At 56.9% G+C, this 55,958-nt stretch overlaps 1 protein-coding gene across 1 annotated transcript; it reads left to right on the forward strand.

The window, feature by feature from the left end:
* The first annotated feature begins 32,014 nt into the window (after nucleotides 1–32,014).
* LOC141976492 (T-cell-interacting, activating receptor on myeloid cells protein 1-like) lies at nucleotides 32,015–41,622 on the forward strand. Its single transcript, XM_074937490.1, has 9 exons — nucleotides 32,015–32,058; nucleotides 32,320–32,355; nucleotides 34,382–34,666; nucleotides 37,899–38,189; nucleotides 39,516–39,638; nucleotides 40,178–40,205; nucleotides 40,465–40,514; nucleotides 41,040–41,077; nucleotides 41,343–41,622. Exons 1-9 carry the CDS (start codon nucleotides 32,028–32,030, stop codon nucleotides 41,490–41,492), a joined length of 1,032 nt encoding a protein of 343 aa, XP_074793591.1. The 5' UTR covers nucleotides 32,015–32,027; the 3' UTR covers nucleotides 41,493–41,622.
* The last annotated feature ends 14,336 nt before the right edge of the window (nucleotides 41,623–55,958 follow it).

Below are 55,958 nucleotides of genomic sequence, written 5' to 3' on the forward strand. Positions count from 1 at the left end.
TATTTTGCTTGGTAACTTACTTTGTTCTGTCTGTTATTACTTGAAACCACTTAAATCCGACTTTTTATACTTGATAAAATCACTTTTGTGTATTAATTGACCCAGAGTAAGTGATTACTACCTGGGGGAGGAAAGAGCTGTGCGTATCTCTCTATCAGTGTTATAGATGGTGGGCAATTTATGAGTTTACCCTGTATAAGAGTAAAACAGGTTCATTTGGGGTTTGGATCCCATTGGGAGCTAGATGTCTGGGTGCTGGAGACAGGAATACTTGCTGAGTGGTTTTCAATTAAAGCCTGCAGCTTTGGGGGTGTGGTTCAGACCCTGGGTCTATGTTTGTAGCAGCCTGGCGGGTCTGGCTCAAACCAGACAGGGCACTGAAGTCCTAGGCTAGCAGGGAAAAGAGACTCATAGTTAGTTAAAGCACATCAGCAGACAGGCTCCCCCAAGAAGGTCAGAGCTGGGGGAGCAGGGAGTAGGATTGCGGGGTATGTGAGGAGCGAGGGGGGAGCAGCACCCCCCCAGTACTCCCTGAGCTGCCACTTCTTCCCCCAGAAGCCTCCCCTCTCACTGCCCCCCCTCCACATCCCTCCGCAGCTCCAGCCCCCTCAACCTCAGTGTCCCCCATTTTCATTTTAGTCCCCTCAGTCTCCCGTCACAGCCCCTGTGTCATGGAGTGTGGGGGAGTCCAGGCCCTGCACCCCTCTTCCTGGGATTCACTGAGACTCTCAGCCAGCCAGTAAAACAGAAGGTTTATTGAACAATAGGAACAAAACAGAGCTTGTGGGTACAACCAGGACCCCTCAGTCAAGTCCTTCTGGGGGAGCAGGGAGTGTGCTTGTGTGTGTGTGTATGTGAGTGTGAGTGTAATATATATCATATGCATATGATACAGTGTTAATTGATATATGTATTACCAATAAACGTGGCGTTTTGCCTTATTCCCCCTGAACAGATCCTGTGCAGTTCTTTAAGTACAACACTCCCCGGGGCGGGGGAGAGGTCGGCGGGGAGCAGTCCCAGGCTGGGGGAGTCAGGGGAGCAGGGCGCACCCCTCCTGGCTGGTGGGTTGCTCTGGGTAGCCCAGTTCCAGGGGGCCTGGATACAGGAGCTCGGTGAAGCCTGTGGGATCCCAGCGGGGGGAAGCTGTGAGACCCCAGGGAGTGGGCCGGGTTCGGTGTCTCACCCTCTGTCTCCTTCGGAGTGCAGAGATGTACCCCAAACCCGCCGTCTCCCTGAGCCCCAGCAGGGTGACCATTGGGGTAGGATGTCACCATTCGGGGTCGGGCTGGTCGCCGGGACGCCAGCTTCTCTCTGTTTAAGGTCGGGGATCGGACCCCGCTGGGACATGCGGAGCCTGCTGGGGCTGGGGGGGAATTTCTCGTCCTCAGCGTGAGATGGGGAGACTGCGGGAGCTACACCTGCTATTATCACTATGCAACAGATCCCTTCCCCTGGTCAGAGCCCAGCGACCCCGAGGAACTGGTGGTAGCAGGTGAGGGGTCCAGCTTGGTGTCCAGAGCCCCACACTTAGCCGGACCCTCAGGGGGACTCTGCACTCATGGGATGCTCAGAGCCAGGCTCTGCCCTGGGCCCAGCAGAGGAGACACCTGGCCAGGGAGTTGGGACAGAGTCACTGCGGGGGTTCCCCAGCCAGGGAGGAGCAGCAGCCGCTGGAGGTTCGGGGATAAGGGAAGGGGATCCCTGACCCCAGGGGAGCTGAAGAGCAGGGGCCCTTCCCAGGGGGATGCTTCCCGAGGCTGCCCCCATTAAGGGGACGCACAGAGGAGTCAGGGCCCAGGGGCTGCCCAGCTGGCACCGTCCCAGCCACATAAATCCCCACACACACACCCAGGAAGTACCCTGATGGTTGATGCTGAGTCACCAGAGGGGAGGGGGAGGGGATCGCTGACGGACGCTGGTTCTATTCCCACAGGGGGACCCGACCCAGCCTGGAATGGCACCGGCTCCCACCAACCAGGGCAGCCCAGGCCAGGTACCGGGGCCTGGGGGAATCTACTAAGTCACAGCTTATGGGGCAGTTCCCCAGGCAGTGGTTGCCCAGGGAGAGGGATGGAGGCTGTTCGCAGGGGCAGTGACTCCCCCTGAAACTCACCAATGGATTTGGGAGGGGAGAGAAGCCTCCTGCTTCAGACACGAACCTGCCGCTAACGAGGTGGCCCCATTTTTGGTTTTTGTCCCTTCAGTTTCCCCCCTCACAGACCCTCTGCCCCACATTCCCTGCCCTATAATGGCCCCAACCCCACAGTCACCTCTCTCCCTGCCCCTGCCAAGGGGGACAGCAAGCTGGGATACGGGGGTGGGGGTCAGGCAGGGGGGGTCAGGTGGCGGGGGGAATGACCCTGCTTCACAATGAAACTGCTGCTCGTCTCCCTCCTGCTCCAGGGACCGGGGGCAAAGGGTCCCAGGGGGCTGGTGAGCAGGGGGCCGGGGCCCTGGGACGAGGGAGCTGATTGAAGGAGACTCATTGGGACCCTTCGGCCGGGCAGCTGATGCACCTTTAATGCAGCCCCGGCCCAGCCCAGCGCTGTGTGCAAGCCCCGGAGTGGCGACATCGCGATGGTAACACCAGGAGTCCTGTCCCCAGCTCCACCCCCCGGCTCTAACCACTAGTCCCCACTCCCCTGACAGAGCCCAGAACTGAGTCAAACCTTCCTGACCCCCAGCTTTCTGCTGCCACTAGCCAATGGCGCATAAACAAAGCCTGTCACATCCCTCTCTAGGGGCCTGGCCACATAACCACTGACAGTGTCTCCTCCAGCTCAGGGGACAGGGTCTCTGCAGGGGCATTAGAAGGTCCCTGGGTCTCTCCCGGTTGGTGACCCGTTGGGGGCCTGGGATAGAATTTCTCTTTCTCTGATTTTCTTTCGAACCTGGTTGATTTAATTCACAAGCTGAGAAAAGCCCCTTAGAACCAGGCATTACAGTGTAAACCCGTCATCACCGCTCAGCTAAGGCCCAAGGGGCAGAAAACCCAGTCCTTCCCTATCGTGCCCGCTCTTAAAACGGTGCCACGGCTTGTGTTGCAGGTGGGCAGGTTGGCAGACTGAGCGGGAAGGCTGCAGTCAAACCCTCCAGTATTAGGGAAAGCCACAAAGTTTCCCAAACACTCTTAACTCTGCCCCCTTGTGCACATGCATTACGGCACCATCCTTTAATTTTGTGATCAAGTATTAATTTTATCTTCACGGGCCATGTTAAGGTTCCTTCCCCACTCTGAACTCTTGGGTACAGATGTGGGGACCTGCATGAAAGACCCCCTAAGCTCATTTCTACCAGCTTAGGTTAAAAACTTCCCCAAGGCACAAAATCTCTATTTGTTCTTGGACTAGGAATGCTGCCACCACCAAGCGCTTTAACCAAGAACCAGGGAAAAGGACCACTTGGAGTTCCTCTTCCCCCAGCATTCCCCCCGAGCCCTCACACCCCCTTTCCTGGGGAGGCTTGAGAATAAACAAGTTGAGCACAGACCAGCTTGGATTTCTTAGGACCCTAAAAACCCAGTCAGATTCTTAAAAAACAGAACTTTATTAGAAGAACAAAACAAAGATAAAAGAAACACTCCGTAAGATTAGAATGGAAAAGAATCTCACAGGCAGTCAGATTCAAAACACAGAGAATCCCTCTAGGCAAAACCTTAAATTACAAAAAGACACATAAACAGGAATACACATTCCCTCCAGCACAGCGAATTTACAAGCCAAAACAAAGAAAACCGAATGTATTTTCTAGCTAGATTACTTACTAACTTTACAGGAGTGGAGGGCTTGCATCCTTGATCTGTTCCTGGCAAAGGTATCACACAGACAGACAAAAGCCTTTTCCGCCCCCTCGAGGTGTGAAAGTATCTTGTCCCCTCATTGGCGTTTTTGGGTCAGGTGCCAGCGAGGTTACCTGAGGTTCTTAACCCTTTACAGGTGAAAGGGTTTTGCCTCTGGCCAGGAGAGATTTTATAGCACTGTGTACAGAAAGGTGGGTACCCTTCCCTTGATATTTAGGACAGGCCACCACCCATGTTTGAACCCAGAATGCAAGAAAGGACGGGTGTGGGGGAATCTGCATGGAAATAGTGGTCAGTGGCAGTTTGAAGACCAGACCCCGTGCTCTCCTGGCTCCCAGCCTGGTGCACCTTCCGCAAGGCTGCAGGGTACATGGAGGGAGAACTGTCCCCGTCCCCCCCCACAGAGACGCAGACAAGCTGGGAGCTGCATGACACTTGGCCAGGCTGATGGGCCCAGGCTTGGGTTTTGCAGGCGCCTCTGCTTACTTTGACCGCACTAGATTTCCCCTGCAGATTAGAGACAACGTGTGATGCACACAGGAAGAGACGAGACATCGTCGGCTTCCTGTAGCTGGAGACACCGGCTGAGTTTGTTATTTGGGGCTGGGTGGAGCTGGGCTCTGGGGCGTTGGTGGCAGTGCTGAGGGGCCTCTCGCTGCCTCCGTCATGCCATCAGCTCTCACCATCCTCTTCCTCGGTGAGTGTCAGAGAAAGCCAGTGCACGTGCCCACTGAACCGATTTCTCCTTCCGCAGCTGATGGAGATAAAACGCAATTGGCCTCTAGGTCGCCTCGGCCTCTCCTTGCCCTGCCCCAGCCACCCCTCCATGGGCTCCTTGCAGATGGAGCCGCACTGTTGCCCTGCTGAGGGGTGGGGAGCCCCCGTGTCTCTTGTGTCGCTAGCCCAGCTCTCTCGCTCTTGGATTTGGGGAAAAAGCATCCAGGAGACTCTCTCCCTGCAGCCCCCTGCATTGGCCTCATCACTGGGGCTGGGCTGTGGGGACGGGGAACAGTGACCGTGCCGGGATCTGTGTCTCACGGCCTGTCTCCTCCTGCCTGCAGAGCCCAGCTACCCCAAACCCAACATCTCCCTGCACCCAAGTGGGGAAGTCGCCCCGGGGGGAGCCATGGCCATCCGGTGTGAGTGTCGGTGTCGGGGAGCGAGGGTCCTTCTGTATAAAGCTGGAGACCCAGAAGCACGGCAGGGCAGAGACCCCCCAGAGGATGTGGCTCAATTTTTCATCCACAACGTGAGCCAGAGAGATGCAGGGAGCTGCAGCTGCCGATATAGCATCAAATCCGACCTGTCCGTCTGGTCAGAGCCCAGCGACGCCATGGAGCTGGTAGTAGCAGGTGAGGGGCCCGGCTCAGCATCCCCGCTCCCAGCCCCACACCCAGCTGGATACTCAGAGGGGCTCAGCCCCAATGGGGCGTTCAGAGCCAGGCTCTGCCCTGAGCTGTGGATCCAGCAGAGGGGACACCCGGCTGTGGAGCGGGGATGGAGTCACCTGGGCATTCCCCAGCCAGGGGGAGCAGAAGCTGCTGGAGATTCAGGGCAGAGGAAGAGGGAATCCCTGCCCCCAGGGGGGCTACAGAATAGGGGGCCTTTCCCAGGGGGATGTTCCCCCAGCTGACCCCGCTCTAGGGACACACAGAGGAGTCAGGGCCCAGAGGATGCCCAGCTGGCTCCGGCCCCAGCGCTGAATTCACTCCCCACCAGCCTGGACAATTAAACCCAAAACAAAGGCCTGGTCGTGGGGCGAGGGGCCCAGTCTCTGAGTCACCGTTTCAACCTCTTCCCACCTGGGCCTGGGTGCTGGTTCCATCCCTCCGCAGCGCGAAATCACGCTCGATTTCATCCCACAGAGGGAACCAACCCAGCTGGAACCCAGCAGCTGGATTCCTCCCAACAGAGCCTGAGGGAGAAGAGGAGTCGGAGAAATGGAACAATTCATCCTCCAGGGATCAGGGCTCCCCGCTCCGATGCCCACGGGGCCAGTTGGGCTGTTTGGAGGGGGATGGTCCCTGCAGACAGAGCTGATGGGTTCATTTCTTCTATATAGAGGGTGATGGACAGATCCATGGGGACGGACGGCTACGGGTCGGGGGGAATATGGGTCCGTGGGAAAGTAGGGAGGTGGACAGACGGGAGCGTGTTTGGTGAGGGATAGAAAGATGGATTAAAACCTTGTCTACATGAAAACTGGACCTGAACTGACGAATCCCATGTGGTTCCCAACCGCCCCCCCACGGTGATCTCAGAGCAAGTTTGGGCTGTCGGATTAGCCGCCCCCCCCCGGTTTGATACAGCCCCGTTTGGCAGACGAGCTCCCCTTTAGCTCTATAGACACAGGGACGTTCCTCCTCCCAAATAGGAACAGCCGCACCGAGACCGGCTCCGCAGTGACTCCAGGTGTGAATGGCACCTCCTGGCTGCCTCTGCTAGAGAGAAACAGGAGGAAGTGAGTGTCACGGAGTGTGGGGGAGTCCAGGCCCTGCACCCCTCTTCCTGGGATTCACTGAGACTCTCAGCCAGCCAGTAAAACAGAAGGTTTATTGGACAACAGGAACACAGTCCAAAACAGAGCTTGTGGGTACACCCAGGACCCCTCAGTGAAGTCCTTCTGGGGGAGCAGGGAGCTTAGACCCCAGCCCTGGGGTTCCCTGTGTTCCTCCACCCAGCCCCAAACTGAAACTAAACCCACCCAGCAGGTTCCCTGCTGCAGCCTCCATCCACATTCCTGGGCAGAGGTGTCACCTCCCCCTCCCCCTCCTGGCTCAGGTGACAGGCTCTCAGGTCTCCCGTCCCCAGGGCACATTCCCAGGTCAACACTCCCCCCTCCCTGCTGCGTCACATCGTCACATCTCTCCCCCCTTCGAGACTGAACTGAGCGGGGTCACTGTGACCAGTGACCTGGGGAAGTTCGGGGCCCCCTCTCCGGGACAGCGCATCCGCGATCAGGTTGGCACTTCCCTTCACATGGACCACGTCCATGTCGTAATCCTGCAGGAGCAGGCTCCACCTCAGGAGCTTGGCGTTGGCTCCTTTCATCTGGTGCAGCCAGGTCAGGGGAGAGTGGTCGGTGTACACGGTGAAGTGTCGCCCGAAGAGATAGGGCTCTAGTTTCTTGAGGGCCCACACCATGGCCAGGCACTCCTTCTCAATGGCCGCGTAGTGTTGCTCCCGGGGTAGCAACTTCTTGCTCAGGTACACGATGGGGTGTCTCTCCCCCTTTTCATCCTCCTGCATTAACACCGCCCCCAGTCCCGTGTCGGAGGCGTCGGTGAACACCACAAAGGGCTTGTCAAAGTCTGGGTTTGCTAGAACTGGGCCACTGTCCAGAGCCTCCTTCAGCGCCCGGAAAGCCTCCTGGCACTGCTCGGTCCAGACCACCTTGTCTGGCTTCCCCTTCTTGCATAGCTCAGTGATGGGGGTGGCTATGGCGCTAAAGTGGGGCACAAATCTTCGGTAGTATCCTGCCATCCCAATAAAGGCTTGGACCTGCTTTTTGGTGTGGGGAGCGGGCCAGTCTCTGATCACCTCCACCTTGGCCGGTTCCGGCTTTAGGCGGCCGCTCCCCACCCGATGGCCCAGGTAAGATACTTCAGCCATCCCCACCTTGCACTTCTCCGCTTTGACAGTCAGCCCAGCCCCCTGGAGTCGGTCCAGCACTTGTCTAACCTGGGACACGTGGTCCTCCCAGGTCTGGCTAAAGACACAGATGTCGTCAATATACGCCACGGCAAAACTCTCCATCCCCCTCAGGAGCTGGTCCACCAGGCGCTGGAAGGTGGCCGGCGCTCCCTTGAGGCCGAAAGGCAGGGTCAGAAACTCATAGAGCCCCAGAGGGGTGATAAAGGCCGATTTCAGCCGGGCATCTGCATCCAGCGGCACTTGCCAGTAGCCCTTTGTAAGGTCCATGGTGGTAAGGTACCGAGCTCCTCCCAGCTTGTCTAGGAGCTCGTCCGGCCTGGGCATGGGGTAGGCATCCGATACAGTGATGGCATTGAGCTTCCGATAGTCCACACAGAACCGGACTGACCCATCCTTTTTGGGGACCAGCACCACCGGCGAGGCCCAAGGGCTGGCCGATGGCTGGATCACCCCCAAAGCCAGCATGTCCCGGACCTCTCTTTCCAGGTCCTGAGCAGTTTTCCCTGTGACTCGGAAGGGGGAGCATCTTATCGGCGGGTGCGACCCTGTCTGCACCCGGTGGACAGTCAGATTAGTGCGTCCAGGCTGGTTGGAAAACAGCTGTCGGTACGGATGCAGCACCCCCCTGACCTCAGCTTGCTGGGCAGGGGTGAGCTGATCCGAGAGGGGGATTGTTTCCAGGGGGGAACCAGCTCTGGTCCCAGGGAATAGATCTACTAAAGGGTCATCTCCCTGCTCCTCCCACTGACCACACACAGCTAACACCACATTCCCCCTGGCATAATATGGCTTCATCATATTCACATGGTACACCCGGCGGTGGTGGGCCCGGTTCGACAGCTCCACCACATAGTTTACCTCATTGAGCTGCTTGACGACCTTGAACGGGCCCTCCCAGGCGGCCTGTAGTTTGTTCTTTCTCACGGGTATGAGAACCATCACCTGATCCCCGGTGGCGTAGGCCCGGGCCCGCGCCGTGCGGTCATACCAGACCTTCTGCTTCCTCTGGGCTCTGGCCAGATTCTCCCTGGCCAGGCCCAGGAGTTCAGCCAGTCTCTCTCGGAAGGTCAGGACATACTCCACCACTGACTCTCCATCGGGAGTGGCCTTCCCCTCCCACTCGTCTCTCATCAGGTCCAGGGGGCCCCTCACCCTCCTTCCATATAACAGTTCGAAAGGCGAAAATCCGGTAGACTCCTGGGGCACCTCCCTGTACGCGAACAGCAGTGAGGTAAGTACTTGTCCCAATCCTGCGGGTGCTGGTTCATAAAGGTTTTCAGCATCATCTTTAGCGTCCCGTTAAACCTCTCCACCAGCCCATTGGACTGGGGGTGATACGCTGAGGCCCAGTCATGCTGGACCCCACATTTCTCCCACAAGCACCGGAGCAGGGCCGACATGAAGTTGGAGCCTTGGTCTGTCAAGACTTCCCTGGGGAACCCCACTCGGCTGAAAATGGTCAGGAGCGCATCTGCCACGGTGTCTGCTTCAATGGAAGCTAAGGGCACTGCCTCGGGGTAGCGGGTGGCGAAATCTACCACCACCAGAATGTATTTCTTCCCCGACCGGGTCGTCTTGCTGAGAGGCCCCACGATGTCCATGGCCACCTTCTGGAAAGGCTCCTCTATGATGGGCAAAGGTCTCAACGCCGCTTTCCCCTTGTCCTGGGCCTTCCCCACCCTCTGACAGGGGTCACAGGATCGGCAATACTGCCGGACGGTGGTAAAGACCCCGGGCCAGTAAAAGTTCTGTAGCAACCTCTGCCGGGTGCGCCGGATTCCCTGGTGCCCTGCGAGGGGGATGTCATGGGCCAGGGACAGGAACTTGCGGCGGTACTTCTGGGGGACCACCAGCTGCCTCCTGATCCCACAGGACTCCCCTTCCCCTGGGGGAGCCCATTCTCGGTACAGGAACCCCTTCTCCCACAGGAACCTCTCCTGGCAGCCTCTCCTCATGGTCCGTCCCTCACTGAGGTCGGCCAGGTCCCTGAGCTTCTGCAAGGAGGGATCTTTCCTCAACTCGGCCTGGAACTCAGCGGCTGGGGAAGGGATGGGGCCCGGTTCCCCCTCCGTGGCCAGGTCTGAGGCCGCAGCCTCTCTGAGCCGTGCCCCTCGGCGCTCCCTCCCCACCCGAGTAGGGTCTCGCGCCTCCAGTGTGGTACCCTCCCCAGGGTCAGGTCGCAGTGCCCCTCGCCGGCTCTGGCTACGGGTCACAACCAGGGCGGTCTGGGGGCCGCTTGGCCAGTCCTCTAGGTCTCCCCCCATCAAAACTTCAGGGGGCAAATGGTGGTGTACCCCCACATCCTTGGGGCCCTCCTTGGTCCCCCATTTCAGGTGTACCCTTGCCACGGGCACCTTAAATGGGGTCCCGCCCACCCCCGTCAGGGTCAGGTAGGTGTTGGGCACCACCCGATCTGGGGCCACCACCTCGGGCCGGGCCAGCGTCACCTCCGCGCCCGTATCCCAGTATCCATTGACCTTCCTCCCATCCACCTCCAGGGGAACAAGGCACTCTCTCCGGAGGGACAGCCCCGCACCCACCCTGTAAACCGAGCACCCTGAGTCCAGAGCCTCCAGCCCTCTGGCGGGGCTGGCTGGGGGTACTCTTCCCTCCTGAGCAGGTGGCAAACTGGTAGCCCCCCTTTCCTGGGTCGCCTGCCCCTCGTCCAGCTGAGTCCCAACCCAGTTAACCCTGGGTAGGTTGGGTCTGCTCAGTTTGTCCCTGAGCCCGGGGCACTGGGCCCGTACGTGGCCTCTCTGGCCACAGTGATAGCAGCTCAGGTCACGTTGGTCCCCTCGAACGGGTCGGAGGGGCCCGACACCAGGCGTTCCCCTTTGGAGGGGGTTCTCCCTATTTCCCCGCTGGGAGGCCCCATGGTGACTCTCTCTCTGCATCGGGGGGGGCCTGTTCTTTTGGGACTCCTCCCGGCTACCCCCTGACCGACTGTTCACAAACTCGTCGGCCAGCTGCCCTGCATGCTGGGGGTTCTTGAGCTTTTTGTCCACCAGCCACAGCCTCAGGTCGGAAGGGCACTGTTCATACAGGTGCTCCAGTACAAACAGGTCAAGCAGGTCCTCTTTAGTTTGGGCCCCCGCTGTCCACTTGCGGGCATATCCCTGCATCCTGTTGACCAGTTGTAGGTAGGTGACCTCAGGCGTTTTACGCTGACTCCGGAACCTTCTCCGGTACATCTCGGGGGTCAGCCCAAACTCACGGAGCAGGGCCTGTTTGAACAGTTCATAGTCCCCTGCCTCTGCCCCTGTCATCCGGCTGTAGACCTCCACGGCTTTGGGGTCCAGTAAGGGGGTGAGGAACTGGAGCCTGTCTGCAGGGTCAACCCTGTGCAGCTCGCAGGCATTCTCAAAGGCCGTCAGGAAGCTATCTATGTCCTCCCCCTCCTTCCGCTGGGCCAGGAAGCACTTATCAAAGCTCCTTGCAGTCTTGGGTCCCCCCTCACTCACCGCAGCTGGGGCCCCACTGCTCCTCAGCCTGGCCAGCTCCAGTTCATGCTGTCTTTGTTTCTCCTTCTCCTGCTGCTCATGTTGACGTTCCCTCTCCTTCTCGTGACGCTCCCTCTCCTTCTCCTGACGCTCCCTCTCCTTCTCCTCCTGCTCATGTTGACGTTGTTTCTCCTTCTCCTCCTGCTCATGTTGACGTTGTTTCTCCTCATGTTGACGTTGTTTTTCATGATCCTCCAGCTCCCTCATTTTCCTCTCCCTCTCCCATTCCAGCCGCATCCGCTCCAGGGATGGGGAGCTCCGCTGGGAGGATCCCCTGCTGGCTGCTGGGGTCAGGGGGCCCTCGGTATTCGCTGGGCTTCCCACAACCCCTCCCCCAGGCATAGGTAGGAAGGGTCTCGGGGTGTCCTGGGCAGCAGTCTGACCCCTCCCAGCCTGGTCAGGCCCCAGGGCCCACGCTGCGTCCGCCGGGCGGCTTCCCTCAGGGACAGGGATCGGGTCATCCAAGCGATCCCTCTCCTCCAGCTGGGCAATCAGCTGTTCCTTGGTGGACCTCCCGACGCACAGCCCCCGCTGCCTGCACAGCTCCACCAGGTCGCTCTTAAGGCGTTTAGCGTACATCTCCCGGCTGGCCACTCGCAGGCCGGGCAGCTGTCCACGGTTTCCAGGAAAAGCCCCTAGTGTGCCAGTCCTTCTTGAGGCCACCACCTCTTTGCCAGGGTCGAGCTGCAGACTCCTCCGCCCCTGGGACCGCTCGCTGCAATCCCCCGGGGGACCCTGTTACTGCAAAAGTCCTTCTCTCTGGTCACACACTCCCAGGGGTTAACCGCCCCCTGAAACCGTCTCTCTCTGAATCTTCAGCACGCCTGGTCCCCGTCAATCCCCCTTCGTTTTACTGTTCCCCAGTCACTTACTGCAGGAAGCGCCGTTCACGGGGTGCAGTAGATCCCACCGCTGCCACCAGTTGTCACGGAGTGTGGGGGAGTCCAGGCCCTGCACCCCTCTTCCTGGGATTCACTGAGACTCTCAGCCAGCCAGTAAAACAGAAGGTTTATTGGACAACAGGAACACAGTCCAAAACAGAGCTTGTGGGTACACCCAGGACCCCTCAGTGAAGTCCTTCTGGGGGAGCAGGGAGCTTAGACCCCAGCCCTGGGGTTCCCTGTGTTCCTCCACCCAGCCCCAAACTGAAACTAAACCCACCCAGCAGGTTCCCTGCTGCAGCCTCCATCCACATTCCTGGGCAGAGGTGTCACCTCCCCCTCCCCCTCCTGGCTCAGGTGACAGGCTCTCAGGTCTCCCGTCCCCAGGGCACATTCCCAGGTCAACACTCCCCCCTCCCTGCTGCGTCACATCGTCACAGTGAGCGTCCCCCCAGGGAGGGAACGGGGCGGGGGGTCCCCATTCTCCACCAACTAAAATCCATCCCTCCTCTCCCTGGGAATGACAGCGAAGATCGATGCTGAGTCAGCAGGTCGGGGGGAGATCGCTGAGTCGCTGTTTCTTCCCCTCCCCAGGCCCTGGTGTACGCTGGTTCTGTGCCCGCAGAGGGAACCGCCCTGATCCAGCCTGGAACGGCGCCGGCTCCCACCCGCCCGAGCAGCGCAGGGCCAGGTACCAGGGCCGGGGTGGGAATCACCATCCAGCCAGCCCTGGAAACAGCCTTGTGGTGCCCAGGGGCAGGGGCTGGTTGCAGGGAATGACGGGGGAGTGAATCTGGGTGGGTGAGGCCCAGACACCACAGGGAGGTGCTCATTGACATGGGGGGAAGGAGAAACAGACCCACTGCCCCTCGCCCACTGCCAGGCCCTCAGCTCCCCGGAGGCCTGCTGCCCTGCAGGTCACTGCCTGGGAGCTGTGGGGGGATCCCAGGGGAGGGACGGGGCTGTGGGGGCTGGGCCCTGCTGGGTGCACAGGGGCTGGGGCAATGAGCCCCCTCCCTGGGCCCCATGATCTCCTCCTGGCAATAGGGGTGACCATTATCCAGAATTCCCTCTGCTCTTGCTCGCCCTCCCCCACAGGGGTCCCAGGGGACCCCCGACCCATCCCCCACAGATGTTTTGCGGCCTCTGGCTGCTCCCTGGGCACCACGGGGTGGGGGGAGCAGCGGGTGACGTCCCAGCCTCCCCCCGTGCGCCCTGCCTGGCTGTGTTTGGCAGCAGCCGAGATACCCCAGGGATGGGCTCACCGCGCAGCAGACAGGCTGGGGCAGAGGCACCTGTGGGGGTGGACTGAGGGGTCCTACGGGGACAGGGAGCTGGGGTGGTTCCCTGTCGTGGGGAGCCTGGGACCCTGCGTCTCTGACTGTCACAGTCCCCTGGCCAGGCCCTTGGGTGCCGGGTGGCTCAGGGGGGCAGTTCACCCACTCTCTTTGGCCCCCAGCTGCTGATCTCCCCGTCTGAACCACCGAGTGACTCTCCCCTTCCCCCAGCAGGAGCCCCGCTGGGATGCCTGGATTTCACTCACGCCGACATCGCCCACCTGGCGCTGAGCACCGTGGTCCTGCTCATCGTGGGGCTGATCCTGGCTGAGGCCCACTACAGCTGCCCGAGGGAGGTGTCCTAGGTGAGGTGACCCCCACATCTGTGCCCCTTGCTGCCCCCAGGGGCTGGGCCTAATGCGACACGGGCCCCTCTAACCTGCCATCTCTCTGCACCCCCAGGAGCCTGGATCCAGCCGTGCAGAGAAGAAAATCTCCCCAGAGGACAAGCTGCTCCCCCTTGGGGGGCTGAAACGCCGGCACAAAACCTCCTGCTCCCAAACACCCCTGCCTCGGTGAATCCCCCCGCAACAGCTCCTGACCTGACAGCAACACCCCAGGATTGAACCCCGAACCCCGCGAGCACCAGCCCCTGCAGCACCAGTTAGAGGAACTGCCCCTGTGCTGGGCTCACTGGGCTCCCCGCGGAGCAGCCCCTGGACAGCGCCTACCGGGCCAGTCTCTGCCCAGGGCTGTCAGTGGACAGCGGGGAGCCTGCGTCTTGCGTGGCACTGGAATAATGGCACTTATTGCCCCCCCCCATGCTGTCCATCCCCCTCCTGTCTCTGTAGCGGGGTCCCCCAGCCTCTTTTCTCTCCCCCCTTTCTCCCTAGACCTCCCCTGCCCTGTATTTCTATTGTACAAACCCTCAGAGTTTCCTTCTCCCCTGCCCCCGAAATCTCCCCACCCCAGAGGGGGCTGTGATACCGGAGCCTCGCAATGTCCCCCCGTGGTGGGTTCAGCCGACGAAGGTGAGTGAGAAGTTCAGGCAACCTCACGAGAACCTGGACAATTGAACGTTGGGGGGAAAGTCGGCGAGACACAAAGACAGGATTTGTCCAACCCAAGCAGCCACCAGACAGACCCCTGGGCTGGGGCCCGCCTGGGACATGGGAGAAGTTGCGGAGCAGAAATCTGTGACCCAAAATTGGGGTGTTGGAAACCAGGCCTCATTGCCATATAAAATATTGTGGGGACGGGCTGTGCCGCCCACCTCCCTTTGGGGCCTTAAAGAAAGAGACTCGCTTCACCCTCCTGGCTGCCACCCCCCATCTCCTGGGCCCCCCAGGCCGTCCCGATGTCCTGAGCAGAGCGGCCGGAGAGAGGACCCCGAAGCCATCGCCCCTCCCCCGGCTGAACCCCCAACCCAGGAGGAAATGAGGTTGGACTTTTCACAGCTCCGCCGGCTCCTCTGCCCCCCCAGGACAGTCGCTAGCGTCTCCGGGGCCAGTGGGGAGATGCCCAAACCCGGGGGATTTTCCGGCTAGAGACTCGCTACAGCGAATGGGGCCGGGGCCGGAACAAACCCTTCGTTTCACATGGCGCCTGCCACGGCTCCCTTGTTCCTGCTCTGCTGGGTCTGTCACAGCCGGTCCCAGGGGTCAATGGGGGGTTTGCTGTGGGGCTGAGCAGGGTGCGGGTTCTGGACCCCGCCCCGGCCCGTGATTAACCCTGTTCAATGTGGGGCAGGAGCTGGGGCGTGTTCGCACATCCAGCCCTTTATTGCGTCTCCATGAACACAACAGGCCCAGAGTGATTTAGCTGCCAGGCGTTCTGGGCCCCCCCATGGTGGGCATTTGGGGGGAACCAGCTGGGGGGAGCCGGGAGTTTGAGGGAAGTAGGTTGGGGATGTCGGGAGGGGGGTTGAGGGGAGAGGGGTCAGGATGGGTGCAGGAGTTTGAGGGCATACAGGCTCCCCGTAAAGGTCAGAGCCGGGGGCCAGGATTGTTTGGGGGTGTGAGGGGGGAGGGGGCAGACAGTGCGCCCCAGGAGGGAGCTGCCATTTCCACCCCTCGGCAGCTTCCCCTCTCACTACTCCCCTCCTGCTCCTGCCCCCTCAGTCCTGGGTCCCTCACTTTCTTTCCCCTCAGTCTCCTGCCCCCACAACACCCTACACCCCTCTCTGCCCCAGGGAGGGAGGTCGGGGTGTGTGAGGGGATAAGGGATGGGGATAGGGCAGAACGGGGGAGGGGACAGGGGCGTGAGAGGACAGAAGGGTGGTGAAGGGACATGGGACAGGGGGCAGAATTGGGGGTATGGGGACCTAATGGGGGGGACGGGGGATGGGACTGTCACGGAGTCCCCGGGTGATGCTCTGGAACTGCTCCCCACGAAGCCAGGCAGGACTCTGGGGAAGTCTCCTCTCTGTGAGCAGCCTGTCTCCACTGCAAGAAGCTCACACGGATTCCACCTTCCTGGGCCTGACCTCGGAGCATTCAGCATCCTCTGCCCCTCCGTGCACTTCCCACAGCGGGTCTGCCCAGGCGGGTTCCTGCCCCCCAACTTTGCAGTCAGACGTGACTCTCAGCCCTGGTCTACACTAGGAGCTGAGGTTGAATTTAGCAGCATTAAATCGATTTAACCCTGCACCTTTTTTGCGACTTAAAGGATTCTTAAAACCGATTTCTTTACTCCACCCTGACAAGGGGATTAGCGCTGAAATTGGCCTTGCTGGGTCGAAATTGGGGTAGTGTGGATGCAATTGGACAGTATTGGCCTCCAGGAGGTATCCCAGAGTGCTCCATTGTGACCGCTCTGGATAGCACTCTCAACTCAGATGCACTGGCCAGGTAGACAGGAAAAGGCCCGCAAACTTTTGAGTCTCATTTCCTGTTTGGCCAGCGTGGCAAGGTGCAGGTGAGTGCAGAACTCATCAGCAGAGGTGACCATGATGGAGTCCCAGAATCGGAAAAGAGCTCCCGCATGGACCGAACGGGAGGTACGGGATCTGATGGCTGTATGGGGAGAGGAATCCGTGCTATCAGAACTCCGTTCCAGTTTTCGAAATGCCGCATGAAACTTAAGGAGCTGAGGCAAGCCTACCAGAAAACCAGAGAGGTAAATGGCCGCTCCGGGTCAGAGCCCCAAACGTGCCATTTCTATGATGAGGTTCATGCCATTTTAGGGGGTTCAGCCACCACTACCCCAACCGTGTGCTTTGACTCCATCAATGGAGAGGGAGGCAACACGGAAGCAGGTTTTCGGGACGAGGACGATGATGATGATGATGAGGCTGTAGATAGCTCACAGCAAGAAAGCAGAGAAACCGGTTTTCCCGACAGCCAGGAACTGTTTCTCACCCTGGACCTGGAGCCAGTGCCCCCCGAACCCACTCAAGGCTGCCTCCCGGACTCGCCAGGCAGAGAAGGGACCTCTGGTGAGTTTACCTTTTTAAATAGTGTACATGGTTTAAAAGCAAGTGTGTTTAATGATTAATTTGCCCTGGCATTTGTGGCCAGTACAGCTACTGGAAAAGTCTATTAACATGTCCGGGGATGGAGCAGAAATCCTCCTGGGACATCTCCATAAAGCGCTCCTGGATGTACTCCCAAAGCCTTTGCAAAAGGTTTCTGGGGAGGGCAGCCTTATTTCCTCCACCATGGTAGGACACTTTACCATGCCAGACCAGTAGCACATAGTCGGGAATCATTGTAGAACAAAGCATTGCAGTGTATGTTTGCAGTGTATGTCCAGCTGCATGTGTTTCAAGGATCACAGGATCTTCTCCTTCCCAGAGGCTAGTGAAGATTAGAAGGCAAAAAAAATGCACTCGCAATGAAATGTTCTCTGACCTCATACTGTCCTCCCACACTGACATTGTAGAACAAAGCATTGCAGTGTATGTTTGCAGTGTATGTCCAGCTGCATGTGTTTCAAGGATCACAGGATCTTCTCCTTCCCAGAGGCTAGTGAAGATTAGAAGGCAAAAAAAATGCACTCGCGATGAAATATTCTCTGACCTCATACTGTCCTCCCACACTGACAGAGCACAGACGAATGCGTGGAGGCAGACAATGTCAGAGTGCAGGAAAGCACAAAATGACAGGGAGGAGAGGTGGAGGGCTGAAGAGAGGGCTGAAGCTGAAAGGTGGCAGCAGCGTGATGAGAGGAGGCAGGATTCAATGATGAAGCTGCTGCAGGATCAAACTAATATGGAGCACAGACCGCCGCTACAGCCCCTGTGTAACCAACCGCCCTCCTCCCCAAGTTCCATAGCCTCCTCACCCAGATGCCCAAGAACGCGGTGGGGGGGGCCTCCGGCCACCCAGCTACTCCACCCCAGAGGATTGCCCAAGCAACAGAAGGCTGGTATTCAATAAGTTTTAAAGTGCTGTGTGGCCTTGTCCTTCCCTCCTCCACCACCCGTCCTGGGTTATCTTGGCAGTTATCCCCCTCTTTGTGTGATGAATTAATAAAGAATGCATGAATGTGAAGGAACAATGACTTTATTGCCTCTGCAAGCGGTGATCGAAGGGGGAAGGGAAGGGTGGTTAGCTTACAGGGAAGTAGAGTGAACCAAAATGGGGGGCGGGTTTCATCAAGGAGAAACAAACAGAACTTTCACACCGTAGCCTGGCCAGTCATGAAACTGGTTTTCAAAGCTTCTCTGATGTGCACGGCGCCCTCCTGTGCTCTTCTAACAGCCCTGGTGTCTGGCTGTGCATAAGCAGCGGCCAGGCGATTTGCCTCAACCTCCCACCCCACCATAAATGTCTCCCCCTTACTCTCAGAGATCTTGTGGAGCGCACAGCAAGCAGCAATAAACAGTGGGAATATTGGTTTCACTGAGGTCTAACTGAGTCAGTAAACTGCACCAGCGTGCTTTTAAACATCCAAATGCACATTCTACCACCATTCTGCACTTGCTCAGCCTGTAGTTGAACAGCTCCTGACTGCTGTCCAGGCTGCGTGTGTGTGGCTTCATGAGCCACGGCATTAAGCAGTAGGCTGGGTCCCCAAGGATAACTATAGGCATTTCAACATTCCCAGGGGTTATTTTATGCTCTGGGAAGAAAGTCTTTTCCTGCAGCTTTTGAAACAGACCAGAGTTCCTGAAGTTGCGAGAGTCATGTACCTTTCCTGGCCATCCCACGTTGATCTTGGTGAAACATCCCTTGTGATCCACCAGTGCTTGCAGCACTATTGAAAAGTACCCCTTGCGGTTTATGTACTCGCTGGTTTGGTGCTTCGGTGCCAAGATAGGGATATGGGTTCTGTCTATGGCCCCACCACAGTTAGGGAATCCCATTCCAGCAAAGCCATCCACTATGAGCTGCACATTTCCCAGGGTCACTATCCTTGATATCAGCAGATCTTTGATTGTGTTGCCTACTTGCATCACAGCAGCCCCCACAGTAGATTTGCCCACTCCAAATTGATTCCCAACTGACCGGTAGCTGTCTGCGGTTGCAAGCTTCCACAGGGCTATTGCCACTCGCTTCTCAGCTGTGAGGGCTGCTCTCATCTTGGTATTCTGGCGCTTCAGGGCAGGGGAAAGCAAGGCACAAAGTTCCATGAAAGTGCCCTTATGCATGTGAAAGTTTCACAGCCACTGGGAATCATCCCAGACGTGCAACACTATGTGACCCCACCCATCTGAGCTTGTTTCCCGGGCCCAGAATTGGCGTTCCACGGCATGAACCTGCCCCATTAGCACCATGATGCCCACATTGCCAGGGCCCGTGCTTTGAGAGAAGTCTGTGTCCATGTCCTCATCACTCTCGCCCCTGCGCTGACGTCGCCTCCTCGCCCGCTTTCGCTTTGGCAGATTCTGGTGCTGCATATACTGCTGGATAATGCGTGTGGTGTTTAATGTGCTCCTAATTGCCAAAGTGATCTGAGCGGGCTCCATGCTTGCCGTGGTGTGGCGTCTGCACGGAAAAAAGACGTTGTTGCCGGCACCCAGTGCCGAGAGGCAAAACAACAGCAGGGGTTCGTTACGCGGTGTGCGTCACCCAATAATCACAACGGGGTAGAGAAGAAGAAAAGTTTATTTGCAGCTGCAAACAAGCTACAGGGAGAATAAAATCTCAAATCCTGCACCCAGAACAGGAAGTTACACAGGCTTTTATACATCCTTTCTTCAGCATACTTATCCAATAGCAAGCTGCTCTAAGTATCCATATAGCCAGCCAATCCAGTTACCAGCTAGTTCCCTTGTTCTTTGTATCATTTGTTAAACTATACATAAAGCTGCTTTATTCAGCATTGTTCTTCCATATCTGCCCTCTTTGGCCTTACTTAGTTTCAGGGAGTCTGACTCTGCAGCATATTTTTGCAGATCCTCAGCATAACTGCTGCGAGTGCCTCCAGGCAGGGGGGCCAAGGACACTTGGGCCTAGTACGAGGGGGCTTCATCGATACTCGTGGTCTTCCATCCCCTCGAGTTACCTAGTGGCCATGCCCCAGTGTCCCCAACAACTCCCTCCTTTGAGAACACTCATCAGCTTTGGCTCTGAGTTTTCTCACTTGGGCTACTTATTTCTTTACAATTGGACTTTGCATAAGCACTTTGTGATAGCCCTGAAGAGAATGACTTATTAACTTTTGCAAAAGGGCCCTGACACATGAGACTGCACAGCATAATACCATTAATATAAGCAATACAGGAAAGAGAAATTTCAATAACAGGCTAAATAAACCACCAAGCCAAGACGACAAACCCCAGCCTGAAAACAAGGTTTGCAACCAATCGCTCTCCGGGGCAGTATAGGCAACCTGTGCTCCGGCTCGGGCATGGGCCTCAGCCTGTACCACCTTTTCATAGATCTCATAACTGCTATCATTTACATATACACAACATCGGGGCCTGACAAGGGCACAAACCCCGCCTTGGGATGCCAAGAGATAGTCCAAAGCCAGCCTGTTTTGGAGGGAAAACGTCCTGAGCTGCTGTACCTCTTTATTTAATGTTTTTACTGCTGACCCTAAATCACTAAGCAAGTCCTCTAACTCTAAGGCAACTTTCTCAAGTACCATTTGCAGCCTTACAGTATAGCGGCCTATGCATGCCATGGCTGGCCCGGAAAACAGTGGCGCTATTCCCAGTACAGAGCACCCTACAAGCTTCTCGGTTGTGAGGGAATTCTTCATATTGCCCTCCAATGCCGTAGTCAGTCACCGCAGGGTCTTTTCTCGTGACTCAACAGAGGTGTCTCGGGCATTTCTAATCTTTCCTTTGGGCCGTGTGGCAGTTATGGACAGATGAGGAACTCCATGAGCTATATAACAGCTACCGGTCCAGTTGGCTGGCAGCACCTTGTAAGCCTTTCGGCCACATACAAAATAGTGACCCTGTAGGGCCCAGTAAGGACTGTTTCTTAAGGGGATTCCTGGGATCTTTAAGGCTGCTTTGGCTGCTTTTCCAAACAGTTCATATGCCCCTAGGGGGGCATCCCATCCTCCTGATTGGGTACAAGTGGGGACGTTTCTAATTGTGCCGTTCAAATTACACTCGCCATAGGGACCACTACAAACCCACCATTGGCTTGCTACATTGGAGATATTAACTGGATGACAAGTTATATTTCCAAACCTTTCTTTTGTGGTAAGATTATTTGTAAGAGTTTCCCTAAAAGGGGAGGAACCATTACACCCACACTGCTGGCCTCCCCTCCTGGTCTTTATCCAATACCCATCAGCCCACTGTGTAATAACACAGGAGCTTTTTCCCACAGGACAGCCATAGTGATCAGATTGGTTTCGGGTGAAACATAACACTCCCTCAGTGAGTACTGCAACCGAATACTCCTGGTCCTGATAGGTGGCCTGCTGTAAAGAGGTCTTCTTCCAGAACGGCGAGTCCGTTCTTTCCTGCTCTTTGGTGGCGGCTAATTCTGCTAGGGTCAGGGGCAGCATGTCAAGGGGCATTCCCGTTTGGGGGACAGGGGAGTCGGAGCACATACCCAGCAATCAGTCTGGTGTGTTAAAGTAGCAACATGGTGCGCAAGCGAAACAAAGGAGTTATGCTCCCGATATGCACGGTTTGGAAATACCAATACAGAGAATAACAATGTTACCCAATTAATTATCACCAGAGTCTTCCCAACCCAGGGTCTCCAGTACCTGGGTGGGCCCATTTTAGCATTAAGGTGCTTACTATTTGTGTCTTTTAAACAGTAGCTTTAGCCCGAGATCGTCACTAGATGAGGAGTCAGCAGGTTGGACGGTCCACTGTTCTGCTGATGAGGGGGTGGGTACTGCCTTCAGACGAGAGTGATGGATCCAGTCCTTGTGTCCCTCGATCTTTGCTGCTGTATGGGAGGTCAGCAGGACGGTATAGGGTCCTTTCCACTTTTCCTGGAGAGGCTCGTCTTTCCAGGTACGAACAAGCACGGAGTCGCTGGGCTGTAAGGAGTGGACGGGAGAGTCCAAGGGGAGAGTCTGGGAATCGTTAGTATACCTGTGAAGAGACAAGAGAAGAGCAGACAGGGAACACATATACTGTGACAAAAAACCATTACCCAACTCCCATTCCCCTGACAGAACCGGGGTGCCATTCATAGGCCATGCCCTTCCAAACATAATTTCAAAGGACTAAGCCCTAATCTACCCTTAGGGAGAACGCGGATACGAAGTAGGACGAGGGGCAAAGCATCAGGCCATCGCAGTGAGGCTTCTTGGCACACTTTTGAGAGATGCCATTTGAGGGTCTGATTGGTACTCTCCACTACCCCACTGGCTTGCGGTCTCCAGGGCGTATGGAGTTTCCAGGGGATCTGTAAGGCATGTGAGATGCTTTGAATGATTTGTGACGTGAAATGTGTCCCGTTGTCAGATTCCATCCACAGGGGGAGTCCAAAGCGAGGAATGATCTCCTTAACAAACTTGAGGGCCACTGTTCTGGCAGTGGAGTTACGGCATGGGAAGGCTTCTGGCCCTCCACTGAACCGATCCACTATGACAAGGAGATATTTGAACCCTTGGGTCCGGGGAAACTCAGTAAAGTCTATTTGCCACACTTGTCCGGGCCCCGGAGTGGGTTCCAGGGCAGCTGGTGGCACAGGATGTCCTGGTCGGGGGTTATTCTTTTGGCAGACTGAGCAGTCCGCTTGTACCTGGGCAGCCAGGGGTCGGAGTCCGGAAGTGATAAAGTATTTTCCCATTAGCTGGATAAGTGCTTCCCTGCCAGCATGAGTGGTTTGATGTAGTTTCTGCAGCACCGGCCGGATCAGGCCCTTTGGTAAGAGGACCTTCCCTTCTGGGGAATGGAGCCATCCCTCCTTTTCCCGGAGACCGAGTTTGTCAGTTAGCTGTCTCTCCTCCCCAGAGTACTGAGGGGTTGGAAGCTCCCCTACTGATGGGATAAGGGCATGCATATGGGCGTTCTCAGTCTGAGGGGATGGCAGGGTGGCAGCATGCTTAGCCTCTCTATCTGCCCGGGCGTTACCTCTGGCCACATCTTGATCTTCCCTTTGATGGGCTTTACAGTGTACCCCCGCCACTTCCGAGGGGAGTTGTACGGCTTCTAGGAGCCGGAGGATTTGGGGCCCGTACTTGACTGGGGAGCCTTGGGCTGTCAGCATTCCCCTTTGCTTCCACAGGCCAGCATGAGCATGGAGCACCCCAAAAGCATACTTTGAATTAGTAAAAATGTTGACCCGCTTTCCTTTTGACAGTTCAAGTGCACGGGTCAGGGCTATTAGTTCGGCAAGCTGGGCAGAGGTCCCAGCAGGCAAACCTTCAGCTTCCACAGTGTCATGGAGGGTCACAACAGCATAACCCGCCCTCCTTTGCCCATCTATTACAGTACTTCTGCCATCAGTGTACCACTCATAATCTGCATTTGGGAGGGGTACATCCTTTAACTCCGGACGGCTGGAGTACTGGGCATCTATGATCTCTAAACAGTCATGTTTCTGTTCCTCTGTTTCTGGCAAGAGGGTGGCTGGGTTAAGGGAGGGGCACGGCTGTAAGGTGATTTCAGAGTTCTCTAACAGCTTAGCCTGATAGGAGCAATCCGAGCCTGGGTGAGCGAAAGCCCTCCCTTTGCATCCAATAAGGCTTGGACCATCTGGGGAGTATAGATTTGCATAACCCCTCCCAATCTTAGCTTCTCGGCTTCCTCAAGCACTAGGGCAGTAGCTGCGACCGCCCGTAAACATGCCGGCCAACCCTTTGCAACCTGATCCAGTTGCTTAGACAAATAAGCCACGGGACTTCTCTATGCTCCTAACAGTTGTGTGAGCACTCCTAGGGCCACCACCTTTCGTTCATATACATACAACTGAAACGGCTTAGAGAGATCCGGCAGGCCCAGAGCCGGGGCTTCCATCAATTTTCTTTTCAGGATTTTAAATGCCCTGTCAGCCTCTGGGGTCCAATAGAAGGGGTCACGATCTGCTCCTTTTACACAGTCGTACAGGGGTTTAGCCCACAGTCCAAACTCTGGGATCCATATCCTGTAAAAGCCTGCCATACCCAGAAATGCCCTGAGCCGCTTAGGATTACTTGGGGTAGGAACTTGACAGATAGCTTCCTTTCTTTTTTTTTTTTTCGCTTGAAAGCTGACGCTCCCCTTGCCTTAGTTGTAACCTGATTCCGCTCTACATTCTGCCCTAACCCCTGAGCTCTGTCCCTGTCCCATACCTACAGGGTAACTCTGGGCGTCCCCAGGTTCCAACAGAGCATACAATCGGGATTTCAAAAGGTTCCTACCTTGTCCAGGGGACCGGATCCTCACTGTCGCCCGCAGCTCCTTCTCTGCTATATGAGTGCGTTGCACCGTTGTGCCCTCCGGGGCCGATCAAATCGCGTCTCCTCCGAGGCCCCTGATGAACTCACCGGTGCGCACTGGGCGTCGGTTCTCGCCGCAACCCTCGACCTCCAGGAGGGGTCCGGGTGTCACGGAGTGCCCGGGCGATGCTCTGGAACTGCTCCCCATGAAGCCAGTCAGGACTCTGGGGCAGTCGCCTTCCGGTGAGCAGCCTGTCCGCAGGGCAAACAGCTCACACGGCTTCCACCTTCCTGGGTCTGACCTCGGAGCATTCAGCATCCTCTGCCCCTCCGTGTGCTTCCCACAGCGAGACCGCTCAGGCGGGGCTCCTGGGGAAGCCAGAGGGTCCTGCACCCCAACTTCGCAGTCAGACGGGACTCTCAGCCAGCCAGTAAAACAGAGGTTTATTAGACGACAGGAACATGGTCTAAAACAGAGCTTGCAGGTGCAGATAACAGGACCCCTCAGCTGGGTCCATTTTGGAGGGCAGTGAGCCAGACAACCACGTCTGCCCTTCACTCCATGTCCTAGCCAGCCCCAAACTGAAACTCCCTCCAGCCCCTCCTCCTCTGGGCTTTGTTCCTTTCCCAGGCCAGGAGGTCACCTGATTCCTTTGTTCTCCAACCCTTTAGCTCTCACCTTGCAGGGGGGAAGGGTCCAGGCCATCAGTTGCCAGGAAACAGGGTGTCGGCCATTCTCTGTGTCCAGACCCCTGCACACACCTGCCCTCTAGGGCTCTGCAGTGATCATACACCCTTACCCCACCACCTAGATACTTAAGAACTGCATAAGGGAAATTGAGGCACCCCCACAATATTCGGAGGAACCATTAAGAACAGTCCCACTTCGTCACATCTCTCCCCCCTTCGAGATCGAACTGAGCGGGGTCACTTTAGGCGGTGACCTGGGGAAGTTCGAAGCCACCAACGTTCCCATGGATGCCCCAGCGTCTCTGCCATTCCTTGGTAGGAGTTACACCAGGCCCTTCCAGTTTCACGCCCTCCCTTAGGTCGGGGGTGGTCGATAGCACTCGCAGGCCGCATGTGGGAAGGTTTCTGCGGCCCGCCCTTTGGCCACCCCAAAACCCCAGGGGGTCAAACTTGGATTGGGTCTTCTCCCCAACAAGCTGGCCAAACACAGCCACTTGGTTATAGGACTCTTTAACTTTCTTAACAGCTTTCACTCCATCTGAGACCTTCTCAAAGCTATCCACACTGGGTCTTTCAACAGGACAGTCAGTGGATCCATTCACAACAGAAAATTTCTGGCTGTTAGGAACTGAAACTTTCTTGATTAAATCACTTTCACACCCTTCAGTTGCAGTAAACTGCTTGCAAAGACTCCATGAGGATTCCTTTCCCTAGGGCTTTTCTATGCAACAATTCACCCCTCCCAGAAATTCTGCTCTTACCCTCTTTACCTAGGGCTTGCTCTAGAGGAACACTTTCCTGAGCAACAACAGACTCTTTCTGGGTCTCCCTTACATCCAGAATTACCTATGGCCCGTCCGGTGGATTCCTACACAATCCCCTTTCAGGCAAACTGACAGACTTCCTAGATAAATGGTCAGAAGCCTTCTCCTTCCCTTTGCCACACACAAGTTCAGGAATCTTTTCCTTCTTGCTACAGGTTTCCACACCCTCCATAGGTAACACAATCACATCACCTTCACGCTCTCCTTGTGCCCTGGCTAGGATCTCACCCTGATTAGACAGAGTTGCGACACCCTTTCCCAACCACACACGAGCAACAGGCAAAATACAAGCACCAGAATTGTCTGGTCTCTGGGATTTTACATAGACACTAACTGGATGCGACCTAGTTACAGGGCCATTCTCCTGAGCAGACACAAACTTAGGACCATTCCCTTCCTGGGCTTTAGCTGAATCCAGAACCAGCTCTGAGACAACTGCACAACGCTCAACCATCACAGGCTGCAAGGCCCCTTCTGTCTGCTCCACAGACCAAGAAGAGCCGGACACACTTTCTCCTTTACCAGACACACAGCTTGGGATCTCATTCCCCTTGTCCCAGCACACAAGGCTGGTCACAGACACCTGCTTGGAGATCAGGGTAGTTCCCTCCACAGGCAAGTCAATACCTCTGACAGGCACAGGCACGTTTCCTTCACTGTCCCAATTCTCCACCCAGCTAACAGGTAAGGTCCAGGGACACTCATCTTCCACTCTCCTCGCCTTCCCACCCTGCTGACTGGACAAAGCCATCAGATCACAAGGCTGCCTAGGCTCATCCAAACTTTCCTTACCAAGCACCTTGCCACTCCCCACAGATCCCCTCCCCTGCCTGTGTCTCCCCCCACTCAGCTGGGGTCTCAGCTCCCCCTGTGCTCAGCGCTGCCCTTGCTGTGCCAGTGGGGGTAGGCAGCGAGCTCGCTGCTTTCCTCACTGCATCAGAGCCAGCGTGAGCCCCCTCTCCGGAGTGCAAGGGCGTAGGGAGCATCTCTCTGTCCCACCCAGCCCCAGGGGTCTGCTTACAGGCAGGCAGGTAGGTAGCCTGAGCCTAGCGGCTCCTCCCTGCTGCGAGCCAGGTCATCTGCATTTTCACTGACCGTTTCCCTCTCCACCGATTGGTTCCCTGGATTCAAATTCAAACCCTTGGCCGTTACAGGAGCAGGGCCTGGATCCTGTCCCAAAGAGACACAGTCACCCCACAACAGGGTCTCGCAGCTGGTGTCCTGGAGCACCCCAAAGACCAGCCAGCCCCACCCCTCCTGGGTCTGCACAGGGATCTGGGCCATAGGCAGGGCGAGGGGCTTCGTCCCTGGGACCCTCACCCAGCTCACACAGCCCCTCAACCTCTGAGGCTGCACCACCCAGGGCCTGACAACAGTTCTCTCTGTCCCAGGATCTCGCCACCCCAGGAATGTCTCCCCATTGACCATCACCTTCCGCTCCCACTGGGGGTCCGAGGGGCCTGGCCCCAGGAAACTCCACACAGACATATAGGTTGGGGTCAGGAGTGGGAGCCTGTCCACCTCCCCACCCATCTGGCCGACAGAGTCTATGGCCTTGGGACCCAGCAAGGGAGCTAGACACCGGGGCTTTTCCGCAGGGTCCCCCTAGTTCAAATCTCCAGCCTGCTCAAAGGCAGTGAGGTGGGCATCCACATCCCCCCCCCCTTAACCCGGGGCAGCAATTTAGTCTCGAGGTTCCCTGCGGAACTGGCCCCCCGGGGTCTATCCCCACTCACCCCGGGGAGGTTCCCTAGGCCTCTCCGCTCCCCCACCGCCAGTTCATGCTGCTGCTGCTTCTGCAGCTCTTTCTCGGGCTCTCGCTGTCTCTCACAGTCCTCTTGCTCTCTCGGACTCAGCTCCAATCCCGTCCATCTCCGATCCCCGGATGGGGAACCCGATCGTGAAGACCCTCGTCTGGTCAGGGACAGGAGTCTTGGGGATGCCTGGCTACTACTCCAGCTGCTCGATTAACTGTGCTTTGGTGAACTTTCCAATGCTCAACCCTCTCTTTTTGCACAGGGTTACAATGTCCTTCTTAAGGAGATGGTGACAGACCATCACTCCGCTCTTCCCAAGTTGTTGTGGACTCACAGGCCTGTGTGCTCTCAGCTCCCCACGGTTTCCAGGGAGAACCCCTAGTGTGCCAGCCCTTCTCGAGGTCACCACCTCTTTGCCAGGGTCGAGCTGCAGACTCCTCCGCCCCTGGGACCGCTCGCTGCAGTCCCCCGGGGGACCCTGTTACTGCAAAAGTCCTTTTCTCTGGTCACACAATCCTAGGGGTTAACCGCCCCCTGAAACCGTCTCTCTCTGAATCTTCAGCACGCCTAGTCCCCATCAATCCCCCTTTGTTTTACTGCTCCCCAGTCACTTACTGCAGGAAGCGCCATCCACGGGGTGCAGTAGATCCCACCGCTGCCACCAGTTGTCACGGAGTGCCCGGGCGATGCTCTGGAACTGCTCCCCATGAAGCCAGTCAGGACTCTGGGGCAGTCGCCTTCCGGTGAGCAGCCTGTCCGCAGGGCAAACAGCTCACACGGCTTCCACCTTCCTGGGTCTGACCTCGGAGCATTCAGCATCCTCTGCCCCTCCGTGTGCTTCCCACAGCGAGACCGCTCAGGCGGGGCTCCTGGGGAAGCCAGAGGGTCCTGCACCCCAACTTCGCAGTCAGACGGGACTCTCAGCCAGCCAGTAAAACAGAGGTTTATTAGACGACAGGAACATGGTCTAAAACAGAGCTTGCAGGTGCAGAGAACAGGACCCCTCAGCTGGGTCCATTTTGGAGGGCAGTGAGCCAGACAACCACGTCTGCCCTTCACTCCATGTCCTAGCCAGCCCCAAACTGAAACTCCCTCCAGCCCCTCCTCCTCTGGGCTTTGTTCCTTTCCCAGGCCAGGAGGTCACCTGATTCCTTTGTTCTCCAACCCTTTAGCTCTCACCTTGCAGGGGGGAAGGGTCCAGGCCATCAGTTGCCAGGAAACAGGGTGTCGGCCATTCTCTGTGTCCAGACCCCTGCACACACCTGCCCTCTAGGGCTCTGCAGTGATCATACACCCTTACCCCACCACCTAGATACTTAAGAACTGCATAAGGGAAATTGAGGCACCCCCACAATATTCGGAGGAACCATTAAGAACAGTCCCACTTCGTCACACCGGGCAAGGCTAAATAGCAGCCTCGTCGCCCACCCAGGGATGCCAAAAGCTGTTGCCAGCACCCAGTGCCGAGAGGCAAAACAACAACAGGGGTTCGTTACCCGGTATGCGTCACCCAATAATCACAAAGGGGTGGAGAAGCAGAAAAGTTTATCTGCAGCTGCAAACAAGGTACAGGGAGATTAGAATCTCAAATCTTGCACCCAGAACAGGAAGTTACACAGGCTTTTATACATCCTTTCTTCAGCATACTTATCCAATCGCAAGCTGCCCTAAGTATCCATATAGCCAGCCAATCCAGTTACCAGCTAGTTCCCTTGTTCTCTGTATCATTTGTTAAACCATACATAAAGCTGCTTTATTCAGCATTGTTCTTCCATATCTGCCCTGTTTGGCCTTGTTTAGTTTCAGGCAGTCTGACTCTGCAACATATTGTTGCAGATCCTCAGCATAACTGCTGCGAGTGCCTCCAGACTGGGGGGGGGGGGGGGGGGCAAGGACACCTGGGCCTAGTGCGAGGGGGCTTCATCAACACTTGTGGTCTTCATCCCCTCAAGTTACCTAGTGGCCATGCCCCAGTGTCCCCAACAACGTGGAACCATTGTCTGCCGTTGCCCTGACGGAGGGAGGGGCGAGTGATGACACGGCTTACAGGGTTGGCTTACAGGGAATTAAAATCAACAAAGGGGGTGGCTTTACATCAAGGAGAAACAAAAACTACTGTTATACAGAATGGCCCCCTTAAGGATTGAACTAAAAACCCCAGGTTTAGCAGGCCAATGCTCAACCCACTGAGCTATCCCTCCCCCTGCTATTCTGGGCAGGACTGAATCTCCATTAAACTTTTCAAGGTGCCCCTGACAGAGCTCACTGAAACGATTGTTGGCCGTTGATTTCATGGAGGGAGAGGGGAGCAAAAGAATACAAAACAAATCTGGTCTATTTCTTGTTTTGATCCACTCCATCTATCTTCTACATCTTTGGCTGGCAGAAGACGGTGCAGTAGGACTGCTAGCCATCCTCAGCTCCTGGCTGGTCGGCAGAAGACGGTGCAATAGGGCTGCTGGCAGGACTGAAGAGAAAGACCTGCTCGAGTCACTCCTATTTCAGTCCCTGCGGCCATGTCTGCCCAGAAGCTCCTGACCAACCTTACCGAGGTGGCCAAGAGCTCCTAGGACATGAGGACGATGGTTATCAGGCCTATGCACCCTTTGCTGCCACAAGGCAATGAGCTCAGCTGTGTAGCAATGCAGTCCCGCATCTGCCAGCGCCCAGGAGACATAGGGTGACAGTGAGCTGAGTGGGCTCCATGCTTGCCGTGGTATGGCGTCTGCACAGGTAACTCAGGAAAAAAGGCGCAAAATGATTGTCTGCCGTTGCTTCCACGGAGGGAGGGAGGGAAGGGGGGGGCCTGACGACATGTGCCCAGAACCACCCGCGACAATGTTTTTTGCCCCATCAGGCACTGGGACCTCAACCCAGAATTCCAATGGGCGGCGGAGACTGCGGGAACTGTGGGATGGCCACAGTGCAACGCTCCGGAACTCGACGCGAGCCTCGGTACTGTGGAAGCGCTCTGCCCAGTTAATGCACTTAATGCACTTAGAGCATTTTGTGTGGGGACACACACACTCGACTATATAAAAACGATTTCCAAAAACCAACTTCTATAAATTCGACCTAATTTCATAGTGTAGACATACCCTTAGCCAGCCAGTAAAACAGAGGTTTATTAGACGACAGGAACTTGGTCTAAAACAGAGCTTGTAGGTGCAGAGAACCGGACCCCTCAGCCAGGTCCAATTTGGGGGGCAGTGAGCCAGACAACCACGTCTGCCCTTCACTCCATGTCTCCAGCCAGCCCCAAACTGAAACTCCTTCCAGCCCCTCCTCCTCTGGGCTTTGTCCCTTTCCGGGGCCAGGAGGGCACCTGATTCCTTTGTTCTCCAACCCTTTAGCTCTCACCTTGCAGGGGGGAAGGGCCCAGGCCATCACTTGCCAGGAGACAGACTGTCGGCCATTTATGTACACTGGCCCTTTGCTCTGCAACAATTACACCCCCTTATCCCACCACCTAGAGACTGAAGAAATGCATAGGGGAAACTGAGGCACCCCTACAGTATTCAGAGGAAACATTAAGAACAGTCCCACTTCGTCACAGGGACACAGGCCAGGGGGCAGAAAGATGGGGACAGGGACATGAGGGCACACGGGATGGTGGGACATGTACGGGGGCGGGGATACAGGCTGGGGGGCTGAGGATCTCAATGCGTGAATGTCGGGGGTGGGGGGTGAAGGGTAAACAAGCTGGGGAGCCAGAGCTTGGGCATCCGCTGGGGGTGGGGGAGGGGAGTTTCTCTTGAGCTCTGTCCCTGTTAACTTGCCCCCTCCCCTTTCTGGGGGGCTGGTTGGCTCCCCCCTACCCCCCGTGTCCCTTTTGCAGCATCTTGAGGTGAGCTCTGCCCTGGGCCCTGAGATGCGCAGACCCACTGCCCCGGGTATGGGATCGGGAAGGGACACGGGGTCTTTCACCTCTAGGGGGCTGGCTCAAATCTGCGTCCTTTTCTCTTAGCACTAGACCCCACCCCCCCAACAAGAGCCAGGAGAGAACCCAGGAGTCCTGACTCCCAGCCACCCCTACCCCCCAATCACTAGACCCCACTCCCCTTCCAGAGCCGGGGTGTAGAACAGGGTAGATGCCGGGCATCAGGTTTTCACAGAATTTCACTGGCAGTAGCAGAAACAGGAAGCAAGCGCCGGCTCTGGCCAGACTTCCCCTTTCCCAGATTTATCCACTCCTTCTTTATCAACTCAGGATCTACATTTACCCCTCCCTCCCCTGCTCACAGGGACCAGAAACCACAACTCCCACCCCCCTCAAACTCCCCTGTTGTGTCTCTGTGTCACATCACTCAGCTAAGAACGGCGTGTGCAGCGATGGTACCTGAGAAGGAGGTTGGCCAGGTCCCTCCACCCTCATGCTCCAGGGCTGGGGCTGGGCCCAGCTGGGTCAGGAAGGAATCTCTGTCCCATTCCTTGGGAGAAGGTTTCTTTGTGGGGGGCACTGTGTGTGTGGGGGCGTAGAAGCCCTCCTCTGCTCTGAGCTGCTGCTCCAGGGAGGCTAGACGGGCCTGTTGGAAAAGCTCAGGGCAGCCTGGACACCTCTTGACACCTCCTGAGATTCCCCTGTTCCCAGCTGGTCCCCGGAGTGGGCAACTCCCATGTGGGGCTGGGGGGTGCTGGGGGGTGGCGTGGGACCAGGCAGCTGCAGGAGGGGATGTGGTTTGCTGGGCGTTGCAGGGAGCTGGCTTTGCTCTGACCGCGGTAGATTTGGGCTGGAGATTGCAGAGAAACCAGCTGATGGGGAAGAAAGGGGCCGAGCGCATCACGGGCTTCCTGGGGCTGCAGCCCCCAGCGCAGTTCCTCATTCTGCTCACACTCGGGCCTCAGGCTCAGTGGAGCTCAGCACTGGGGTGTTGGTGGCAGCACTGAGGGGCCCCCCACTGCCCCATCATGGCGTCTGCTCTCACCGTCCTCTTCCTCGGTAAGTATCAGAGACAGCCAGGGCGTGTGTCCATGTGGGGGGTGGATCTGAGACCAGGGAGTGTGCCCAAGGAGGGGGAAACTTAGACCAGGGCGTGTGCTCATGGAGGGGGGATCTGAGAGCAGGGCGTGTGCCCAAGGAGGGGTGGATCTGAGACCAGGGTGTGTGCCCATGGCGGGGTGGGGTGGGGTGGAAATGAGACCAGGATGTGGGATCCAGTTGCTCTGGGATCTGGTCACTAACGAGCCGTCTCCTCTCCAGGCTGCTGGCTGGCCGGGCACAGATGGGTGTGGGGAGGTGAGTATCAGTCTGGAGGGAGGACAGTAACATCAAGGATGGGGGAGGGGATCTGAGTCCTGAACCTTACCCAAAACTCAACACAAACTCCCCCTGGGCGCTCAGACCCATCCCAGTTCTTCTCTGCCCCGCCCCACCAGGGAGTAACTAGGAGCCGACTCTGGCTCCCAGGGTCTGACAAAGCGGATGGGAACCATCCACTGGTTCAGTGTCCTGCCCCCCAAGGCTGGGAAGATTGCGGGGCGGGGGGGAATGTGGATTTATTTCAGCTCATACAAACGCTAACAGGGCCCACCCGTGGGCTCTAGATCCCCTCGGGATAACCGAAAAGTTCATGGTCAGCGCAGCCGTGGGGGAGAACCCCCCCAGATCAGCCCCCACCCCAACACCTCTCTCCCCTGCACTCACAGCCGCCCACCCCGCGATCCCAAGGCCTGGGGAAAGGTGGGTCTCTGCACTGATGGGACGCTCAGAGCCAGGCTCTGCCCTGAGCCCAGCAGAGGGGACAGAGTCACTGGGGGGTTCCCCAGCCGGGGGAAGAAGCAGCCACTGGACATTCAGGGCTGAGGGAGGGGGGATCCCTGCCCCAAGTGGGAGCTGCAGAGCAGGGGGGTCTTTCCCAGGTAACACATCAGTTAGGGGGTGACGGGCGGAGCTGAAGGTTATAAACCTCACTGGATAGTAGAGACTTGCACAGTCCCCTACAAGTCAGGGGTGGTGCTGTGTGTAAGCGGGGGAATGGTCCCGCTATTGCGGGGAACTTTCCTGGCTTATACCCGCCCCGGTGGGATTGGCTAGCGAAAGGATCTGAGTCCTCGCTCCCATTCCCTTTACCCAGCGGCCTGCCTGACCTGGAGGGCTCCCCTTCCTCCCTCCCGTGTGGCAGAGTCCTCGTAACCTCGGCAAGGCTGAGCCCCAGATTCCCGGGGGGCTCGACCCCCAACCTTGTTGTGGTCACTTCAGGAAGGGGCGAGGGTGTCCCCTCTCCCGGGTGCTCTCTCTGCGCTGGACGCTTCCTTGACCCCCTGATCATTACAGACAATTTATTACACAAGAATCAATTTTTAAAAATAAGGAAAAAAATGGGGAAGGTGAAAGGAAAACCCGTCACCCCGCTCTGTGGCCCGGGGACGTCACAGCCAGCGTGTCTGGGGCTCCGGTGGCTGCAGCTCCGCTCCCAGGACAGGGCTGCTCTGTGGGCTGCTGCTTTGACTCTGCTCCCAGCAGGGACCTCCTCCCCGGGCTGCTGTTCTGGCCCCTCTGGGTGGCCCGTCTCTGGGTGCTCCCAGCTCAGCTGGGCCCCTGCTTTCTCCTTAGCTCGGCCCCCCTCTGTCTGCCCCAGGCAACTCCAGCTCACCCAGAGGACGGGAGCCCCTGGATTCCTGACTAGCCCGCTGGCCCTGGCAATCAGGCTCACCTGCAGCGTTGGCCTCTCCCCATTGTTCCTGGGGACTGTTGGTCTCAGGGTCCTGGATTCCCATCGACCCTTCCCCTTGGTGCTGGGAGCTAGCAACCAAAACACCCCGAGTGAATGTCAGTAAGGGGACAACAGCCCCGTTACATGTGCACAGAACCCAGGAGTCCTGGCCCCCATCCTCCCTGTTCTCCCCACTATACCCAACTCGCCTCCCAGAGCCAGGGACAGAACCCGGAGTCCTGGCCCACATCCTCCTGCTCTCCCCACTAGACCCCGCTCCCCTCCCAGAGCCAGGGACAGAACCCAGGAGTCCTGGCTCCCAGCCCCTCCCAGCAGAGAAGCCAGGGCGTGAATGGACCCCTAGAGACTGGACTGGCGTGTCATCCACTTGGGAGCAGAGCTTTGGGCCCCCAGGGTCTGGGGTTGCTCCGTGTCTCATGCTGTTAACCCAGGGCTCAGAGGAAACTCTGGGCCCCTGTGGAAAGGCATCCAGGACCCCATCCCCAGGGCCGCCGGGTCTGACCCCCCACGGAGGCTGCGTGGTGGGGACGGGCCCCAGTACTGGGTGACGGGGCCTGCGTCTCACGGCCTGTCTGCTTCCCCCTGCAGAGCCCAGCCTCCCCAAACCCAGCATCTCCCTGAGCCCCAGCTGGGGGGTCTCCCTGGGGGGAGCCGTGTCCGTCTGGTGTCGGGGGCAGCGCCAGGGCATGCGGTTCGTGCTGAATAAAGAGGGACGCCATTTCCCACCTGTGGCTTCGAACGGGTTGGAGGCTGTGTTTCACATCAGCAACGTGAGCCGGGAGGACGGCGGGAGCTACAGCTGCTCCTATCAGAACAGATCGGGGTCAGCCCCCGCATCGTCCCCCAGTGACCCCGTGGAGCTGGCGGTGAGAGGTGAGGGGCCCGGCACGGTGTCCCCGTTCCCAGCCCCACCCCCAGCCCGATCCTCACAGGTGCTAATGCGACACTCAGAGCCAGGCTCTGCCCTGAGGCATGACCCAGCAGTGGGGATGCCCAGCCAGGGAACGGGGACGGAGTCACTGGGGGGTTCCCCAGCCAGGGAAGAGCCGCAGTCCCTGGGGACTTGGGGCAGGGAGGTGACTTTAACGCTGCCCCTTGTGCGTAGGAACCGTGAGTCGCTATTTAATCCCGTGATCCCCTCCCCTCTGTTCTCCTGGCGCGGCCACAGACTCTGTGTGATGGGAGCACATCGCGGTTTTCAAAAGTGTCCTTCTTTGTCGGGGGGCCTCAATCTTGGGGGATCTCAGACTGACCGCCCACAAACCAAGATGCCCACAGTCAGTGGAGACCTCTGCAAACACTGGCCTCAATAGCACTGGATCCCTTGTGTTGGGGGAGCATGTAGGGCCCCTGCCATGGTCAGGACCCCGTTGTGCCAGGCGCTGAGTAAACACAGAGTGAAGAGACCGTCCCTGCCCCAGGGAGCTCAGGAAGGAAAGTGAATCTGACTGTGACTCAGTTTCCCCCTGCAGAATGGGGATAAAGATGCCTCGCTGCCTCCCAGGGGGCTGACTTCCTTTCTGTGTGGGGCTCAGGCCCTATAGTGCCAGGCTCCAGAGAGCAGCCTCTGAGTCGCCCTGTGCTCAGCGGGAGGGGGGAGATGCAGTGAATAAGGCAGGGGCCACACACGGCGTATGAGGACCCCAAGAACTAGGCAGCCATGGCTCCATGTGTGTGGAACTGCAGCCCAGGTCACAGGGCCAGGTTTCTGGGTCAGGGGGACTCTGGAATCTGGGAGAGAGTCTCTGCCAGGGGGCCCCTGGATCTGCCCATGCCAGGGCCAGACGGGGAATCATCGAAGATTAGGGTTGGAAGGGACCTCAGGAGGTCATCTTGTCCAACCAACTGCTCAAAGCAGGACCAACGCCAACTAAATCATCCCAGCCAGGGCTTTGTCAAGCCGGGCCTTAAAAACCTCTAAGGATGGAGATTCCACGACCTCCCTAGGGAACCCATTCCAGTGCTTCACCACCCTCCTAGTGAAATAATTGTTACGGGTTGGGTCACAGAAACCCCCTTGGGGCTCCCAACTGATGTGCCAAGACTACTTCTGCCCCTGCCCTCATTGCCAGCTTGGGACTCCAGAATCCTACCTGGCTGCGCCAGACGCGCTTGCCGGCCAGAAACACAGACCCAGGTCTGAACCACGTCCCACAAGCTACAAGCTTAACTGAGAGCAGCTTACAGAAGTGTTCCTGTCTTTAACACTCAGATGCCCAACTCCCAATCAGGTCTAAACCCCAAATAAGTTTGTTTTACTCTGTATAAAGCTTATACAGGGTAAACTCAAATTGTTCACCTTCTATAACACTGATCGACAGATATGCACAGCTGTTTGCCCCCCCATCCCCCAGGTATTAATACATACTGTGGGTTAATTAATAAGTAAAAAGTGATTTTATTAAATACAGAAAGTAGGATTTAAGTGGTTCCAAGTAGTAACAGACAGAACAAAGTGAATTACCAAGTAAATTAAAATAAAACACGCATGTCTATGTCTAATCAAACTGAATACAGATAAAAACCTCACCAGTTCCAGTAAGCTTCCTTTTACAGACAAATCCCCTTCTAGCCTGGGTCCAGCTATCACTCACATCCCCTGTAGTTACTGTCCTTTGTTCCAGTTTCTTTCAGGTATCTTTGGGGGTGGAGAGGCTCTCTCTTTAGCCAGCTGAAGACAAAATGGAGGGGTCTCCCACGAGCTTAAATAGACTTTCTCTTCTGGGTGGAGAGACCCTCCTCTCTCCTATGCAAAGTCCAGCTACAAAATGGAGTTTTGGAGTCACCTGGGCAATTCACATGTCCACGCACGACTGAGTTCCTTACCAGCCATGCCACATTCCTGGGAAAGCCCAGATGTGGACTGGCATCTCCAAGTTCATTGTTGGCTTAAGGGCTTCTTGACTGGGCACATACTGAGAATAGTCCTTTCTCAGGAAGCTGACCACCTGCTTCACTAAAACCTACTCAGAATCAAACAAGTACGCAGCCAATACTCATAACTTTGAATACAATAAGGACACATGCATACAAATAGGATGAATAGATTCAGTAGGTCATAAGCTTGACAAAGATATGTTCGCTGTGGGAAGCGCAAGGAGGGGCAGAGGATGCTCTGGAACTGCTCCCCATGAAGCCAGACAGGACTCTGGGGCAGTCGCCTTTCTGTGAGCAGCCTGTCTGCAGGACACACAGCTCACACAGCTTCCACTTTCCTGGGTCTGACCTCGGAGCATTCAGCTTCCTCTGCCCCTCCATGTGCTTCCCACAGCGAGTCTGCCCAGGCGGAGTCCTGGGGAAGCCAGAGGGTTGTGCACCCCAACTTCGCAGTCAGACGTAACTCTCAGCCAGCCAGTAAAACAGAGGTTTATTAGACGACAGGAACATGGTCTAAAACAGATCTTGTAGGTGCAGAAAACCAGATCCCTCAGCTGGGTCCATTCTGGGGGGCAGTGAGCCAGACAACCATGTCTGCCCTTCTCTCCATGTCTCCAGCAAGCCCCAAACTGAAACTCTCTCCAGCCCCTCCTCCTCTGGGCTTTGTCCCTTTCCGGGGGCAGGAGGGCACTTGATTCCTTTGTTCTCCAACCCTTTAGCTCTCACCTTGCAGGGGGGAAGGGCCCAGGCCATTAGGTGCCAGGAAACAGGGTGTCGACCATTCTCTGTGTCCAGACCCCTGCACACACCTGCCCTCTAGGGCTCTGCAACGATCATACACCCTTATCCCACCCCCTAGATACTTAAGAACTGCCTAGGGGAAACTGAGGCACCCCCACACAATTCAGAGGAAACATTAAGAACAGTCCCACTTCGTCACACATATATACATTGACAAGTATATTTTCATAGAGCCTTATGGGGGCACCGTCACAATAGTGTTTCCTAATATCCAAAGGAGACCTCCCCCACTGCAACCTGAGACCATCGCTCCTTGTTCTGTCATCTGCCCCCACTGAGAACAGCCCAGCTCCATCCTCTTTGGAGCCCCCCTTCAGGGAGTTGAAGGCTGCTATCAAATCCCCCCTCACTCTTCTCTTCTGCAGCTGGAGGCCGGGGCTGGGTGGGTGCCTGGGTCTGGCTCTCACAGCCTGTCTCCTATGCGCAGATCCCAGCTTACCCAGACCCTCCATCTCTCTGAGCCCCACTGGGGTCACCGCCCCAGGGGCGGACGTCACCATCCGGTGTCAGGGGCAGCGCCGGGACGTGAGGTTCTTCCTGCACAAGGCTGGAGACCGGGACCCGCCGCGACACATGGACCCTGCTGGGGACGGGGCCGAGTTCCACATCCCCACCGTGGGCCGGCAGCACGGAGGGAGCTACAGCTGCAGCTACCGGCCCCCATCAGAGCCCTTCATCTCCTCGGACCCCAGCGACCCCGTGCAGCTGGTGGTAGCAGGTGAGGGGCCCGGCTCCACGTCCCTGATCCCAGCCGGACCCTCAGAAGGTCGGCACCCAGATGGGATGCTCAGAGCCAGGCTTTGCCCAGAGCCCTGGGACTCCCGTGGAGAGGGAGCGGGGACAGTGTCACTGGGGGGTTCCCAAGGCAGGGGGAGCAGCAGCTCCTGGAGGTTCACAGCTGAGGGAGGGGGGATCCCTGCCCCCAGGAGGAGCTGCAGAGCAGGGGCCTTTCCCAGGGGATGCTTCACTGGCTGCCCCCGCACTGGGGATGCACAGAGGAATCAGGGCCCAGGGGCTGCCCAGCCAGCTCCGTCCCCAGCCACAAACCCCCCTCCCCGGGACTGACAGTGACGATCGATGCTGAGTCACAGGCAGAGTTGGATTAAGGTTTCCTGGGGCCCTGGGCCAGAGCAAGGAGGAGTCTCTCCCCAGCTTTTCACCTGCGCTCCCTCTCCTGTCCCTCCTCCTCAGCCTGCGGCCCCACCACAGCCCCACCCCTTTCTGCCCCTTCCCCGGTCCCGCCCTATTCCGTCCCCCCACTGCAGCCCCGCAACCCATTTACTATTTTCTGCCCCCCCCCAATTGCGGCCCCAAGACCCGAGAACTCTATCCCACCACCCCAGCCCAGGGGTGCAGCGGGGAGTGAGAGTCCAGTGTGGGACCAGGGGAGAATCTCTTGAGTCAGAGATTATGGGGCAGTTTCCCCCAGTGGTTGCCGAGGGGGAGGGATGGAGGCTGTTCTCAGGAGCAGTGACTCCCCCCCCCGCCGAGGGATTTGGAGGGGAGCGAAGCCTCCTGCTCAGACACGAACCCGCCCCACTAAGAGGGCAGACGGAGGCCCCCTCTGGGGGCAGCTGGGCCCATCAGTGGCCATGGAGGGGGGTGCCCTGAAGATTCCTGTGAGGCTGCCAGGGGCAGCCAGCATGGGAGGCGGGATACCAGGCTAGATGGGCCCGTTGGCCTGAGTCAGTGTGGCTATGAGGAAGGGGGTGAAATGCCTTAGAAATGACGGCCAGGCTGGATCTTACAGCTCCCCCAGTGCCGTGCTGGGGCAATGGTCCCAGCTCTGACCAATGGGGTGAACGCCCCCTACTAAGCCCCCGGCCCACTGCAGCCCAGCACCCCCTAGCACTACAAATCCCCCAAATCTTGCTTGATCTGACCCCACTAGATACCCTGGGTCCCCCCAACATCCTCCCCATAGAATTTTCTCCTGGCTGTCCCCTGCGGTGTCCCAGCCCCTTGGGTGCTGCCTGGGGTGGGAGGGGCCGGGGGGGAACAGAGCAGCCTCTCCAGGCACTCACGGCCTGCTGCTGTTTCCCAGGCGAACCGGGACCTCCGGCACTTCTGTGTCTGATCAGCCACATCATCGCCGGGGCAAGCGCGGCAGCCGCCGGCCTCCTCCTCCTCCTGGTGGCCTTCCTCTGCTTCCGAAAAACCCGAGCCAGTAAGTGCCCCACCCAATGAGGAAAGGGTTAAACCTGCCGCTAAGCAGGGCAGGATGGTGCTACGGCTTGGATGGGGGACGGTGCTGGGAAAGCAAGGAGTGGGGTGGGGGCTCAGCCGGGGGTTCTACTGCATGGGTTATCCCTGTACACACACATCTGTCCCACCCCAGAGGGGCCACATCTCAGGACAGGCTGAGGGGTCCCCATATAACCACTCCCTTTGCCCCACCCCAGAGGTGGCCGCATTTCAGCGCCGGGCGAGCGGTCCCTTTATTAAGAGCCACCGACACCGTGCCTCTCTGGTACGTGGGGTGCCAGGGGAGCCGACCTGTGGATCAGGTTTGTTATAGCGAGTCACTAAGGAGGGAGGATTAGGGACAGGAAAAGCCCCCCGAGTTAATCTGCCCCGCCCCTGGCGCATGCTACAGTGTTGTGCTGCCCCCCACCCCTGCTGCCCTGTGCGGGGTGCATGGCCGGGCGCTGGGACTGAGGGATCCCGATCTGCTCACGGGGGATTCTGGTTTTTGTCCCTCTGCAGGAAAAGGAGCTGCACCGAGACCCAGCAGGTAAGAACCCGGCTCCTCCCCCTCCCAATCGATCTGCTGGGGTCACAGGGCTCCTGGGTTCTCTGCTTCATCTGGGAGGGGAGTGGGGGTCTAGTGGTTACAGCAGGGAGGTGTGGGTGTGTGTGTTGGGGGGTGAGCAGGAGTCCTGGGTTCTAGGGAACTGGGTTCAGTGTGAGGCAGGATGGGGGGCTCTCTGGGTGTGTTGGGGAATCTCTCCGCAGTGGGAGGATGACATTTACAAGGGGATTGTCTCTTTTAGCGCCAGCCCTATGGGGGCATTAAAGGCATCGGCTCAGCAAGACCCCGTCTGTGAGTAACACACCCAAGGGGGTACCAGGGTGGGGCAGGACCCCAGGGAGGGACGGGGCTTGTGGGGGCTCCACCCATATGGGGCAGGGTCTGATTTCCAGCTGCTGCTGGGCGGGACTAAGGAGGGGGTCCCAGAGGTAGCCGGTGTCAGCTGAGAGTGTTGGACTCCCAGGAGCTCCCTGGGGCCACCCTCCCTTCCCGCTCTAGTTCCCCATCCACTCCTGGCTCCCAGCCCCCTGCTCTAACCACTAGCTAGACCCCACTCTCCTCGTGAGCCAGGGCGAGAACCCAGGCCTTCTGACTCCCAGCCCCCCGCCCCCGCTGTAACCCCCTTGACATCTTTGTGACTCAGTTTTCCTCTCTGTAACTCGGGGCTAATGACCCTGGCCCATGGTGTGGGGTGGGGAGGGGATGGCTCTGCCAGGCTCTGACTCCCCAGGATGGATGTGCGGGGTCGGAGCTGGGTGTGGGGTCCTGCTCTGGGCCAGCCGGGGGTGCAGCTCAACGAATGTCTCTGTTCCGCAGACTCCTCTATCGACGAGGGAAAAGAGCCACAGACCCTGGTAAGTGTCCCCTGTTCCCCCATGGGGCCTGACCCAGCAACCTTGCCCCACATGGGCCCCAGCAGCCCCCTCACAGACCCCCCCCCACAAATACACCTTTCCTGGCACACTCAGTGGCTTGGGGTGGAGGTCAGGCTGGTAGGAGAGTGGTGGACTTATGTATGTGTGTGTGTGTGTACCCTGTGCTGTGTGTGTGTTGGGGTGTTGGTAGATTCACACACACACTCACACACACCCCAGTGACTCTCTCCCCTCCCTGCCCCAGGAGCCCGACCCCAGTGCCCAGGGACTCACCTACGCCGAGCTGGACATCCAGGTGCTGCAGGCCAAGCGGGGGAAACCGGCCCCTGCCCCTGAGTCTGCCCAGCCCAGCGTGTACGCCGCGATCAACAAGCCCCGGGGGGCCCCGCAATGAGAGCCCCCTGCAGCCATGGGGCACCTGGCCCCAGGGGGGGACAGACTCACCCCCCCTGCAGCGCCAGCCCCAGAGAACTCTGCTTCTAAGAAGATTTAGGGGAGACACTGCCCTCCCCCCGCTACTGTCCCATCCCATCGAGCTGCTGGCCCCCTGCCCCGTCCAGACCCACATGTAGGGCCGGTGTGGGGGGCTTCGCACCGGGAGGGGGAGAGGATGTGCCAAGGCTGTCTATGTTATTTTGCATCCTGTTAATCTCCAGCTTTGTAATAAACACAGAACCACAAACCAGCTCCCCTGGGCCCCAGCTGTGAATGTGTCTAACACCTGGGCGAGATGGGGTGGGGTGCGTGGGCTGGTTATACAGGGACCCCTCGCCTGGCGCTGGGTTGCAGCTCCTCTGGGGAAGGTCGTCCATTGGGCAGGATGCCGGGGTTCCCACCCTGACTCAGGGCGAAGCTGCAGAAGGGTCTGTGATGCTGTACAGAACTCCAGAATTTGCTAAGCAATAAAAAAGGCATAGTCAGCCAGTTATTTTAGATATTTTAAGTTGACGTAAGACAAATTTTAAAATAAAATTTTAGAATAAAAGAAGGAAAACTGTATTTTCAAATTATACAAATAGATGGTCTCAAATTACTTCGGCTGCAAATAAGGTAACTTTCAATGGAAGTGTGACACGGCCATGTGCAACGTTGCACTCTAGGTGTGTACTACAAGGTCTGGATTCATCAACCCGTATCTTAGCACTCAGGTGGGTGCTTTTTTTATTATCTTGGGGAAATGAGAAGCCCAAGCCCACAGATAGATAGATGCAGAATAAGGAAAATAGAAACTCCTTTTCCACCATGAATATTGATTGATAAAAATCTCCTTCCTCAGAAGGTTTTAAGGTCAGGCTTGACAAAGCCCTGGCTGGGATGATTTAGTTGGGGATTGGTCCTGCTTTGAGCAGGGGGTTGGATTAGATGAACTCCTGAGGTCCCTTCCAACCCTGATATTCTATGAAGTGGGACTGTTCTTAATGTTTCCTCTGAATACTGTAGGGGTGCCTCAGTTTCCCCTATGCATTTCTTAAGTCTCTAGGTGATGGGATAAGGGGGTGTAATTGTTGCAGAGAAAGGGCCAATGTACATAAATGGCTGACACTCTGTCTCCTGGCAACTGATGGCCTCGGTCCTTCCCCCCTGCAAGGTGAGAGATAAAGGGGTTGAAGAACAAAGGAATCAGGTGCCCTCCTGGCCCGGAAAGGGACAAAGCCCAGAGGAGGAGGGGCTGGAGGGTGAATCGGTTGGGGCTGGCTGGAGACATGGAGTGAAGGGCAGACGGGATGTCTGTCTCACTGCCCCCCAAAATGGACCCGGCTGAGGGGTCCAGTTCTCTGTACCTACAAGCTCTGTGTTAGACCATGTTCCTGTCATCTAATAAACCTCTGTTTTACTGGCTGGCTAAGGATATGTCTACACTATGAAATTAGGTCGAATTTATAGAAATCGTTTTTATATAGTCGATTGTGTGTGTCCCCACACAAAATGCTCTAAGTGCATTAAGTGCATTAACTGGGCGGAGTGCTTCCACAGTACCGAGGCTCGCGTCGACTTCCGGAGCGTTGCACTGTGGGTAGCCATCGCACAGTTCCCGCAGTCTCCGCCGCCCACTGGAATTCAGGGTTGAGATCCCAGTGCCTGATGGGGCAAAAAACATTGTCGCAGGTGGTTCTGGGCACATGTCGTCAGGCCCACACTTCCCTCCCTGTCTCCGTGAAAGCAACGGCAGACAATCGTTTCGCTCCTTTTTTCCTGAGTTACCTGTGCAGACGCCACAGCATGGCGAGCATGGAGCCCGCTCAGATCACTTTGGCAATTAGGAGCACATTAAACACCACACGCATTATCCAGCAGTATATGCAGCACCAGAACCTGCCAAAATGAAACCGGGCGAGGAGGCGACGTCAGCGCGGTGATGAGAGTGATGAGGACATGGACACAGACTTCTCTCAAAGCACGGGCCCTGGCAATGTGGGCATCATGGTGCTAATGGGGCAGGTTCATGCCGTGGAACGCCAATTCTGGGCCCGGGAAACAAGCTCAGATGGGTGGGGTCACATAGTGTTGCACGTCTGGGATGATTCCCAGTGGCTGTGAAACTTTCACATGCATAAAGGGCACTTTCATGGAACTTTGTGCCTTGCTTTCCCCTGCCCTGAAGCGCCAGAATACCAAGATGAGAGCAGCACTCACAGCTGAGAAGCGAGTGGCAATAGCCCTGTGGAAGCTTGCAACCGCAGACAGCTACCGGTCAGTCGGGAATCAATTTGGAGTGGGCAAATCTACTGTGGGGGCTGCTGTGATGCAAGTAGGCAACGCAATCGAAGATCTGCTGATATCAAGGGTAGTGACCCTGGGAAATGTGCAGCTCATAGTGGATGGCTTTGCTGGAATGGGATTCCCTAACTGTGGTGGGGCCATAGACGGAACCCATATCCCTATCTTGGCACCGAAGCACCAAACCAGCGAGTACATAAACCGCAAGGGGTACTTTTCAATAGTGCTTCAAGCACTGGTGGATCACCAGGGACGTTTCACCAAGATCAGCGTGGGATGGCCAGGAAAGGTACATGACTCTCGCAACTTCAGGAACTCTGGTCTGTTTCAAAAGCTGCAGGAAAAGACTTTCTTCCCAGACCATAAAATAACCCCTGGGAATGTTGAAATGCCTATAGTTATCCTTGGGGACCCAGCCTACTCCTTAATGCCGTGGCTCATGAAGCCGTACACAGGCAGCCTGGACAGCAGTCAGGAGCTGTTCAACTACAGGCTGAGCAAGTGCAGAATGGTGGTAGAATGTGCATTTGGATGTTTAAAAGCACGCTGGTGCAGTTTACTGACTCGCTTACACCTCAGCAAAACCAATATTCCCATTGTTATTGCTGCTTGCTGTGCGCTCCACAATATCTCTGAGAGTAAGGGGGAGACATTTATGGTGGGGTGGGAGGTTGAGGCAAATCGCCTGGCCACTGGTTATGCACAGCCAGACACCAGGGAGGTTAGAAGAGTACAGGAGGGTGCAGTGCGCATCAGAGAAGCTTTGAAAACCAGTTTCATGACTGGCCAGGCTACGGTGTGAAAGTTCTGTTTGTTTCTCCTTGATGAAACCTGCCCCCCCTTTGGTTCACTCTACTTCCCTGTAAGCTAACCACCTTCCCCTCCCCCCTTTGATCACCGCTTGCAGAGACAATAAAGTCACTGTTGCTTCACATTCATGCATTCTTTATTAATTCATCACACAAATAGGAGGATAAATAGTTGGATAATAAGATAGCCCGGGAGGGGTGGTGGAGGAGGGAAGTACCGGGTGGGGTGGCGGAGGAGGGAAGGACAAGGCCACACAGCACTTTAAAACTTTAAAACTTATTGAATGCCAGTCTTCTGTTGCTTGGGCAATCCTCTGGGGTGAAGTAGCTGGGTGGCTGGAGGCCCCCATCCACTGCATCTGGATGAGGAGGCTATGGAACTTGGGGAGGAGGGCGGTTGGTTACAGAGAGGCTGTAGCGGCGGTCTGTCCTCCTGCTGCCTTTCCTGCAGCTCAACCATATGCTGGAGCATATTAGTTTGATCTTCCAGCAGCCTCAGCATTGAATCCTGCCTCCTCTCATCACGCTGCCGCCACCTTTCAGCTTCAGCCCTCTCTTCAGCCCGCCACTTACTCTCTTCAGCCCGCCACCTCTCCTCCTCGTCATTTTGTGCTTTCCTGCACTCTGACATTGTCTGCCTCCACGTATTCGTCTGTGCTCTGTCAGTGTGGGAGGACAGCATGAGGTCAGAGAACACATTTCATAGCGAGTGCATTTTTTTTGACTTCTAATCTTCGCTAGCCTCTGGGAAGAAGATCCTGTGATCCTTGAAACACATGCAGCTAGTGGAGAAAAAAAAAGGGAGAGTGGTATTTAAAAAGACACATTTTATAGAACAATGGGTACACTCTTTCACGGTAAACCTTGTTGTTAACATTACATACATAGAACATGTGTGCTTTCGTTACAAGGTCGCATTTTGCCTCCCCCCACCGCGTGGCTAACCCCTCTCCCCACCACATGGCTAACAGTGGGGAACATTTCTGTTCAGCCACAGGCAAACAGCCCAGCAGGAACAGCCACCTCTGAATGTCCCCTTAAGAAAAGCACCCTATTTCAACCAGGTGACCATGAATGATATCACTCTCCTGAGGATAACGCAGAGAGATAAAGAACAGATGTTGTTTGAATGCCAGCAAACATACACTGCAATGCTTTCTTCTGCAATGATTCCTGACTACGTGCTACTGGCCTGGCGTGGTAAAGTGTCCTACCATGGTGGATGAAATAAGGCTGCCCTCCCCAGAAACCTTTTGCAAAGGCTTTGGGAGTACATCCAGGAGCGCTTTATGGAGATGTCCCTGGAGGATTTCCTCTCCATCCCCAGACACGTTAATAGACTTTTCCAGTAGCTGTACTGGCCATGAATGCCAGGGCAAATTAATCATTAAACACGTTTTTAAACCATGTACACTATTTAAAAAGGTACACTCACCAGAGGTCCCTTCTCCGCCTGGAGGGTCCAGGAACCAGCCTTGGGTGAGTTCGGGGGGTACTGGCTCCAGGTCCAGGGTGAGAAACAGTTCCTGGCTGTCGGGAAAACCGGTTTCTCTGCTTTCTTGCTGTGAGCTATCTACAACCTCATCATCATCATCTTCCTCATCCCCAAAACCTGCTTCCATGTTGCCTCCCTCTCATTTGACGGAGTCAAAGCACACAGCTGGGGTAGTGGTGGCTGAACCCCCTAAAATGGCATGAAGCTCATCATAGAAATGGCACGTTTGGGGCTCTGACCCGGAGCGGCCGTTTGCCTCTCTGGTTTTCTGGTAGGCTTGCCTCAGCTCCTTAAGTTTCACGCGGCACTGCTTCGGGTCCCTGTTATGGCCTCTGTCCTTCATGCCCTGGGAGATTTTGACAAATGTTTTGGAATTTCGAAAACTGGAATGGAGTTCTGATAGCACGGATTCCTCTCCCCATACAGCCATCAGGTCCCGTACCTCCCGTTCGGTCCATGCTGGAGCTCTTTTGCGATTCTGGGACTCCATGATGGTCACCTCTGCTGATGAGCTCTGCACTCACCTGCAGCTTGCCACGCTGGCCAAATAGATTCAAAAGTTCACGGGCCTTTTCCTGTCTACCTGGCCAGTGCATCTGAGTTGAGAGTGCTGTCCAGAGCAGTCACAATGGAACACTCTGGGACAGCTCCCGGAGGCCAATAACGTTGAATTGCATCCACACTACCGCAATTTCAACCCGGCAAGACTGATTTCAGCGCTAATCCCCTTGTCAGGGGTGGAGTAAAGAAAGCAATTTTAAGAGCCCTTTAAGCTGAAAAAAGGGCTTTGTCATGTGGATGGGTGCAGGTTTAAATCGATTTAACACTAGTGAATTCAACCTCAACTCCCAGTGTAGACCAGGGCTGAGAGTCACGTCTGACTGCAGAGTCAGGGGGCAGGACCCTCTGGCTTCCCCAGGACCCCGCCTGGGTGGACTCGCTGTGGGAAGGGCACAGAGGGGCAGAGGAGGCTGAATGCTCCGAGGTCAGACCCAGGAAGGTAGAAGCTGTGTGAGCTGTGTGTCCTGAAGACAGTCTGCTCACAGAAAGGAGACTTCCCCAGAGTCCTACCTGGCTTCATGGGGAGCAGTTCCAGAGCATCGCCCGGGGGCTCCATGAGAGTCCCACCCCCCATTCTGTAGTTCCCTCACGTCCCCCCCATCAGGTCCCCATCCCCCCAATTTTGCCCCCTGTCCCATGTCCCTTCACCACCCTTGTGTACTCTCATGCCCCTGTCCCCTACCCTGTTCTGCCCTATCCCCATCTCCTATCCCCTCACACACCCCAACCTCCCTCCCTGGGGCAGAGGGGGGTGTGGGGTGTTGTGGGGGCAGGAGACTGAGGTGAAAGAAAGTGGGGGACCCAGGACTGAGGGGGCAGGAGTAGGAGGGGGTCAGTAAGAGGGGAAGCTGCCGAGGGGTGGAAATGGCAGCTGCCTCCTGGGAGACTGTGACGAAGTGGGACTGTTCTTAATGTTTCCTCTGAATAGTGTGTGGGTGCTTCAGTTTCCCCTATGCAGTTCTTAAGTATCTAGGTGGTGGGGTAAGGGTGTGTGATCATTGCAGAGCCCTAGAGGGCAGGTGTGTGCAGGGGTCTGGACACAGAGAATGGCCGACACCCTGTTTCCTGGCACCTGAGGGCCTGGCCCTTCCCCCCTGGAAGGTGAGAGCTAAAGGGTTGGAGAATAAAGGAATCCGGTGCCCTCCTGGCCCCAAAAGGGACAAAGCCCAGAGGACCCCACCTGGGTGGACTCGCTGTGGGAAGCGCACGGAGGGGCAGAGGAGGCTGACTGCTCAGAGGTCAGACCCAGGAAGGTGGAAGCCGGGTGAGCTGTGTGTCCTGAAGACAGTCTGCTCACAGACAGGAGACTTCCCCAGAGTCCTGCCTGGCTTCGTAGGGAGCAGTTCCAGAGCATCGCCTGGTGAGTCCGTGACACCCCCCAACTGCGGCCCCAAGACCGGAGAGGCTCTGTCCCCACACCCCAGGGGCCCAGTGGGGAGTGAGGGCGGCAGCTCCGCCGCTCTTCTGGGCTCGGCGGCAATTCGGCAGCGACTGCTTGGGGTGGCAAAATTGGTAGAGCCGCCCCTGGCTCCAGGGGCCCCCACTGGCCAGGGCCCCTGGGCACACAGGCCCCATAGGCCCAGTGGCTGATCCACCACTGGTTGCAGAGAGTGGGGGGCGATCCCTGTGTCACTGTTTCAGCCCCTTCCCCCGCCCCGACAGACGCTGGTTCTGTTCCTGCAGGGGAAACCGACACGTTCACGGTCAGTGCAGCCCTGGGGAGAACCCCCCAGATCCACCCCCAACAGCTCCCTCCCCTGCACTCACAGTCCCCCATTCCCAAGGCCTGGGGAAAGGTGGGTCTTGTGTGACTCCCGCCGGTCACAGACTCTATTTCCGACCCCGGGGCGGGGGGCAGAGCTGCAGGGGGCCACTGGTCAGGCTCCCTGGCTGGCCCCAGGTGGGGTGGGGCGGGGCAGGTGATCTCTCATGCAGCTGGGTCCTGAGCTATGTATGGGTGAACCCCCTGCCCCCGAGCCCCATGGGCAGGGAGTGCCAACCCGGGTAGGGGACAGACTCCCAGAGAGGCTGAACGAGGGATCGACTGAATTGGGGTGGAGGGGAAGCGGGGGGCTGTGTCTCCCCTGTTTAACTCCTGTCTCTTGTCGATAGCAGGGTTTGAATTTCTCAAATCCACCATCTGGGTGAGCCCCAGCAGGGTGGTGGCTCTCGGGGGAAGCGTCACCATCCGCTGTGAGGGTTGGCTCCCAGCCCTCCCAGCAAAGAACCCAGGGAATGAATGGACCCTAGAGACTGGACTCTGTGTGATGGGAGTTCATTGCAGTTTTCAAAAGTGTTCTTCCTTGTGGGGTGGCCCCAGTCTTGGGGGATCTCAGGGTATATAGGGTCCCAAGAACGAGAGAGCTGAGGCGCTGTGTCTGTGGGGCTGGGAGCCCAGCTGCAGGAGGGGATGTGGTTTGCTGGGCGTTGCAGGGAGCTGGCTTTGCTCTGACCATGGTAGATTTGGGCTGGAGATTGCAGAGAAACCAGCTGATGGGGAAGAAAGGGGCCGAGCGCATCACAGGCTTCCTGGGGCTGCAGGCTGCAGACTGAACCCTGGCACAGTTCCTCATTCCGCTCGCACTCGGGCCTCAGGCTGAGTGGAGCTGGACACTGGGGTGTTGGTGGCAGCGCTGGGGGGCCCCCCACTGCCCCATTGAACAGCCTCTGTTCACATTCCTGGGCAGAGGTGTCACCTCCCCCTCCCCACTCAGGTGACAGGCTCTCAGGTCTCCCATCCCCAGGGCACATTCCCAGGTCAACACTCCCCCCTCCCTGCTGTGTCACATCCTCACACGCATCATGGCCTGCTCTCACCGTCATCCTCCTCAGTGAGTATCGGAGACAGCCAGGGCGTGTGGCCATGGGGGGTGGGGGGGGGATCTGAGACCACGGCGTGTGGCCATGGTGGGGATCTGAGACCAGGGTGTAGGATCCAGTTGCTCTGCGATGTGACCCCTTAACACCACTTTTCTCTCCAGGCTGCTGGCTGGCGGGGCACAGCGTGGCGTGGGGAGGTGAGTATCAGTCTGTGGGGAGGGTGGTAACATCAAGGATGGGGGAGGGGGTGCGTGGGGTGGGGAAAAGAGGAATCGAGCCCTGAACCTTCCCCAAAACACAACCCAAACTCGCCCTGTGAAGACCCGTCACAGTTCTCCTGTGCCCCGACCCCACGGAGTAACTAGGAGCCGAATCTGGCTCCCAGGCTCTGACAAAGAAGCCAGGATTTGAACCGTTCACTGGTTCAAAGTTCTGCCCCGCCCAGGCTGTGAGGATCGGCGGGGGGGACACCTGGATTTATTTCAGCTTGTACAAACGCTAACAGGGCCCGTTAGCTCTAGATCCCCTCGTGGAACCGAAAGGGTCCCGGTCAGAGCAGCCGTGGGGGAGAACCCCCCAGATCCACCCCTGCCCCGAGATCCACCCCCAACCAGTTCGTACCCTGCACTCACAGCCCCCTGTTCCCAAGGCCTGGGGGAAGGTGGGTCTTGTGTGACTCCCGCCTGTCACAGACTCTATTTCCGACCCTGGGGTGGGGGGCAGAGTTGCAGGGGGCCACTGGTCAGACTCCCTGGCTGGCCTTAGGTGGGGCTGGGGGGACAGGTGATCTCTCATGCAGCTGGGTCCTGAGCTATGTATGGGTGAACCCTGTGAGGATGTGAGGCAGCAGGGAGGGGGGAGTGTTGACCTGGGAATGTGCCCTGGGGGTGGGAGACCTGAGAGCCTGTAACCTGAGCCAGGAGGGGGAGGAGGAGGTAACACCTCTGCCCAGGAATGTGAACAGAGGCTGCAGGAGAGAGCCTGCTGGGGGGGTTTAGTTTCAGTTTGGGGCTGGGTGGAGGAACACAGGGAACCCCAGGGCTGGGGTCTGAGCTCCCTGCTCCCCCAGAAGGACTTCACTGAGGGGTCCTGGGTGTCCCCACAAGCTCTGTTTTGGACTGTGTTCCTGTTGCCCAATAAACCTTCTGTTTTACTGGCTGGCTGAGAGCCTCAGTGAATCCCAGGAAGAGGGGTGCAGGGCCTGGACTCCCCCATACTCCGTGACAAACCCCCTGTCCCCAAGCCCCATGGGCAGGCTGTGCCATCCCTGGTAGGGGACAGACTCCTAGAGAGACTGAATGACAGATGAACTGAACTGGGGCGGGAGGGAGGCAGGAGTGGGGTGTCTCCCTTGTTTAACTCCTGTCTCTTGTTGAAAGCAGGGCGAGAATTTCGCATGCCCACCGTCTGGCCCAGCACGGTGGTGGTGCTCGGGGGAAGCATCACCATCCGTTGTGAGGGTCGGTACCCGGGCATGAAGTTCCTTCTGCTTAAAGCCCTGGGCCAAGCAGAGAGGACGCCCGGCCGGGGAGCTGCAGAGCAGGGGGAGCCTTTCCCAGACAACATATCAGTTAGGGGGTGACGGGCGGAGCTGAAGGTTATAAACCTCAGTGTGTAGTAGAGACTTGTACAGTCCCCTACAAGTTAGGGGTGGGGCAGTGCACAGAACCCAGGAGTCCTGGACCCCATCCCTCCTGCTGTCACCCCACTCCCTTCCCAGAGCTGGGGAGAGAACCTGGCTCCCAGCCCTCCCAGCAGAGAAGCCAGGAAGTGATCGGACCCTGGAGACTGGCTGTGATGAAGTGGGACTGTTCTTAATGCTTCCTCTGAATAGTGTGGGGGTGCCTCAGTTTCCCCTATGCAGTTCTTAAGTATCTAGGTGGTGGGATAAGGGTGTGTGATCATTGCAGAGCCCTAGAGGGCAGGTTTGTGCAGGGGTCTGGACACAGAGAATGGCCGACACCCTGTTTCCTGGCAACTGATGGCCTGGGCCCTTCCCCCCGCAAGGTGAGAGCTAAAGGGTTGGAGAACAAAGGAATCAGGTGCCCTCTGGGAAAGGGACAAAGCCCAAAGTGGGAGGAGGGGCTGGAGGGAGTTTCAGTTTGGGGCTGGCTGGGACATGGAGTGAAGGGCAGACGGGGTTGTCTGGCTCACTGCCCCCCCAAATGGAGCCAGCTGAGGGGTCCCGTTCTCTGCACCTACAAGCTCTGTGTTAGACCGTGTTCCTGTCGTTTAATAAACCTCTGTTTTATTGGCTGGCTGAGAGTCACGTCTGACTGCGAAATTGGGGTGCAGGACTCTCTGGCTTCCCCAGGATCCCCGCCTGACAGGACTCGCTGTGGGAAGCGCACGGAGGGGCAGAGAATGCTGAATGCTCCAAGGTCAGACCCAGGAAGGTGGAAGCTGTGTGAGCTGTGTATCCTGCAGACAGGCTGCTCCCAGAGAGGAGACTTCCCCAGAGTCCTGCCTGGCTTCATGGGGAGCAGTTCCAGAGCATCACCCAGGGACTCCGTGACAACTGGTGTTAGCGGTGGGATCTACTGCACCCCATGGATGGCACTTCCTGCAGTAAGTGACTGGGGAGCAGTAAAATGAAGGGGGATTGACAAGGACCAGGCATGCTGAAGATTCAGAGAGAGACGGTTTCGGGGGGTGGTTAACCCCTGGGAGTGTGTGACCAGCGAGAAGGACTGTGCAGTAACAGGATCCCCCGGGGGATTGCAGCGTGCGGTCCCAGGGGTGGAGGAGTCTGCAGCTCGACCCTGGCAAAGAGGTGGTGACCTATAGAAGGGCTGACACACGAGGGGTTCTCCCTGGAAACCGTGGGGAGCTGAGAGCACACAGGCCTGTGAGTCCACAACAACTTGGGAACAGCGGAGTGACGCCCTGTCACCGTCTCCTTCAGAAGGACATTGTAACCCTGTGCAGAAAGAGAGGGTTGCGCATTGGAAAGTTCACCAAAGCACAAAAAGAAAAGGAGTACTTGTGGCACCTTAGAGACTAACCAATTTATTTGAGCATGAGCTTTCGTGAGCTACAGCACAGTTAATCGTGCATCTGGAGGAGGATGACCTCTCTAAGGAGCAGATTCCTGACCCCAAATGGGGCTATAGCAGGATCTGGGAACAGCTGGAGTGGGAGCCAGGCATCCCCAAGACTCCTGTCCCCGACCAGACAAGGGTCTTCATTATCGGGTTCCCCATCGGGGGATCGGAGACGGAGGGGATTGGAGCTGAGTCTGAGAGAGCAAGAGGACTGTGAGAGACAGCGAGAGCCCGAGAAAGAGCTGCAGAAGCAGCAGCAGCATGAACTGGCGGTGGGGGAGCGGAGAGGCCTAGGGGACCTCCCAGGAGTGAGTGGGGATAGATCCCGGGGGGCCAGTTCCGCAGGGAACCTCGAGACTAAATTGCTGCCCCTGGTTAAGGAGGGGGGGATGTGGATGCCACCTCACTGCCTTTGAGCAGGCTGGAGATTTGAATGAGGGGAACCCTGCGGAAAAGCCCCGGTGTCTAGCTCCCTTGCTGGGTCCCAAGGCCATAGACTCCGTCAGCCAGGTGGGTGGGGAGGTGGACAGGCTCCCACTCCTGACCCCAACCTATATGTCTATGTGGAGTTCCCTGGGGCCAGGCCCCTCGGACCTCCAGTGGGAGCAGAAGGTGATGGTCAATGGGGAGACATTCCTGGGGTGGCGAGATCCTAGGACAGAGAGAACTGTCCTCAGGCCTTGGGTGGTGCAGCCTCAGATGCTGAGGGGCTGTGTGAGCTGGGTGAGGGTCCCAGGGACGAAGCCCCTCGCCCTGCCTATGGCCCAGATCCCTGTGCAGACCCAGGAGGGGTCAGGCTGGCTGGCCTTTGGGGTGCTCCAGGATACCAGCTGGGAGACCCTGTTGTGGGGTGACTGTGTCTCTTTCGGACAGGATCCAGGCCCTGCTCCTGTAACTGCCGAGGGTTTGAATTTGAATCCAGGGAACCAATCGGCGGAGAGGGAAATTGTCAGTGAAAATGGAAATGGCTGGCAGGGGGGAGGAGCGGCTAAGCTTATGCTACCTGCCTGCCTGTAACCAGACCCCTGGGGTGGGTGGGAGAGAGAGATGCTCCCCCCACCCTTGCACACTGGAGAGGGGGCTCACCCTGGCTCTGATGCAGTGAGGAAAGCAGGGAGCTCGCTGCCTACCCCCACTGGGACAGCAAGGGCAGCGCTGAGCACAGTGGGATCTGAGACCCCGGCTGAGTGGGGGGAGACACAGGCAGGGCAGGGGATCTGTTGTGGGTGGCAAGGTGTGATGATGTGACCCAGCAGGGAGGGGGGAGTGTTGACCTGGGGATGTGCCCTGGGGATGGGAGACCTGAGAGCCTGTCACCTGAGCCAGGAGGGGGAGGGGGAGGTAACACCTGTGCCCAGGAATGTGAACAGAGGCTGCAGAAGGGAGCCTGCTTGGGGGGGTTTAGTTTCAGTTTGGGGCTGGGTGGAGTGACGCAGGGAACCCCAGGGCTGGGGTCTAAGCTCCCTGCTCCCCCAGAAGGACTTGACTGAGGGGTCCTGGGTGTACCCACAAGCTCTGTTTTGGACTGTGTTCCTGTTGTCCAATAAACCTTCTGTTTTACTGGCTGGCTGAGAGTCTCAGTGAATCCCAGGAAGAGGGGTGCAGGGCCTGGACTCCCCCACACTCCATGACACAAGGTGCTTGGTAAGGAAAGTTTGGATGAGCCTAGGCAGCCTTGTGAGCTGATGGCTGTGTCTAGTCAACAGTGTGGGAAGGCGCGGAGAGTGGAAGATGAGTGTCCCTGGACCTTACCTGTTACCTGGGTGGAGAATTGGGACAGTGAAGGAAATGTGCCTGTGTCTGTCAGGGGTACTGACTTGCCTATGGAGGGAGCTACCCTGATCTCCAAGCAGTTGTCTGTGACCAGCCTTGTGTGCTGGGAGAAGGGGAAAGAGATCCCAAGCTGTGTGTCTGGTAAAGGAGAAAGTGTGTCCGGCTCTTCTTTGTCTGTGGAGCAGACAGAAGGTGCCTTGCAGCCTGTGATGGTTGAGGGTCGTGCAGTTGTCTCAGAGTTGGTTCTGGATTCAGCTCAAGCCCAGGAAGGGAATGGTCCCAAGATTGGGTCTGCTCAGGAGAATGGCCCTGTAACTAGGTCGCATTCAGTTAGGGTCTATGTAAAATCCCAGAGACCAGACAATTCAGGTGCTTGTATTTTGCCCCTTGCTCATGTGTGGTTGGGAAAGGGTGGAGCAACTCTGTCTAATCAGGGTGAGATCCTAGCCAGGGCACAAGGAGAGCAGAAAGGTGATGTGATTGTGTTACCTACTGAGGGTGTGGAAACCTGTAGCAAGAAGGAAAAGATTCCTGAACTTGTGTGTGGCAAAGGGAAGAAGAATGCTTCTGACCTGTTATCTAGGAAGTCTGTAAGTTTGCCTGAAAGGGGATTGTGTAAAGCCCTAGGTAAAGAGGGTAAGAGCAGAATTTCTGTGAAGGGTGAATTTTTGCATAGAAAAGCCCCTTGGGAAAGGGATCCTCATGGAGTCTTTGCAAGCAGTTTACTGCAACTGAAGGGTGTGAAAGTGATTTAATCAAGAAAAAAGAAAAAAGAAAAGGAGTACTTGTGGCACCTTAGAGACTAACCAGTTTATTTGAGCATGAGCTTTCGTGAGCTACAGCTCACTTCATCGGATGCATAGCATATTGTGGAAACTGCAGAAGACATTATATACACACAGAGACCATATATAATGTATAATGTCTTCTGCAGTTTCCACGATATGCTATGCATCCGATGAAGTGAGCTGTAGCTCACGAAAGCTCATGCTCAAATAAACTGGTTAGTCTCTAAGGTGCCACAAGTCCTCCTTTTCTTTTTTCTTTTTACGAATACAGACTAACATGGCTGTTACTCTGAAATTAATCAAGAAAGTTTCAGTTCCTAACAGCCAGAAACTTTCTCTTGTGAATGGATCCACTGACTGTCCTGTTGAAAGATCCAATGTGGATAGCTTTGAGTAGGTCACAGATGGAGTGAAAGCTGTTAAGAAAGTTAAACAGCCCTCTAACCAAGTGGCTGTGTTTGGCCAGCTTGTTGGGGAGAAGACCCAATCCCAGTTTGACCCCCTGGGGTTTTGGGGTGGCCAAAGGGCACGGGCCGCATAAGCCTTCCCACATTCGGCCTGCAAGTGCTATCGACCACCCCCGACCTAAGGGAGGGTGTGAAACTGGAAGGGCCTGGTGTAACTCCTACCAAGGAATGGGAGAGATGCTGGGGCATCCATGGGAAGGTTGGTGCCTTCGAACTTCCCCAGGTCACCGGCTAAAGTGACCCCGCTCAGTTCGATCTCGAAGGGGGGAGAGATGTGATGAAGTGGGACTGTTCTTAATGTTTCCTCTGAATAGTGTGGGGGCGACTCAGTTTCCCCTGTGCAGTTCTTAAGTATCTAGGGAGTGGGGTAAGGGTATATGATCAT

This window comes from Natator depressus, chromosome 23 (genome assembly GCF_965152275.1).
Source record: "Natator depressus isolate rNatDep1 chromosome 23, rNatDep2.hap1, whole genome shotgun sequence".
NCBI lineage: Eukaryota > Metazoa > Chordata > Testudines > Cheloniidae > Natator > Natator depressus.

Bases quoted from the DNA above. Each gene is read 5' to 3' on its own strand.
- LOC141976492 (XM_074937490.1), top strand. From the start codon at position 32,028: ATGGCGTCTGCTCTCACCGTCCTCTTCCTCG. The intron at 40,206-40,464 runs GTAAGAACCCGG...TGTCTCTTTTAG, and splicing joins GCTGCACCGAGACCCAGCAG to CGCCAGCCCTATGGGGGCAT. The intron at 40,515-41,039 runs GTGAGTAACACA...TCTGTTCCGCAG, and splicing joins GGCTCAGCAAGACCCCGTCT to ACTCCTCTATCGACGAGGGA.